Raw genomic sequence first — 62,170 nt, 5'->3', positions numbered from 1 at the left:
TACATGTCGAATTCCTCATGGGCATGTCAGCCGGAATTACTCAAGGTAAAGTTCCCTGAGGTGATCCGAGAAGATACTAGAGGTATAGGGAAAACCCTTATTTCTAAAACAAGACAAGTTTTAATTGTTGCTATTTACATGCCCTCAGGTCAGCAGAAAATCCGAAGGATGTGACTAATTTATCTTTAACACCATAGTCTATCAGTCACGATAAATACACATTATAATCAAGACACAAAAATCTAAGTCGTACATTACTTCTAAGAACAATTATTAACAGTCCATTTCGATTCACTTCAGAACTTGTATATGGCACTGATGAGACTGAAGTAAGAACGTAATTGTATGCGAAAAGCAGTCGTGGAAAGCAAGACAACGCACCAGACAAATATTGAACCCACTAGCGGCGCTTGAAAAAGCGGTGTGGTACCCACATACATCCCGCAATTTTTTTCCCCGATAATCATCACGTGATGCATTTCATTTGCATAATTAACTAAACAAGATGGACGACAGCCGTTGGAACTGGATTTTTTTTATGGACAAGCCGCCAAAATCGTCAAAAAAATTAACATTTTAGTTTTGTTTGGTTCTGTTTCAAGTCGATGTCTCCAGCGTTACATGTGAATTCCTGATGGGCTTGTTAAGCTGGAGTTACTCAAGCTACAGCTAAACATATTGTCAGGCTGCAAACAAAATGTGTTCAAAAATCTCAACTCACCCTGCCAAACTAATTGGTTCCACTTACGATTTTTAAAACATCTGTCATTTCTCATCCGAATTTGATTTTCGTTATCAACATTTACATTTCATTCATGCGGGAGGCTGTACTGTTGCTTTTGTGAAATCACTTCCGCAATGTGAAGTCTAGTCACCAGTCCACAAACCCGGAAAATTAACAAAAAGTACAACAGGACGCTGACTATAGCCCCATTGTCAACCAGCTTTAGGCCTTTCTTTTGTTTGTAAACATCGGCGCCATTTTATATGGGCTGCCGTAAGCGCATGAATTGAAGCCGTCGTTGGCAACATATTTTTCCCAAAAAATCCTCATAATACCATCAACACATAGTAAAAAGGCATATGTAGGAATTATTTTGTAGCTTTGTTGAAAATGTTGTATTTTCAAGTATCAAATAATATTTTGGTGATCTGTAATAAGTCTTCTTCATTTTTGCAGCGTAGGACCTTCCATAGTTTTGCAGGAGGTGGTTCAACCAAGCGTAGAAGGGTCGCGGGCGTTATGCAGCATTGACCTTGTAGCGCGGCCTGTTCCTTACATGATCGGTAAATACGCTCTTAACAAGGAGTGAAAGGATGCATGAAAGGTGACAAAAGTAAAACATAACAATGAATGAAACTGCTGCAAACTGCTCCCTAACTGGATTGACCCAAAATATACAAATCAAAATATTTAGGGTCCTGATATTTCGATCTTAACAAAACCTTCGTCAGAGGCAACAGTGTTCGTGTGTCTTTGTATGCGTGTCGTATGAACTAGACTTGATTTCAAGTCGTGATGCATTCGGGTTTTTGTCCATAGGCCTCTGATAACATCTTTCAGAGCGGCGCTGTGCATTATGTCTTTTCATTTTCTGGCTGTCATCATGTCCAACGACTTGAAAAAATGATCGTTTCGAGAGTGTCATGTTCTTCCACGGCAATGCATTAACATATTCATCCTCATACTACAGCCATGTAATACGTCTCTAGCACTTAATATAGTCCTACGTGACGCAGCAAAGCTCGCCCCTCGTACGAACCGAGTGCATACTTGATGCACAAAATCGTCTTTGAATTTCAAAAACTTTAACTGATTCTTAAAGTTTTAAATAAGCATGGCTGATAAAGAAAACCCATTTCAAATGAACAGGCGCTATCCGCGAGTGTCAACGAAATAAATTCGGCAAACTTCTTCGGAAACGGGAGGCATGCCTCCTGTTTTGGTCACGTGCCGTATATTGTAGCGGTTTGATTCATCAGAAATAGGCAGAACCTTTTCTGGAACCCCCCACAAGTGCAACACACTAGAAAGTATTCTAGTCTTGGATCAAGAAGTTGTTGAATATATGACTTGAAGCTTTGTATGGCGGATGAGATAAATTATAAAGTTTTAACGTCGAGTTCTACACTCAACCAACCGGTTCTTATTTAGAAACACACTTCTTTCGAGAAGACATATCTTTCCAAATGGTGTGACCCGCAAACTTAATCATTTAAGTTGTTGAATAAATAATTCGATATGTGGTAATCAGCCGCTTAAGACCGGTACACATAACAACCTTAAATTAACCAAAGGCAGATTTATTGTCCGAGACAAGAAAAGGCAACCATGATTTTGCGATTGCATGATACTTGATACCAGTAACCTGTCATTGCTTAGCAAATATGTCTGTGCTAAGAAGATTTCTACGCTCAATGGCTCAATAATATAGTAACAAGAAATGTATGTATTATACAACAAAATCATAACTGTCGATTTAAAATAACCGTTGTGGATAACAAGTATTATTATGAAATAAAAATACCCGAAGTTCACAGTTCTGTAGATTAGGTATTTGTGATAATGGGACAGGGAGGTAGACAGGATGCTTACAGTGGCTTCGTCGACCGCATTGTCTCCAATTTCCTACGTACATGTAATTCGGGCGATTCACAATGCAGTACGCCACCAACAGTTTGCCAAGGAGAGTTCATTTCCCAGTGCATTGTGGGAGATGGTCGCCAAATTTGCAGCGCGCGCGGGGCATTTGAAATTGTTCGTTTTTCCGGTCAGTATAGTTTCGTAAGCGTATGATTCGAGTATCTGATAGCCCTTCTCTTTTCTTTTTATCAACATGGTGTTTTTGTAAGGCGGCTATGAAGCCCGGGAAGGGACAGGGTTGTTTTTTTTTTTTTTGTAATTTGCTAATTCGTTCCCACGAATTGATAACTCGTTCCCACGAATTACTAATTCGTTCGCACGAATTGCTAACTCGTTCGCACGAATTGCTATTTCGTTCGCACAAATTGCTATTTCGTTCCCACGAATTGCTAAATCGTTCGCACGAATTGCTATAGGCCTTTCTTTTGGTTGTAAACATTGGCGCCATTTTGTATGGGCTGCCGTAAGCGCATATAAATTGAAGCCGTGGTTTGCACCATATTTTTCCAAAAAAGTCCTCATAACGCCATCAACACATAGGGAATTATTTTGTAGCTTTGTTGAAAATGTTGTATTTTCAAGAATCAAATAATATTTTGGTGATCTGTAATAAATTTTCTTCATTTTTGCAGTGTTGGACCTTCCATAGGCCGTGGTTGGCAAAAATGCAGTTTGCCAACCAAGCGCAGAAAGGTCTATTTCGTTCCCACGATTTCCTAATTCGTGGGAACGAATTGCTCGTGGATCCGGAAACGCGTTAGTAATTTGTGGGAACGAGTAAGTTGATCCATTGATAAGAAATCCACAAATTATTTATTAAAGTCGAGACGCATATTATCTGAAAAAAAATCTCTGGTCCCCGGGTGTGATGTACAAAAAGTGAGTAAGATATTCAGAAGATCTTTCAGAAAACAACGGAGATTCAAACAATGCTCGTTTTAGATAAAATACACAGTACACCCTACACAAAATCTTTTTTTTTTCATCAATACATTTTGTTTCGTGTGCATGGCAAAAATAGAATACAAATAAAGCATAGTAAACGCATAATGTAAGGGTAAATATAGCAGTGACAAAACCTTAAAAACTTGTGCGTCGCTTGCGAAGTTACTAAAGACAAATTGTTTATATACACATTTTCACGAGGACATACAGTTTCCATAAAAACTTTGTATTACAAAAGACAATATTTATTTTTGCCCAAAGCTCTTAAAAAAATGAAGATGTTCTGTGTAAAATGTTATGGTAGGGTAATTATCATGCTTACGTAGGCCTATAATAGACATTTGGGTGGTCAGTTGAGTGACAGAGCGTTGGATTTGTAGTCATTACAACATAGAAGATATATCTGCATTTACAATGAAAATTAAAATTCACAATAAAATTAAAATGTTGATGTCTTTGAGATAATAGTTTAAAAAGAGCAGAGTACCTAGCAAATATTATTGAGGTACTCCGCAAACTCGGTTTTAAATCAGCCAGGACAATTGGTACACTGATACTGATAATGCAGCAAAGCTGGCTGCAGTAAAGAGCCACCCTTGCACGCATCGGCGTCACGAGGGGTGGGGGGCAAGGGGGGCGCCCCCCCCCCCCCCCCGGAAAAGCAAAAAAAAAGGAAAGAAAAAAAGAGGGAAAAAAGAGGCGCAAAATCATAAAAAGGGTGGGGGGGGGGCAAATGTCCTGCCCACCCTCGAAAAAAATGATCATTCGGGAAAATGCTGGAAAATATAGGGATTTTTTTTCGGGGGGGGGAATGGGCTTTGCCCCCCCCCCCCCCCGAAAAAAATCCTGGCGACGCCCATGCTTGCACGAATTCCGTATCGTTGTATATGTAGTTTCAACAGCTTAAAACAAATCTAAACACTATATAAACATGTACCAACTGTATTGCCTTTCTCCTTACACGTTTGGACTAGCTTGTCTGCTACCTCCACTAGTTCCGACGAATAAGAGCAGTTCGAAAACTAAACTGATCGCCAGAAATAGTAGATGTATCTTTAGCATATACAATTCGTCAGCGACACCACGAACAAACACCCAACTGGACTTGAGTTCGTGATTACGTGCGCGTATTTTACAGAAAAAAACGTGATTTTCATTTGCACGAAATAACTTCATGCATACACTATGCACTGAATCGGTCATTTTTCCTTGAAGAATACGGTAGTATTTCCGTACGGTAGTATTTCCGTACGGTAGTATTTCCGTACGGTAGTATTTCCGTACGGTAGTATTTCCGTACGGTAGTATTTCCGTAACAGTGTTTCCGTAACAGTGTTGTAACTTTCTGAAAGCGAAAATCGTTCGCGCCAGTGTCCTATGTGCGCGCGCACACTTGAGTGTTACTGGACTTGGGTGTTACTTCGTCGTGTCGGTGAAGAATTATTTACATTAAAATTGAAATCAGCAGGATTTTCCTTTATGAATATCGCTTGATTTAAGAAAATTGTGGCGTCCCAGACTGGTAGTGCTGCATTTCCGTAACTTCACTTTACTTGACACGTAACTTGACACGTATGCAGTCAATTTAGGAATTAATCGTCAGGCAAAAGAAGGCATGAATCAATAGTAAACCGCAACATCAGACATTGCATAAAAAATGTCAGTGCATTTCATATTCGTTTCCGAGTTTTCCATTTCTACCAGTATTGTAGAATTACAACATCGCCATCTTCAAATTTAAGCACAATCTTTGTGTCGTCCATATGTAGTGTGTTATCGCGCTTACCATCGAATTCGCGAATTAAAAGACATTTGCCAGTTGATACTTCCAATACAGAAACTTGCAGGTTGTCAAGCGCATGCAGTATTACCAACCTATCCCCGTGAACTTTATAGTCTTTCACTGTTGAACCGTATTTATTCAGTGGTGTGCCATCGCGGCTCCAGAATACCAAAAATCCAAAGTTTTCTTCACAGGCCCACCGCCGCGGCTTGAAAAAGGCAGCAATTCCCTTGTCGTTGAACAAAAGGAACTTACACGTGAAATTGGAATATTCAGGATGTTTCGTTGACAGTGTTTTCAAGCAAAAATCAGAGTCAGTTGTCCACACTTTTATCTCGCCATCACTATCACCAGTCATAATAGTGTCTTCATCAAGATGGCCACAGCGAACCTCGGCCGAGTGTCCCTTGTATATTCGTACATGCTGACTCGTTCTCGTATCCCACAGTATGAATGCAGTCTCATCTTCAAAGGACGTGATAACCCAGTGCCCTTGGCAAGCAAAACATTCCATTTCGCGCCTCATGGACACATTTAAGCTATCTGTGCAAAGTTTGGTCTCCGTACATGCAACATCTCCCCTTTCGACCGAGCCACTGATATCCCAGATATGTACAGGGACACCTTCAGATTCCCTTCCCGATTGAAGGCTGTATGAGACAATGACTTTGTCTTCTTCCATGTACAGACCAGACGGCGTGTATCTATCAAAGTCATTGTCGTGCCCCGGCCGGATTAGTTTCAAAACCTTGCCCGTGCTGGCCTCAAATACCAGAACGCCTCCCATGAATGCAGCGAATCCTATGTTATTCTTCAGAACCATTTTACGTACTCCTTGGTATGGTGAGGTGATTAATCCGGAGGTTTGAATCTTCCGTAGGAGACTTCCACTATTCAAATCCCAAAGTCTCACGAACCCAAGCTCCTCACCAGCCACGAATGTCCTGCCGTCACTTGATACACAATTCGTTTTCACGGCACTTAGTTCAGGCAAAGCAAGACGGTGCACCCAGTAACGCCCCTCAGACCAGTTCCTGTCCAGATGCCAAGCTCTCATGTACACCTCCTTCCATTCGCAGGTTGGTGCAAGATCCTTCAGGTTACAGTCGCCAGTAATGACTAAATCAACCTGAAATGTTGGACTGGCACCACTGTTGATGGTTTCTGTAGAGTGGATTGGCTTATCTTTGCGGAGATCTACTTCTGTACCAAAACGCTCCCAATCTCTCAGCTTACAATTATGAAGCCAGAGGATGTTGGTGTTGGTTACGTTCCTCCATGCCTTGCTGCATACAGCCAGGTGACACAAGTCTTCAACCGACAGAAAACCAAATATCTTCCATAGCATGTCATTTGGCAAGTAGTCGACAGGATCCAGAGAAATGGACTTCTTCCCAGTCGTTTGCCCCATCTCGTCACAATATGATCACATCTGGAAAGTAGTCGACGGGAACCAGAGAGCATGTAGATGGTTCAGAATGACCGAGAATGTCGATGTTGTCCGTATGTGTATCTCCGGGTGCAGAAGTCTTTTTGAGAGATGCGAGAATCCTTTAATGACAAAGAGATGAATTGAATTTATTCAACAAAACAGTCAACATTTAATTTTTCATGTTTTTACATTATGAAAGTATTCATCAAACAAAGTTGTACAGATTGATATCTGTAGTGTATTATTGGCTAAGTATCCGGGGAAACATCCGCCAACTACTGTGCATGTCGTTTCTCGGAGATGGTCTAAGAAGAGACCAGAGTCACTAGGGAAAACCCTTAGCTCTATTTCAAGACAAATGTTGTTTTTCTTTACACGCCCCGACCTTAGCTGAAGGTCCGAAGGATGTGACTAAAGGTTGAGTAAAATAGAAAGATACCCAAACTAATGATTTTTTTATCCTCAAAGAAATCAAATTTGAAACACCAATGAAAATATATCTGAAAAAGAGTATCTTCTTCCGCTCATCTCAAAACAGAATTACTGAAATGGATCCATGATATCACGAGTGATAAACGTTTTACTAAAAGAACCCTTATAGCTGTCCATGGAATGCCATTATAAGCTTTTGGGCTGGGTGAGTATACACTTAGTAGGCATTCATCGGTTCGTAGAACGGTTTGATCAGCGGTGGACGGGTGCGTACCTATGTTCCCAAATAATGTTCCCCAACACCTATATGTTCCCTAACCCTAACCCTAACCCTCATTATCTCTAACCCTAACCCTGAGGATTTTGGGGAACTTAGGTATTGGAGAACATAGGTTTTGGGGAACATCGGGTAGACCCCGTGGTGGACAGCCGAGTTTTGTGATCTTTTTGTTGAAATAGACATAACGTGGGAATAGGGTGTGCAAATTACGTGAAATGTTCACAGTTAAAAGTCAACAAGTTGTGCTTTATCCCTTTCTTATTTTACTGAAATGGAGCCAGCCAAATAGTTTTGTAATATTTTTCAAATTGGGTAACTTTCTTTCGGACTCACCCTGTATTTTATCTTAACACGGTAATCTACCATGCATGTTCACGATAAAATACACACAATACTCAGGCATACAAATCCAAGCCGTATCCCCATCTCAGGGCATCTAACAGTCCATTTGGATTAACTTCAGTACTGTTATGTGGCACTATCACTGAATCTAAAACTGAAATGTTTGCCATTAACTTACTCAGTAAAAGAGTTCGTCCATCGACTCTCTAGCTAAATATAATACTGCTTAGCTGCAAATTAAATGTGACCGGACAAAAATCTCAACTCACCCTGGCAAACTAATTCGTTCCACTTCTGATTCGACAAAAAATCTGTAATTCACATCCGAATTTGATTTTGTTTTTCAACATTTACATTTCATTACTCTGCCTTATTATTTGTGAGTCACTTCCGCAATCTGAAGTCTAGTCACCAGTCCACAGACCTGACAAATGGAATACAATACAACAGGATGCTGACTGTAATATATAACCCCATTGTCAACCAAGTAGTCATTGAGGGCGATATGCAGGTGTGACCTTGTGAGTACCGTGCATTTCCAGATCAGTGAACGTTTTCGTCTGCAGGAGGCATGATTACTACCGGAACTGAGATTGCCCTTTAACGTGTTACTTTATAAGAATTCCTAATATAGTGGTCAGCCCTGCTGTATTAGAGGGAGATCTGTACACCCATAAGGAGGATGTGGCGAAGTCCACTAAACAAGACAATCATCAGACGTCACACAGAATTTTCATGTAACGTGAAGCTGTAGCTGAAGCTGAATTAGTAACCCATGGAAAGCAGAAAACTACTAATTTGAGCAGTGTTATAGTAATACTAATACTAATGTGAGCTGTATGCTATTGCGTATATTGGCACAAACTCAAAGGGTCATAAAAAAACACAGACATTTCGAACAATAAAGAATATATTAACTTTTTTAGCTTGACGTCTTTACTTAAATCAGCTGAAACTCGGCAACTCCACTAAAGTAGCCATCAAAGTAAAAAGGCCTTCCAAGATCTAGGAGTCAAAATGCTCGGAGTTGAAAGTGGGAACTATCCCCGAAAACAATTAATTTGTGTAAGTGTATTGTAATACAATGTAAGAACTTCCCAGTTTAGTTGTGATTCGACGGGCGACCTGTACTGTGACCACCGGCGATTATAACGATTATATGGAAACCATGGCTTTTGGTTCAACTTTGCCGACGGTTCTGAGTAGGCCTACTGTCAGCGCAGTTTTTGGAAACCAGGCTTTACCCAGACTGCGCAGACAGTCTGTACATAGAACCGTCGGCAAAATTGAACTGGATTTAACTCTGTCGATCGTCTGCGAGATAGGTTGCGTCTGGCTGGGTTGTCGGCGACACTTCCGGATTTCAATATGTCTGCGTTGCACTATGGGTCCTGTTTGCGTTTCACTATGCTTGGCAAGTCACACGAAGTATTCTAGTCTTACGTCAAGACGCTGTTAAAACGTGGTCACACGCCGCATGAGGGCGGTACACCATGAACCGCTTCATCTCAAAATCCCAGCCTCCAATTCTCCTAAGGCATATTTAGAGTCTGAGAACTGCTAGCACCCACTGACCTTTTGACCTATGTCGCAGGGGTCAAAATAAAATATATGTATTCTCTTATAAGTGGCGGAAGCTCTGCGTGACGTGTAAACATGTATATTACATTCATTTGGGCCAATCAGACTGCAGGGAGGTGGCATTGGCAAAGTGGAATTTGAACTGTTCCAAATGTTGCCCACAATTTTTGGCCACAAAAACAAAACATTTGGGGGGACTAATTTGACTTTGGTGGCACCATTTTCACCCCTATTATACTACTCGAAAATAGGCCACATACATATCACACCTGTCAAATTGTGGGACTAAAGAAATGGCAAACTCTTGAGGGGGGGGGGGGGGGGCTAAAGCCCCCAAGGTCCCCCACCCCTCCCCCATTGGGTGCGCCACTGCATTGGCAAGGCGTATAGCAACCAAAAGGGCGTGGCATGTCCTCACATATTACATACATGTGTGATACTATCACGAGGTCAGGTCTGCATTCTATTGAGGACCACCATAATCATGGAATGATGTCCTTACATTGCAAATGCACTGCCTCTGTTTTCATTGATCAACTCCTCTTGTTCATTATGGTGTTCATTATGGTGCCATTATCGTGATGTTTCAACTTTTAGGTGCATCTGAGTAGGTTTATAGTTAAGTTTCAAGTATCCCTGAACTTCGCTCGTATAAGAAACGTGCACAAAAGGGTTTCGTATGGAGAAGACGAAGTACAAAGACATATTTGCTCTGCTGATGTGCTAAACCCCAATTAAAGTTTTAAAAGTAGCCTATTGGTACATGCCTTGAAATTCATCCCTTCTGTCACAAACTATGTCCCTGGTTGAACCCCCCCCCCCCTTCAAAAAAATCCTGGATCCACCTATGAAAAATCACCCTGACAAACTGATTCGTTCCATGTCCGATTTGAAAGAAATATGTAGGCCTAATTCTCATCCGAATTCGATTTTCGACTTGAATTTTACTTGGCAACATATTTTGTGCAACTTTCTCCTTTTAAATGTATGCAACTTTCTTCTTTAAAATGTATGAAAACATCTTGACGTCGCTTTTTGGTCAATCTAATTTAAACGTGCACTTCTTTAAGGATCCAACTTCCCCATGCTTTTCTGGAAAATGAGTGCACTGTTGCTTTGATGTCATTTTAGGAAGACACTCTTATGTTAACGGGTTTCTGTTCAATTGTGAACCCAGATTGTGAACCAAAAAATGGCATTTCTCAGCAACCCAAAGTGTTATTTTGATGATTTTTTTTTTCAGCATTTGAAAGAAAAAGATCTCAGCTTTAATCTGATACCCAAAACATACACATAATCGTTTTCATTATTCCGAAATATTTGTTGCGTCTGCATGGAAAAATAAAGTACAAAAAAGGCACAGCAAACGCATAATGTAAAGGCAAGTAATAACAGGTGGCAAAACCTATAAAGCATAGCGGCCGTGCGGGGCTTGTCAATTTACAAAAGACTATACGACAAACAAATTCAGCAAACAACTAGGCTCCATACAAACTATGCTTTACAGAAGACAATATTTGTATGTGTTTGCTTAGCCTAAAGCTCATACAGAATGAACGTGTTCTGTGTTAAATGTTATGGTAAGGTAAATATCATGTTTCGTCCGATTGCAGACCATACATTACACAATAGTATTTACATTTAGGTCAGTTGAGTGACAGAGCATTCGCTTTTACAGATAGATTAATTATCGACAATGTTGTAGAGATAAATAAGTCACTGTTACAATAGAAGACGTATCTGCATTTACAATTAAAATATTTGGACGTCTTTGAGATATAGTTAATAAGAAAGAGCAAAGGACCCCCGCAGAGAGCACTGAGGTACTCTGCAGGAGATCGGTTGTAAATCGGCCAAGACAATTGGTACACAAAAAATGACAAATAGCAAAAAACCGTGCTGACCAGTAAAGAGCCACCCTTGCTCGACTTCCTATCGTTATTCAACAACTTAAGACAAACCTAAACATAATATATACCAACTAAATGGGCTTTCTCCTCTCACGTTTGGACTATCTTGTCTGCTTTCTCCACCAGTGTGGATGGATAAGAACCACCTGATCGAAACCACACTGATCGCCAGAAAGATTTGATTTATCTTTAGAATATATGTATTTACCTAACAAAGTCATGTTGTAGTTCACAGGTTTTGAGAAGTTTCGAAATATACCAAATAGTACTAAAATCTTTCTGTAATTACTGACAGCAGCACGATTACCTTTTCTAAATATCGGAATTACTTTAGGTATGTTCAATCTGTAAGGAAAAATACATGTCACTTTTATGCATAATATTTATTCTAAGTTGACTTTGTGGTATCTAGACTAGTGTATTGCTTTCCGTTACACCACTTCACAGATAACTTTTCACTACCATCTTTTTTTATTGGCGTCGATTCGTTATTCTCAAAGTTACCCTGCTAAATTCAAGTTAAAAAAAAGGATACGAATGAAAAATCAGCCACCATTGAACACATATCCTTTCGTAAAAGTGTTTTAACTATTATTGAGCGAACAATCTTGACAGGTATGTGGCCAACGTATGCATATAATATGCATTAATCTTCAGGCAAAACAAAGAGACGAATCACACCAAAACGTTCTTGTGTTTGATTCTCTTTTCTATTTTTACCAGTATTGGAGAACTAGGCAGCTGCCACCAACATAGAATACCAATTTTGTGTCGTCTATATGTATGATTCGATGGAACTCCCGGCCGAGTTCGCCTTGTTTCCAAAGACATTCTCCAGTTGATACCTCCCACACTGATAATTCACGATTGTATTTTAGCCCGCTCCGTGCAACTAGTCTATTCCCATGCATTTTGGAGTTATACGAAGTATACCCTCGTACCTTGTGCTCGTTCAGCTTGATCGAGCCATCGCGACTCCAGAAAACCAAGTATCCTTTGAGGTCATATTGCTCGCCTACGAAGGCAGCAATCCCATTGTCATTGAACAGTATCAACAGTACGCGGTAATTCCTCCTAGGGTCAGGATGTATTGGAATTGTTGACAATGTTTTTATGCAAAACTCAGATTCAATTGTCCACACTCTAATCTCGCCAACACTATCACCAGTCATAATAGTGTCTTCATCAAGATGGCCACAGCGAACCTCGGCTGAGTGTCCCCTGTACATCCGTACATGTTGAGACGTTCGCGTATCCCACAGTATGAATGCAGTCTCATCTTCAAAGGACGTGATAACCCAGTGCCCATGGCAAGCAAAACATTTCATGTGTTTCCCTATGGAAACATTTAAGCTATCTGTGCAAAGTTTGGTCTCCGTACATGCAACATTATCTCCACCCTCGACCAAGCCACTGATATCCCAAATGTGCACAGGAATACCCTCATGGTCCCTTGCCCGTTCATGGCTGTACGAGACAATGACTTTGTCTTCTTCCAGGAAGAGACCACTACGTGTAGGCCGATACTCATCAAAGTAAGTCGCCTTGCCCCGGATCAGTTTCAAAACCTTGCCCGTGCTGGTTTCAAATACCAGAACGAATCCCTTGAATACAGCCACCCCTGTGTTATTCTTCAGAGCCATTTCATAATCGTTTTGGAGTGGTGCATTGATACATTTGTAGGGTTGCACCCTCCGCATAAAACTTCCACTCAAATCTCAAATCCCAAAGTTGTACGACCATACTATCATCACAAGCACCGAATGTCATGCCATCACTTGCTACACGTTTCGTCGACCATTTAGAGGCGCTTACTTCAGGCAACGCAAGACGTTGCTCCCGGTAACGCCCCTTAGACCAGTTCCTGTCCAGATGCCAAGCTCTCATGTACACCTCCTTCCATTCACAGGTTGGTGCAAGATCCTTCAGGTTACAGTCGCCAGTAATGACCGAATCCGCCCGAAAGGTTGGACTGGTACCACGTTTGCTGATCGTTGTAGAGTACATTTTGTACATTGGCTTCTCTTTGCGGAGATCTACTTCCGTACCAAAACGTTCCCAATTTCTCAGTTTACAAAGAGGAAGCCAGAGGATGTTGGTGTTAGTTACGTTCCTCCATGTCCTGCTGCATACAGCCAGGTGACACAAGTCTTCTACCGACAGAAAACCAATTATCTTCCATAGGATGTCATTTGGCAAGTAGTCGACAGGATCCAGAGAAATAGACTTCCTCCCAATCAATTGCCCCATCTCATCACAATGTGATCTCATCCGGCAAGTAGTCGACAGGACTCAGAGAGCATGTGGATGGTTCCGAATGACAGACAATGTCGACGTCGTTCGTCCGTGTATCTCCTGGTGCTGAAGTCATTAACGCCAGAATCCTTTAATGACACAGAGATGAATTGAATGTATTCAACAAAACAGTCAACATCCCAGGTTTCATGTTTTCACATCCTGGAGTATTCATCAAACCAATGTTCATAGATAGGAATCTGTAGAGTGTAGATTTAGGAAAGTCTCCCGGGGAAACATCGCACCAACTACTTGTCCATTGTGTCTCTTTTGTCCCGGAGATGATGCACCAAGGATAACCCTAAGCTCTATTTCAAGACAAATGTTGCTCAGAGTCCCTACAACCCAATTTCACATTGAAATCACTCCTACAAGTAGATAAAGCTCTCTTCTTTCATAAAATGGCACCAAATTAGCCAAAACGTACCTCAATTGTTCCAGAAAGATGAAAATTACAGAACATGATTTTCAACACGACTCTCGTGCTCGCGCCATTTTGAGAACTATGTGCTATTTTTCATGGATGTCTTATTTCGATTAAAGGTAGAGTCCATCATTTGCAGCCATCCGAAAAGTAACTGGCGTAATTATTGTTGAAAAACTAACTTGGTTGAAAGATAGTAAGGAGACTAAACTCCCTGTGAAATTATTCTTTCTGGGAAGCTGTCATTTTGAAGTAATCAACGAAAGAAGGCATTTCCAACGGTGATTCTTAAGAAGCACCGTAGGAAAATTTAAATTAGTAGTTCGTTTTGTTATTCAGCGCAGCGCGCACAAGTATTCGAACGACGCACACGCGCGCGCGGTTGTTATAATTTGTCGGATCAGTGCGCGACGTCGCGTATAGTTGCAATTCAAAACAATTCAAAACATGATTCAGCAACTTTTGATTTGAAATTGAGATCTTAGAATGCTGTTTTTCTCGGAATGTACAGCTGAAGCTTAGCTGAAACTTCATCAGGTTAGTTGCTCAGTATCCTTCATTAGATTTTGAACTCTTTTGTTGCTTCAAACGAACAAAATGCACAAATTACAAATGATGGACTCTACCTTTAATACTGCCCTCTTGTATCTTCTTAGTCGTTAAATATCGCCCTCTATTTACTAGATCTAGAAAGGATATGATACAGGTTTTTTTCTGTATCAAAATCGGTCAAGAAATGATAAAAACAGGTATTTTTTGCCGTTTTTGACAAAAAAAATCATCAAATTTCCCATTTTTTAAGAGGCTAGAGATTCATCGATGTGGGGGGGGGGATTCCTTGAGACCTAGGCTATATCATAAGCTTCTTTGTTTCTTTTTGTGTAAGAAAATGTGGATTTTGTTCCTGCGAGAGAATGTGATCAGGGCATAATTGATATCCCGCGCTGCCCTGATTATACAGGGCGAATTCGCCAGCCTCAAGTGCTGTTCCTTTAATGATGATAGTATAATGTGCAGTTATATGCTTGCATCGTACCAAGTATTGAATGTTTTTGTAAATAAACCTTAATGCCCATTTATGACCAACAGATTTAATAAAATATAGGAAGTTGATTTCATCATTATTTTGTTTTAATAAAAAAAAATCAATGAAATCATCATGACATAATTATGGGAACTACTCATACTATAGTGATAGGGAAAGCGGGTTGGTCAGGGATGGGGTGTGTTGGGGTGGGGTGAGCCGGGTTGGGGGTGTGTTATGGCGGGTTGGGGGTGACAAAGAGTGTGGAAATGGTGTGGGATTGGGTGGGGTGGGCTAGGGGTTTGTTAGGGTGAGATGGGCCGGGTGGGGTGTGATGATGTGGGGTAGAGGTGGATTGTGTTGGCGTGGGATGTGGTGGGGTGGGGTGATACTGACAGGGGTGTGGAAGTGGGGTAGGTATGTAAAGGTTGACTTAATTTGAACTTAAAATAAACAGTGTGCTAATTTCTATGTACACAGTCATTTCGACTTAAATGACGCCCAGAAGACTTCAAGGAGTAGGCTATGGTGTCTTTGGGAGGATATAACTCCTTAACAGAAGCACCTATGGCAATATCGTCTGCACTTTGCACCATTGTCTTTCTCCTCTCCAGAGCTTTAGTTTGATGTAAAGTTCAGCTGTATTTGAACATAAAATAAACAGTATGCTCATTTAATAAGGGACACAGTCACGTTGACTCAACACGACCAGAAGAATTCATTGAGTATGGTGTCTTTGGGAGGACATTACCCCTTAACAGAGGCAATTTTGCACCATTGTCTTTCTCACATCAAGAGCTTTAATATGATGTAAGGTTTAACTATATTTGAACTTAAAATAAACAGAATGCTAATATAATATGGGAATTTAATAAGTGAACTGACGACCAGAGGAGTTCATGGAGTATGGTGTCTTCGGGAGGGCATATTACTCCTGATAGGAAGTACCTATGCCAATATCGTTTGCACCATTGTCTTTCTCATATATCAAGAGCTTTAATTTGATGTAAAGTTTGACTAAATTGGAACTTAAAATAAACCGTATGGTCATTTCTAACAAAACAAACACGTTGACTCAAAATAACGACCAGAACTTCAAGAGAGTTTCACGAGTACGGCGTCTTTGGGAGGGCATATCTCCTGAAGGGAAACATCTATGGCATTTCTTTTGCATATTTGTCTTTCTCCCGTCCAGAGCTTTAATTTGCAGTAGAATTCAACCATATACTAAACAATTAAAATAGAGATAGGCCTTGCTAGTTAAACTAGTACGCCACGTTCGCGAGCTAGTGCCCGACCTGGTAAGTCAGTGTAACTGTACGATCGCCCTGTGCCTTTGGGGAACCGGAGCATTTTATGATAAACTGAACAAACACAAATTGATAAAGTAGGCGTAACTATTGCTTAACTCAACTTACCCCGGCATCCGACTTGTCCGATTGGAAAGAAATCTGTAATTCTCATCCGTATGTGAGGGTCTAGTCACCTGAGCACAGACACGAAAAAATTATACAAATTTACAACGGGATGCTGACTATATAGTTCCATTGTCATACAAGTAGCTATTGAGGGCGCTTACAGGTGTGATATGCCTATGCTTGCGATAACCGGAGGTTGTTTAGGGTGTAATTCGAGGACACACATTGAGTAATTGAGGACATTAGTCAAATCGAGGACTTGCAGCTTTTACGTTTACAACAATTTGGGCAAAGATAATGGGCCTACGCAGCTCCACCACTATGTCAATGTCGTTAAATGTCACAGCATGACCATATCTCTCCTCCGTAACAAAATCGAGTCCACCTACAGACTAGGTCGACTTTGACAACTGTTGAAGAACACTCTTATCTGGGCCTTTGCTTCTCACAAAAGCTTTCATGGAACAAACATATGGACAAAATTACTAATAATGCCAGTAAGATTTTGGGTCTCGTTCGCCGTAACTGAAAGCACTGCTCCAAGGACCGGGATGAACGCGCATACACTGCCTTTAGTACGTCCGCGTCTGAAATACTGCAGTTGTATATGGGACCCGTATACAAAAACCAACATCAACAAAATAGAAGCCATACAAAGACGAGCTGCAAGGTACGTCCTCAACAAATACCATCCCACTGAAAGCGTGTCTTCTATGATCAAGGAACTGAAATGGGAGTCACTGGAAACCCGTCGAAGAAACTCCCGACTATCAACAATGTACGGGATCTCTCACGACCAACTTCCATCCAAAAATATCTTTTTAACTCCAGCAGCCTCAGGAACACATGGTTATCATCAGTTTAAGCATGAATGTAGGAATAGGAGTTAGCACGAAAAACTCCCTGGTTTTAATCCATGGTTTAAGTACTGCCACATATCTACCCGCACCGACGTCTACAAATACTCCTTGTTTCCAAGAACAATACCTACTTGGAACAACCTCCCTGCATCAGTCATCTCTGCTTCCTTTTCCCAATTCAAAACTACCCTCAGTCCACCTTAGATATAAATCGGTGTTACTCGCAACCTTGGTGTGATATCCCGACGTGGGGACTTTGCCAAGTATCAACGTAGAAGTAGAGGTTAGCGATAAACAGTTTTAATATTTGAAAATCAATATAAAATCAACCATGATATATACCAGAACATGACCTTTGTGGCAATTGGTAGCATAATTCAGGGTCTTCATTTCTGTTATTGCGTGCAAAATCACGTGACCCTTCCTTCCAGTTGAAACCATAAGTGCCCTGTAATTCAAAAGATGTGAACTTGCTTTCAATGATATATGCTCTTGCCAAGTTGTTCTATACAAAAACAATTACGGTAATGCCATAACGTTTTACATCGCCCTTTAGCGGCATGTTTAAAAATGTTTGAATAATCAGTTGATGAGTAAGGCGTAGTTTGCTGAAATCAGTTTTTTTTTGTAATGATGTATACAACCAGCTTCATGCTGACTACAAGTTGAGGGGGGGTGGAGAGTGATGACGTCACCAGACCAGAAGTTACAATAAAAATACCTTTAAACCTTAAAAAATACTACTGAAAAATCAACCGCGAGAGATTTAATCCAGATTTTTGCTTCAAATCGCACAGAAAACATAGCTCTCAATCTTTCTGTTATGACATCACTATGACGTCATCAAGTATCAGATTACAAGCAACCACAGATTTCTAGAAGTAATCTTTGAAACTCTATATATAATCAACTGTGAGAGATCTGATTTTCCATTTTATGGGAGTTGATAGAATAATCCAGGATTTTCATTTTTGGTATCACGTGCAAAACCATGTGACCCTTCCGTAAAACAGGAAGTGCACTGTAATCATAGGCGAAGCCGGGGGAGGGGGATTTATCCGGTTTTGAACAGTGACCCCATCGACAGACGGTACCCCCCCCCCCTTCCTTCCGGTTGAAACCATAAGTGCCTTGTAAATCAAAATTGGTAAAAGATGTGAACTTGCTTCCAACGAAGTATGCTCTTGCCAAGTTGTTCTTCACAAAAACAACTTGACGTCATAAATTTCACAGCGCCCTTTAGCGGCAGGTTAAAAAAAATTTGAATGAATAATCAGTTGATGAGTGTGGCGAAGTTTGCTGAAATCGTTTTTACAAAAGTTAATGATGTATACAACCAGCTTCATGCTGACTACAAGTTGGGGGGGGGGGGTGGAGAGTGATGACGTCACCAGACCTGAAGTTACAATGAAAATACCTTTAAACCTTAAAAAAAAAATCCTGCAAAAATCAACCGCGAGAGATTTAATCCAGATTTTTGCTTCAAATCGCACAGTAAAAATAGCTCTCAATCTTTCTGTTAATGACATCACCGTGACGTCATCAAGTATCAGATTACAAGCAACCACAGATTTCTAGATTTAATCTTTAAAAATCTATATATAATCAACTGTGAGAGATCTGATTTTGCTTTTTATGAGAGTTGATAGAATAATTCAGGATTTTCATTTTTGATATTACGTGCAAAATCATGTGACCCTTCCGGTAAAAACAGGAAGTGCACTGTAATTATAGGCGTAGCCGGGGGGGGGGGGTAATCCGGCTCTGAACAGTGACCCCATCGATAGATGGTACCAACACCCCCCCCCCCCCCTTCCCCCATTTTACGGAGGCCAAGTGTCCGGAGAAAAACTTGACTACATTGCAGCACGGATGTGCAAGTGCCCTTTTTAAGAAATCCTCCCCCCCCCCGAAAAAAAACGACCTCGCTACGCCACTGATAATTTCTTAAACTACAGTTCCGATTGGGTTGGAAGTTGGTATGTACCTAGACCGGGATATGATAAAGATGATATTTGATGTGAGGTCATGATGACATCATCACGTGACGTGTTACGTCACAAAAAAGTTGCCAAAACAGCCGTGTCTGTCCACAAACATAAGTCTAGTTATATTTTATCTTCTACAGACAGATCACGGGATGTCGATTTCCGCAGGGCAGTGCATTCAGTCTTCACTCTCCCATTATGCTCATTTCAGGTTATTTGAATATATATTGTTGGTAATAACTAAATAATCATAAAATTATTCAAATATAATTCATCATAAACATCAGACTGGTCTTATTACACCAACCGTGTGCAGAAATGAAAAGGAGATTTATGTATTTCTGTCGAGACTAGTCGAGTGCTTCACTTTGCGGCATGTAAGGAATAGTATCCAATGAACGATTTCTGTAAATTGTTTCCTGCACCGGATCTAGGCTGGTCAACTAAATTCCCACAGAAGAAAAACATAATAAACACTAAAATGTTCAAAATTGCTGTGTATAGATATATTTACCAAGAACTCGCCAAACTTTCAATGCGTTCGGAATCATTAAATCACACATTATCATGAAGGGCAAAACCTAATATTGAATTGACATCTCCTCGATGCAAAATCCTTCTTTTGAATAGCACACATTATCAGTTGACTACAAATATTGCAAAGTCAATAAAGTGCCGCTTTTATAAAACACAATTTTTGTGTCATCACTGTGTATTAAGTCCAGCTCTTCAGGACCAATTTTTTTCCTATACAGACATTTACCAGTTGAGACATTCCATACACAAAACATATTGTTATACAGTTTCTGAGTGACAAGTCTACCTCCATGAATTCTGCCTGTCCATTTCACTTTGGACCTTTGCTTGGTAAGCAGAGTGCCATCTCGGCTCCAGAAAACCGCTTGCGTGATACTTAGGGCAGCAATACTGTTATCGTTGAATAGTAGTGTGTGGATACGATTAGTAGGAGATGTTGACAGTGTTCTCATGCAAATGTCTGATTCAGTCGTCCATATTTTTACCTCACCACCCAAATGATTCGCTGTCATAATGGTGTTTTCATCTAGACAAGCCCAACGAACCATATCAGTGTGTCCCTTGTACATCCGTACATGCCTTAGCGTTCTTGTATCCCAAAGAATAAATGCGGTATCATCTTCTTCGAAGGACGTGATAACAAAGTGTTTACAGCAAGCAAAACATCTCAAGTATTTCTTTGTGAGCACTTCACTTCTCAAGCTATCAGTGCAAAGTTTGGTCTCCGTACACGTACCATTATCTGCCCCCTCCACCAAGCCACTGATATCCCAAATGTGTACAGAAGTGCTTTCGTTGCTTTCCGCTGACAAGCGAAACTCGTACGAGGCAATGACTTTGTTGTCTTCAAAATGGAGATCACGGGGAGACAATTCATCAAATGTACTCGCTGTTCCGCGAATCATTTTCAGGACATTGCCTGTGGTACTTTCAAATATTAGAATGCCTCCCATGAATGCAGCCACCCCTATATTATTCTTCAGGATCATTTTTCGTATTGACTCTTTGGCTCCATAGTACGGCGGATTGTTTAATTGATCTACCGAAACAATTGATTTCGTGAGTTGAATCTTCTGCAGAAGGCATCCACTATTTAAATTCCACAGTCGCAGGTACCCAAATTGATCACCTGCAGCGAATGTCCTGCCATCGCTTGCCAAATCTGTCATATGTTTATGGTCAGACAACACAACACGATGCTCCTGGTACCGCCCCTCTGACCAGTTCCTGTCCAGATGCCAAGCTCTCATGTACACCTCCTTCCATTCACAGGTTGGTGTAAGATCCTTCAGGTTACAGTCGCCAGTAATGACCGAATCAGCCTGAAAGGCTGGGCTGGTACCACTGGTGCTGGTCCCTGTAAGTTGGATTGGCTTCTCTTTGCGGAGATCTACTTCCGTACCAAAACGCTCCCAATCTCTCAGCTTACAAAGATGAAGCCAAAGGCTGTTGATGTTAGTCACGTTCCTCCATGCCTTGCTGCAGACAGCTAGGTGACACAAGTCTTCTACCAACAGAAAACCAATTATCTTCCATAGGATCTCATTTGGCAAGTAGTCGACAGGATCCACAGAGCATGTGGATGGTTCGGAATGACAGACGATGCCCCTCGTATATATAGGTGTCAATGTTTCTCCTTCAGCAACAGCCATTTTGAAAGATTGTGGTAGAATGGCAATCCTGTAAATCACGGAGAGAAAAAAATATTTTCATGCAATAAAACACCAAAAGTCCTGAATATTTTCGCATTGTTTTCAGACACTTTTGAAATGTTGCTCAGTATTTGCAACGAAAAGTCTCATGATCTGAGGCTATAATATAAGTAGGAAAGAATGTTGCATCCTGACTCCACTTCAACAAAGTCTATGGAGAGTCAAGAAAAAATTCAAAGTATTTCCTACCAAAATTGGAAATGTTTCTCAGCCCCAGATTCATGTCTTTTATCATTTTTGCAATGACTGACCTTTATTAGGATGATATATGAAGAAAAACACAGCGCCAGATTGCAACAATCTTTCCAATATGTGCAATGACCGACTGTTTATTGAGATGATAATATGAAGAAAAAAGTGGGGTCATGTTGCGACATTCTTTCACACAAGTCACAAGTAGTTATGTAGAGTCTGTAATACTACTCTTACTTTTTGTTTAATCCAACCAAAATTTGACTATTAAATAGAATTTACTGGTTTATTTTCGCACAAAAATGTGTTTAAATTCATTTTGGCTTTTGCCAAGGACTACGTTCCTTCCTTTATGCTGGAACGCTGTACACAGTTGCAGTCTCTGGCAGGTCGTAAGCATGGGCGTCGCCAGGATTTTGTCTAGAGGGGGGCAAAAAAAGAAATTTGCCGAAAAATGCTTGTATTTCTCAACACATTTTCGATTTATCAGTTTTAGAGGGGGGCAGAAACATTTTGCCCCCCCCCCAACTCATTAAATTTACACCACTTTGTCTTCGCGAATCTTTTTCTTTTCTTTTTTTTCTTTTCTTTTCTTCCTTTTTTTTTTTTTTTTTTGCTTTTCCAGGGGGGGGGGCAAGTGCCCCCCCCCCGCGACGCCCATGGTTGTAAGCCGTGTCTCTTTCACATGGTCGGATTGTACTTGGCTGTGGCTTGAACTTTGCACACGTGTCTACATGGATGGTCTACGTACGTACGTATGTAGACCCGTGAACATAAATTAGCGAAATCGTCCCTCTATGACAAAAACTGCACATTACTTTACCGTGTGATAAGTAATCACATACGAAGCTTTCTTGAAATCTGTTTTTTACGCCAAATCTTGCATTTGAACGAAATTTGGGGGGAAATCTTACCCCAACCTCGTCCATGCAACCTCCTGACTGACTGGACTCACACCAACCTCGTCCCCAGTGCTTACTTTATTTCCCAACTCGTTTCCAATAGTAAGCAGGAACACGGTCGAGACGAAGTTGGACTTTCCCCAACTGACGCATGCGCATTGTGTTATACCGTCTTGTTTTGTAGGATTCGACAGCTGTTTTCCGTCGCAGCTAAAATAGACATTTTTTTAGACAAGTCTCCAGTCCTTTCCTCTCTCACCGCACCCGTACACGGGCGCACATGCTCGCCGTGCCCGTGACGCGAAAATAAGAGGAAATCTTATTTTTATTTTTCTGAACAAATGACAAGGACGTACTTTATAAATACAAGGAATTCCTAAGCAAAACCTGCAAAACAAATTTACACCTCACGTTTAAACATTTAGTTCTTGTGCTTACATTTATTTATTCAACAAACAGGTGGATCTGGCTTCCTATAAATTGAATTCATCATATGAGAATATTCTTGTCTTTTTCACTTTAATATTCAAATTTTACTATAATTAAGTTAAAAAATGAGGTCATTACACTTTTCACCTCTTGTGCCATTACATTGGCAAAATTGAACAGTTGCTCTTCATGCTCTAGCTTTAATACACTTGCTACTAAAATCAGAAGAAAAAAGAAAGAAAAAAGCTGATCTTGTTGTTGAACTGGGATATCAATTCAGTTAACCTCAAAGACAATCCAGAGGTCTTCTTATGGACAAAAAAGATGTAGTAGCCGTCCTCCCCACAGGATCTGGGATACGACATGAAACACCGTCAATCTGTCCAAGCGACAACCTAAATGATAATAGACCTTTCTGCGCTTGGTTGGCAAACTGCATTTTTGCCAACCACGGCCTGCAAACTATGGAAGGTCCAGCACTGCAAAATTGAAAAAGAGTTATTACAGATCACCAAAATATTATTTGATACTTGAAAATACAACATTTTCAACAAAGCTACAAAATAATTCCTACATATGCCTTTTTACTATGTGTTGATGGCGTTATGAGGATCTTTTTGGAAAAATATGTTGCCAACCACGGTTTCAATTTATGCGCTTACGGCAGCCCATACAAAATGGCGCCAATGTTTACAAACAAAAGAAAGGCCTATTAAGTATTATGCGTCACATGAAGCAGACAACTTGTCCAGTTATTTTGTATTTCTACACGTTCGTATATGGGTCTTCATTTTTGGCAAAATTCTTCGAAATAACAATCCTGAACGCGCGTGAAGGCACAAAAATATTTCTAGGTAAGTACTCAACCTGCATACGAAATGATGTACCGCGGAACAATTTCGCCAGGTTTAATAATGACACCGGAACGTGGCGTTGTAATACAAGTTACAACGCCACGTTCACGGCTCTAAGAAGTACGTATGCAGCCGCTACCAATACATACTCGTCTCGTTTGGCCTAAATATAAACGTGGTCTTAAAAGTAGGTAAATACCCACTCACTCTGTACACTCGTTTTCCTTCTGCTATTTCCGATGAAAAATTGAGAAAAAGTATACACTGCAGCCAGCACCGCACCGTCGATCGCCACTCCCAGTGCAGTTTGGTTGGTGCAGTACAGTCCGTGTGGAAATTGGTCTAGTGTCCAGCCTATGTACACCGTACCGTGCATTGAACAAAATGCAAGATAGGATGCTGACTAATGTCCCGTACTCAACCATGTGACTATTGAGGGCGCTTGACGTTCTAGCCAGTCATCACTTTCCGTTCTCTGAAGGAGAAATTCACATTGTTTCAAAATGTCTCTCGCGTTTTTTTCTCACTCAAGGTGAATTTCTTAAATGATTGTTTGAAAGGTTAACAAAATCAATATAAGAAAAATGTTAGTCAGGTGGTTTTTTTGTGTCACGGTTGCAATTAATAATTGTTTATTTGAATTAAATGTTATACTTCTTAGTGGAAATATTTTTAAACAAAAAATTATCATCTTAATTGCGTATATATTAATATGAATACATCCATTTTTTTTTCGAAGGAAATTTAATGTACATGATAATACCGTGACATTAACGAAGACATTGAATGTTGGAAATAAAACTTGTTTACATCCAACGCGGCACCATACGGGCCATCGATCATCTGAGCCACCCCCAGTCAAATCCAGAATGTGATCTTTGTTGCGGTATACCCAAGTATAAATTCGGACGCTTGGGTCGCTGTTTATGAGGTTTCAGGCGCCTTTCCGACAGTTTTATTGTCAAATATACGGTAAAAATAATATACATTTACTTCACCACTTTTCTCTCTCTCATTTCCCCATTTCTTTACATTTTCCCCTTCATTTTGATCATCCGGAGTTGGTGTGGGGGTGGGGTAGGGTGGGTTGGGGGTTCAAGTATCCCCCCTCCCCTACCCCTCGCGACGCAAAACGAATGAGCCCACCAGTCGTTGGTGTACAGTGTAATGTACGGTACATACAAATTGGCGTACACAGGGGAGTCGGAACGCTTTTCAAACTGGGGGGGGGGGGGGGGGGGCAACACCAAAAGGGGGCACTTATCCAGAAAAAGGGGCACCTTCCGTTGGTGCCCAAAAGTGGGTCCACAAATTCACAGCCCGATTAAGGGCCCGGGGGGGGGAATATAATTTAGATGCTCTGTGGTGCGATGTAAGGCAATTTCTGATCACTTTAAGCAATTTTGGTGAGAAGATGGTGATGCACGTAGTTGCTGCATTTTTTGGGGGGCATGGCGCGTTGACCCCCTCCCCTCCCCCGGATCTGGGCCTTCGGCACACTGCACACCTTCTGCCCCGGCCCCGGCAGTAACCCCTGTGGATCCGCCATGAATTTGACTAGCTATGTAGAGAGACCATTTTTTTTTATCGCGAGAGGGGCACTTTTGCTTTTGATGGCCAGCTTAGTAACCATTCTATTCGCGTGAGGAGGGGCACTATTATATTTGTAGGACACTTTTCCATGAGAAAGGCACCATTTGAATGGTGCAAGCAGGGCACAAACACAATTGTGCTTTCGAGGGCCGGGGTAGTTTTCCATCTCGAGAAGGTGCACAATCTTGTTAAAGCGTGAGGGGAACTTGTGTTTTTGAGGGTCAGTTTTCCATTACAAGAGAGGAGACAATTTTATTTGAAGCGCGGTCATAATGCTTTCATTGTGTGCGTTTGAAGGGCACTTTGGTTTTCATCTGGGGGGGGGGGGGCACTTTTATAACCGCGAGAGGGGCAGTTTTGTTGGCCTGATTTGCAAGTAAATATAAAAGTCATGCAGGTGCACCTTTTAGTTGCAGTCAGGATTTGAAGTCATTATGTGTGTAGCATCGATAGTCGAAAACGAAAGTGTCTGTATATCTTCTGTGTGGACGATTACTTATCATGAAAACTTATACATATAATGGCCAGTCCATCTAACCAATAGATATCCTATCGGCAATTTAGAAAACATACGATGTCCATTACTTGAAACATTGCACTTTTTATGGGCTGGAAATTAATTAAGAACGCTGTTTTTAGGAAACACAATATTGTCAGGTCGCGCGTCGTTGTGTGCAGGTCGTATTTCCAAGTCACCGTCATGATGATACGTGTAGATTATGCCTCAAGGATATCAACCTTGTATCCATACATTCTAGCAGTCGATCCAGGGGTGCATGGCCAAAGTGGGAATAATTCAATTTACAGCCAATCAAATTAAAGCTCTGTATAGGTATAAAGGCTGCGATTGGCCAACAGGGGTTACTTAGCGCGCGCTCAATCGCTTCCCAACACAAGCTTGAGGGTTGGACCTACCTAAGTTCAAGAGCCCCGCCCCCAGGGCAAGGTAAGGAATAGCGTGTAACGTAATGCTTGGGGTCGATGTTTGGCTTGGAGTATGTCATGGTTCTGGAGATAGTAGCTTGTAATGAGGTGAAGCATCGAGTTTCAGCTGGACCCCTCTCCTCCCATTATCTCATCTCTGTGGAGGGGGACCAAGGAGCCAGAGAGGAGGCAACTTCAGGCCAGGTAGATCACACACACACACACACACAAAATCATTTTTAGACCACTTCTTACTTTAAAAAGATGCCACGGGTGAACTCATAATCATGTGCATACAAATCCAACCCACGCCTGAATTCACGAACTGAGAAAAATCCTCCCTCCCGATAAAAATCACCCACAAAGAAACTCGTGCAGAGTGGATGGAATCAAGATTGATACATATTTTAACCAATATGGTCGGCCCTACTTTTCTATACCATTTCGGGTTCTAGATGAAGACTTGGAGGTGGGTGGCTATTAAGAAATGTAACAAAAAATATATATATATAAAAAATAAAAAAAGGTAAAAAAATTTAACAAAAAGGAGAAAAAAAATGAAAATATTCGGCATGCAGAAAAGGGGAGAACATTTTAAGTCAAAGAAAAGATGAACAGGTCATTTGGAAAATGATAAAATATGTCAGGGATATAAAGGAAAAATCTGCTAAATCGCAATACAGGAACCCTTGTTTTCGGTTGTGGTAGTGTAGATTTCATCATTCGGAATCGGGGATATGATATCGCCTAACGCGTGGCAACGCCCTCCCTCGATCTCCGGAACTAAGCCTCCTTACTTGACATTTTCAACCCACAAAACTGGAAGTCCTGTTCAAACAAATCCCCCAACCCAACCCCACCGTCCCCCAAACAACACAGTTCTACACTCATCACATTGTATTTATCACCGAAAATGAACCCAAAGCTAAATGATGGGAAACTGCTTCTCTCCTGGGACTCGAAGTAAAAATTGACTGGAAAGCGGAGGCAAACAAAGAAGAAAACCCAACGACTTCATTGTAAAAGCATCACTCCGCCATAATGGTGTGCAAAATAGAAACACAAGGCTCCTCCTCTGGATTTAGTTCATTTCGTATTCTGACTATGGGACCGCAGATTCATATCTCTCGGCAATTTTGCAAGTACATTGTACTTTAGCGAATATCTGAATAAACCAAGGCAAATAAATAGTTGCTTGGGCATTATCTGCGACGAACGAGGGGATGGTTGAGCGACAATGTGAAAAAAATAAAGAGTAACTTAGCTTACTCCCTCGCTTCTGATAATGCAATAATGATGCACTTTTTTGCCCCTCACAGCTTATAAATACACAACCGGCCAAAAGCACATGCAGCCAAATACCCTTACCTTAAATATCATTTGCAATTCTCGTTTCTGATAATTTCCAATCATTACGGGCTTACGGGGGAATTAATCCCCGTGAATGGACTTGAGATTCTAATCACTACCACATGGTTCTTGTATCATATCAATGGTCATTGCACCCGGTATCCCGTCAATTCTTTGAGTTATCAAAATGGAAAAACAAAATGTTACTATATGTACATACACCACGCACAGCAAAGTCCCTATGGGCAAATTCCGTATACTCAACACAGTCGATGGGCTGCACAATTATAATGATATTGCGTGAGATGTTTTTTTCTCTCTGTCTTTTTCATGAGTCTAGATTGTGAGTAAGTGGAGTGTATCGGCAACATGCGCTGAATCAATCAGATTAAAGCCTTGTAAAGTAATGCTTTAATAATCAAGCGATTGCCTTTACTGGGCATGCATGTCCTGATGGGCCTTGAGGGACTGGAACGGTGCATGAATGACCGCCGCCTGCCATTTTGTCCTCTGTGTAAGGATTGCGAAGTTGAATGTCCGCAACTTGAAGAGGATGTCCTCAGTGTAGTTCGCAAAAGTCGTCTCCCTCCTAAAGTCTGTCCGGGTTAGTACGACTATGCGCTCCTTGCTCGGTTGAAAGCATATATAGGTGAAATTCCGGGAGCTTCTCACATTGCCTTGTCTAGTTCCCAGACCTATTTATTTAAAAACTCATGGTTCTTGGGTCTGGCGTGTTGAATGGTAACTCATCGCAGCCTATAAAGACTGGATAGCTAATAAAGAGCCGCACAATGTACGAATTTGACGCCATATTGGTGAGACCGGCTGGTGATCTTCAAAGGACAAGTTGCCGTCTTTATAGACAGCTTGATTTCTTTTGTAACGTCGCGGCTCACTTGACTTATATTTTGGCCACCACCACTGACCAACTAACCAAGGTTTACTACATTTTTTCTAACGTAGTGGTTACTTTTATAATGCCGCAAATCACTTTTTTCGGCGTTTTTGAAATAATAATCACTACGGAAATGTGTTCCTTTTAGAACATCATAATATGTGTACGTGACCAAAATGCGCGTAAACTGTTGATACAACGCGCGCGTATATTTACGCGTAGAACGTTCGTATTATACGCGGCCATCTTCGTGAGACCGGGGGCGAATTGGTCAATATGCAAAGTCTACTGTGTGATTGTTGTATGCATATCCGCTATCCAGTCTTTATATAGAGATCAGTGGTTGGAACAAGCGCGGGATTACGTAAGTCCTGCATCGCTTGAGCGAATCGGAGTAGTCGGCATTTGGTCTGACCTGAGGATCTACATTCACGTATGCACAGCCACGGTCGAACGTCTTATACATCCTAACATGCAAATTGTACTGTGCACGACCCCGCGCGCCAACCAATCGGAGTCGACTTTAAAAGTTTGACGTCATTTCGATCAGAAATGTGGACTAAGCTGTTGATTGGTCAATTTGGACGCCATGTTTATGTAATACAACAACGGGTTACCAAAGAGTTGATATAATAGGCGCCCGCTGAATGGTCAGAACCTCGAGGTCAAGACACAGTCTTGTTTTGCATAAACAATCGCCGAATATGCTCACATATTATAGACCCTTGCTGTGCAAAGATATATTTCAATTTGTTGGTTACAAAAAAGGAACGGGTACTTATATTAACGGTATTTGCTCTTAAGGGGCTTGGGTTGTACATTTTTGCTTTGGTAGGCCTACATGTATAGATCTACTGATGATTGCAAGTGGTAGGACTATTCGTGTACCAATATAATAACCCAACATAATATTTATAAAAATGATAACCTATTGTTCTGGTAAGAAACTCCATTTAGCCTGCATTGGTATTTACGAATGTTGAGGTAACTGACCGCTTTAATGACGTTAGGTTCTCTGTTCTGATTGCAAAGGGTTAAAAAAAAGAAAGGCATCGACCGTTGTCAGCATCTCTGCGTCAACGTGGCAGGTGCCATTTCACCATTCGTCAACTTACAATGTCCACAGAGATCGCGACATCCTGACCAGAGTTGGCAAATTGAATCAACAAGAACACCATTCAGTGTGATTTTTCCCTCGTTCTGATGATCCGAACCGGTTCCCTAGACATGGGGAATTGTAGTCGGGGTGTATGTATATATATTCCCATCGTGCGTGCTCTCGCCTTTAGGTCTGTACTAATTGCTGGTCTCGAGACGACGAGAATGAAGGAATCGATTTGGCTACCGCACTGCTCGCAAGCTTGCCGTCCGCGACCACTCGGTCATAAATAGATCACCCATCCTGCCTTGGTGTAGCCTCGGCTATACCTGGCCCGTAGAGAGACCAACATGTAGAACATGACATCGATTGGTTGGGATCTGGTGCAGTCGGGTCATACCGATATGTACTAATTCCTCACAGTATAGTCTTTCTAAGATGTGCCTGTCACCTCATTCTGTCGTTGCTCTTGTACTTTACAGTGCATCACTAGGTACTGCGAGTACGCCTCTTAAGTGGAGGATGGACCGAAGGCATAACTGCCTCAAGTGACACCTCTGAGGTTGTACATTAACTACTGAGGACATCTAAGTGGAGACACAGCAGCGACCTCGTTTTGGTCACTGTGCTAATGAATACCTAACATTTCTCCTTTTTGTTTTCTTGCAGGAACCCCAGCTTATTTGGGTTCAGGCAGTCTTGTAATCGCCACAGGGGAGATAATTCAACCTGTTAACCTGATACCCAGGTTATCTATAGTTCCCCTTGCTGGCAGATAGTGGCTTACCCCTGGAGGAGGAACATTAGCAGGGAGACGACAACGGGAATCATTACCTAGAACACCAGCTCTACCAGACCAGGACAGACGATCCCAGTCGCTGACTGGACTGTTTTGGGAGGACACACGATCTCCTGGAGTCTTCGGGGGGAAGAAGAGGAAAGAAGATGCGCGTTCCAGCGGTTGCTCTTCGGTGTCAAGTACGTGTGTAAATTCTGAAGTTACGGTGTCCGGTATATGAAGACGCCATCGTTGACGTATCGCGCCCGGGGCAAAGCAACCTCATCCACCGCCGCCAATCAAGCGGCGTACCGCTGGTCGGAGATTCACACGCGCGTTGTTCTCGTCAGCTGCAGTATGTCATAGGATGCTAGGTTTAATACCTGGTTGGGTGTGTACGGACGACGACTACACGGCTAAATCTCAGTATCATGAACGCATGGATACCTTGACGGGATACCTAATCTGCAGCTGGAGTTAATCGGAAATTTATGCAGCAAAGGTGAGTAGCAAGCTTATCCGGTTTTTGATTATCTTATTCAAGACTTGTGAATCAAAACACTGTCGTGATCAGTCCCATTGAGCCTCAACAGCTGCAGCGCGTCATGTTCAGCCTATGTCCGCGGCCATATAAGAAAATACAAAAATAAGGCAGCGGTCGGCCGACCAGCGTTGGAGAAATACAGTTATTCTTGAAAATGTCAGCACACCAGGAACCACGATTTTACAGGATGCTTTAGACTGTCAGTCCAGTTAACAATTCAGTAAGGTATTTCGTGATAATTTGATCAATTCGTTTGTTGATGTTTGCAAATGTTGTATTTTCCCTTTAACCTTATTTTCAGTTTTCGTTTTGCAATTTGCAAGGGCATTTTTAGTGCCCTTTTTCGGCTTTGATGCTTATTCGAATTACCATATCCATGTGCAAAAGTGTGGTGTCATTTCAGGCAGAAACCTTTATGCTACAGCTATTTCAGCACCAAAAGTTGCCAGAATTATGAATTTTTTTGTTTTTGGAAAATGTTCTTTTCTTTGGTGATTCCTTGTTGTGTGTCAATAGGTAGCAGTAAGCGAATGAGCAAACTTTTTTTCACACAAATGTTTTCAATGAACAATCTTTTAGGTACACAATTCAAAACCCCTAAACTGAACAGTGTCTTCCAGAAATGACATCACAGCAACTGCGAGTTCAGTACTGTTGTCTGGAAATGGATGACTTTTTTTTAATGTTTAAAGAAACGCACTTTTCAATCAAATTAATCAAAAGGGATGGCAAAATAGTTTTCACATATTTAAGAGGAGTAAAAAGGTTGCACAGAATGTATTCCTCAGAAATATTCATCTCATTGACCGTTTACGTTTTTAAACTGAAAATCAGGAAATGTCCAGCCGACCGTATGTTGTCAGTAGCGGCTAGATTTCCAGATTGTTCTTAAGAATTACAAACAATCTCCATTTTAACTATGTTGTTTTGCGGGAGAGTAATCCCAAGCAGCTCGTCTTGTCTTGCAAATTCATCACAACACTAGTGTTTTGAAGCCGGTGGAAATCAGTAATTGACATGTGGATGTGAAAAACAATCGACAACAATTTTGTGGTTGTTATTTTGGTTAGTGTCACCCACCGTTCCCCTATGATATTATCCGCCCAAGGTGCATTGTCAATCATTACCGTTCCCCTATGATATTATCCGCCCAAGGCGCATTGTCAATCATTTTCAATAGGAGGGGTTCATGAACCTTGAGGGCGTCTTGCCTTTCTCATCCCATGCTCCAGTCTATACAGGGTGAGTAAAAAAAAACCGAAACGTAAATATCGGGAATATTGTTTCATTGAAGTTCTGCATGTAGCACTTTCACAATCTAGGATCTGAAAGCCCAATTCATCAGCTTTCTTTTAGTACAAGAATCATTCAAATCACTCATGTACTTTTCAAGTTACGGAATTTTTAACACAACCACCGTTTTAAGGTTCTGTCCACGGATCACAAGAAAGGTGTGCGTTCTTTCAGCAAAACGAAAACAATTCACACACATCCCTATGTGATTTGTTTTCATTTTGCTGAAAGAACACTCAATTTTTTGTGATACGTGGACAGAACCTTAAAACAGTGGTTGTGTTTAAAACTCCGTAACTTGAAAAGTACATAAGTGATTTGAATGATTCTTGTACTAAAAGAAAGCTTGTGAATTGGGCTTTCATATCCTAGATTTTGAAATGGTACATGCAGAACTTCAATGAAACAATAGTCCCGACATTTGGGTTTCGTGTTTTTTTACTCACCCTGTACATGGTTGGTTGAACGAAAAAGTCCCTTCAACGCTAGCACTACGTAACTAACCTTCAACGATTACAATGGTCTCAAATGACGTCAGGCACCTCTGATCACATATGTGGGTGAGGGGTGGGTCTGGACCTCATTTGACACTAGGGGGCGTTTTCCCCCCTTTTCTTCTCTTTATTTCCATTAGTATACTTCACGAATCTCTGGAGCCAAATGCATGGGACGCGTAACCCACAGCACAAAAAGAAGTTGCCTACTTTCTGTTTGGTTTAACTAAAATAAATAAATGGACAACTCTGTTATCATTCTGCGTGTGACGGGGGGGGGGGGACGATCCGACAGTCTTGTGTTTCACATTCATTCTGTTTCGTATCTTAAGCATTCTATTTCGCAACTTTATCATTGAATTTTTTTTCTTAAGGTATAATCTTCTATCTCTCATAAAAACTCAAGAGGGTCTCTATGAGATTCTTCCTTGCAAACACCTCTGGGCTCTTATGGCGTCGTTGTGGTCAATGTCCACGCATAAGGACAGACAGCGCTAGAAGTGATTCCCCAATTAAAGAAGTAAATCCACGATTATCTTCATCCTTTAATCATGCATTTGGCTGTAATGAAAATCGACAAGTGCAATGAAAGTGATGTATTACTGGTTAGATTTAATTAAATTAATTTGATGGATCGGTAATCCGGTGTCACGCAGCATTCAAAGGAGAATCGGCTACTTTCTGAGTAAGAAAAGTGAATCGTTCTGTCTGATTAAACTAAATAAATTACTCACATTTATAACTGAGCCCAGGCTTGGCCATTACTGTTTTTACGTTAAATTAAAAAAAAACATCTGTTTGACAGTGTTCACTTTTTCCACCGAATCTTGAAACACAGTAAAGTCTATCATCGGTACTTTTCTTTAAATTACATTTCACGCAGAGAAGGTTCGCCATAATGCATACTTCATCAGCCCTCGGGAGAAACCGGGCACACTATCAATATACGAAGACCCCCTTAGTTGGTGAAAGCATCGTGCTAGGACAGTTGTTGTGTACAATAGCATTCACAATGGTTTCTCCATTGAAGGGGGCCTCATACGTGTACAGTGATAATGTGCCTGGCTGGATTCGTCTATTATATCAACCACGTGGGCCATTATCTACATTCGGATGCGCCCTCTAGCGGCTCAGGTCTTTCAAAGAAATATGAAAACTTTTCTGATTATCTATTTTATATTAATTCATTATAGATAGTGATTCCAGGTTATATCACCATAAAATTCACGTAGAAGCTATTTCGATAATTTACAATATTTTCTTTTATTATTTGAATTCAAAACGCGTATACATTGGCGGCTTGTTTTCCACTTGCTGCTCTGTGGCCATTCAAGCATGCCCAAATTGGAAAGGAAATACATAAATATTAATGTTCCATCATGCATTATTCGTCTCATGAATGACTCTTACATGAGTGCAGCGATGTCATGTCGCGGTGTCAACTGCTGACGTCATAGTATACACTGTCTACAATTATTATTCCATGGCTGAGCAATAAGTGACCAAAATTTGGATTGAATTTCAAGTATAGAATACAGTAGCAGATCTAGATGGGGGTTCGGGGTTGCAAGCCCCGCCCCCCCCTCTCCCGTTCAGCCGCTGCCTAATGTTGTGATACCAGTAAAATGGGGCCAAATATGATACATTGTAAATGGAAAGCTAAAGTAAAGTTCAATTTATTCAGAAATTGCCTTAGAATGCGGGAGAAAGCTTCGTAGATTAAAAAAAAATTGCGAGGCGGGGGCATGCCCCCGGGCCCCCCTCCCCCAAGCAAGCGTTGGCTTCGGCACGCCTTCATTCACCTCCCCCCCTCCCTCATGTCGAACCCCCCCCCCACCCCCCGTTGCTAGATCCGCCCGGAATACCTCGCGCGCGAGATTTCATGTGTTAATGCATTGACGAGGTATGTAGTGTAAGTGAGCGTTTCATTCGAATCACAAAATGCGCAGAAATTTGCTATCCATAGGCCTAATTTCGCAGAGTTCCCTACAAAATGTGCCTTTTCCTTTTAACTTGTTTTGATGCATTACAAATTTACAAGTAATTATGCTCACTGAAAGTCATTTGCAAATGGTGTAGGTAGGCCAACCCATGGACTGAAAGTTAACCATCTTTCTGACTCGCACACAATAGCAGGTGAATGGAAGTAGGCTGTTCAACTGCAATGAATCTTGTCAAGAAAACGAGCTGTAATTTGTTTGGTTAAACAGTGGTAGGCCCTACATGTATATTTGTATTGCTGAGTTGCTCTCAATAAGAGCAGGACACCAGAGGCAAGTTTGTTGGTGCTGTATGTCACGCAGAGAACTTTGCTAATTCCAGAAGTTATTTTCTTAGCTCTAAAGGTTACCAGCCAATATTTCATGCTTATGACTGGCTCCCATCAGCTGACTTTTACTTTGCAAGAAAATTTGATAAAAATAGCGTTTTCTGTAAAGTAGCGTAGTGATGTGAAATTGGCACATTAGACCATTCACAGCGAGGCAATGTAAGTCAGACGATGTTGTACTTTAAAGGTGATGAGGAAGTATGCATTGGAAACAGCCTCCCTTCAAAAAACGAGTGCAACAAACTGGCACAAACATGCCTTGTCATTTTGACATCTCGGGCAGAAAATACAATCACAACATCCGTCTGTAGACATGCACGCTCGATCATCCTCCTCCTCAAAGGTCACATCAGATACTTGCTGCCCCCTGGACTCAATTGGACACCGTCCCCCATCTTCCAGACTTTCCAAATATACCTGCCTGGTGCCGCTGAATTCCTCATTTCTAAAATTTGGCGGCAACTTGGCAGCCATGTTGTCTGGCTGCATTGATTGTCTGAGCATGGTGCATACCCTCAGCAACTATTCATATTTGGTGACCATGAACTCGTTTCGGACTAATCGATGTCTTAGGTCTATCCCTACTCTTCACATCTTTAAGTTTAAGTAAGTCTTAAGAAAAGGAATCCAGCTTTATCGCTACAAAATAATACCCAGCCTTGTCCCCACCCTCCTTCTGCTTGGTTCGTTGGTCTGCTTGCTCCATTACTGGTCAAGTAGCCTCTTGAGGTAGATAGCGGTCTCCCGAGTGTTTCCGTGGAGATTCGCGCGCTTTTGGCGGGAATGCCTGGCTGTAAAGGAAAGATGGACTGCTCCAATACGAGGCAGGGTTAGCTGGCGCCTGTACTCGAGTTGCCCACTGGCAATAATCAGTTGCTACAAACATTCAAGCGAGAGGAGCCGAGGAGAGAGTCCACGCATCGCACAGACACATTTTACACGCATCTTGTTCTTTTCCTCATTTTCTTGTTTCTTGACGGGCGGGTGATGCAAACGGAGCAATAACCAGCTTGTCGGGGGACATAGCAACCCGTGTAACAATGACGAATCGCTACAGGATTTATCAGTGCTGGATTATGATCTATAAAAAACTGTAAAATATTTACCTTTTTTTTACATTTTTTCTCTCGGTTGTTTCCCGGCGGCTAGGCGCGCCGTCGGTCGTCTCTCATCTCTCAATTATGTTTGTTATCGATGTGCTCCAAGCCGAAGTTCATTTATCAAGATTCACGCAGTGACAGTCGGAGGAATAAAACCTGCTCAAGGAAACATGAACGTTTCGTCGCCTCGACGTGCGTGAAGACACGATTTGGAGTTGATGCAGTCCATCAATTTTAGACCCTTGCCTTTTAGCGGAGCGCTTGGCAGTCAACGTAGATGTCTGCACAACGAACTTCTCAGTTGAATCGGGCAAGACTGTTTGGAGTGCGCTCTTATTATGAGAACTGTTTGTTTCAATAAATTATTTACTTCTCTTCGGTAGCGTGTCAGAAAGAACGCCAGTGGAGCATCTTTTGGTGTAATTTCAGTTTACGACAAAAATTGGATTTCAAGTCAGGAAAATGCTAGAACTGGATACATATACCGTTTGTAACTTCTTATCGGGACAATCGTCAGCATGTGAGTACCATTTTGTACTAGTTTTTACTTCTTGGACAATTTTGAGTCTTTTAATGGTGAAAGCATGAAGAAACCAAAACAAAATCAGTAAGGCTCGTCTCCTAATAAAAGTAAATTGATATACAATGTAGTTATAATTTGTTCGGCCTGTAAAGCACCGTAATATACCTTTATGTGGTTTACCTCATATTTGTTTATTAATAATGTTAGTAAACATACTTTAAAACACACACGCACACAGAAGTGATACATTTCATCGTTTCTCTTTAACTTTTAACAGCTTTTTATTTATAAGAATTGAGAACGAAATGACAGTCTTCTTTCCTCCATGTATTTGGGCACGGGGGAATTTGAATTAACCGAGGTACTTTGTGTTTTGCTTTGTGTTGGCGGGCAGGGGGGGGGGGGGGATGTTACTTCACATACAAGAATATTATAATGAGAAAAAAATCTAACCGAGGACAGTAGTGAACCTGAGGGTGTTGGTGGGGGCTCTATTGCCCTCGCTCTGAATATGAATAAGGCAATGAAATATGTTTATTTGTATTGTTACAACTATTACAAAACCTAATTTATTCCCCCATGAAACAAAATCTCCCCTCCAAGTGCCTGCAAATTTTACACCAATCACGCTGCTGTCCAAAAAAAAGAGCACCTCTTGGCTCTTAAAGCATTTTCAATTAAGCAGATGAAAATAGTTTTAAAATGTGGAATATGAAGGTGCACATAATTATTCCCATAATGGCAAATTTCGTGTCGGTTATCGCGCGAAGGAATTTATAGGAGCATATATTTTAGGTTGTCCAAATCGAGACGTTCAATTGATATAATCTTGATTCCAGTCATCTTGTTTCGAAACCGCTGCTTCAAACATAGTGTGTCGTTTGAAACATTGTCAGCGTAAGCACTAAACATTAGCGACCTCCGCATGACAGTACCCCTTTAAAGCTAAGTCTTAGGCCCCGAAAAACATGTATACATGTACATATTAATCTATACAGCACGTCAGATGTCTAATATGGATATTGAGTTCTGTTCCATTGAAGGGAATAAACAAGATATTTCACCATCCTCACACGTAAGCTCGATTTTTCTGTGTGATCATGGACGGTAGGTGCTTTCTGTCATGTCATTGATGCTCCCACCCCGTGCTTAGTTCCTGTTTGCGCATCATTAGCTCGTATTGCCCTGTTCTTCTTGTCAGGACGGTGTGATGAAAGGCTTACAAAGTCGAACCGATCTTTTCCATTTAAACACTAACCGGCTTCATCACTGGACGGGGACTTAAGCTCGACAAAGGCACGTGCCCCAGCATCCACCCACGTCATTTTGATCACAAGATGTCGATCAGAGGAAGTTAGAGTTAAAATACCAAAGCCACGATGCACGGTTACTTGGGGCTTAAAACCCCTGACAACTCCCTCCTGGGCCGTATACAGGCCGGTAAGGCACGGCCTACAAGCGTGCCTTCCGATTTCAAGATCATTTTTCATTTCTCCCGGGCGCTATTGATTCATCTTTAGTATGCACTTTACGCAAGCCGCTATGGATCCAGGGGGGCCTTCGGGAACAAACCACGTTGTTTGGGCGGGATTCTCGCGAGACATCCCGAATGCACGCTTCGGTCAAAAACAAAATGAATGAATTTTGATGTCGTAGTTGGAATATCATCGCTTCGTTGCCTCTTAATTAGAGCACCGGTTCCCGCTGGCCATATTGTGGTTCTTTTTAATAATTTCTTCGGGGAGAGAATATAATATACTCACCTGGAGGACAATGTTGAATTGAAACTTCTATCTGTGAGTGAAGGAATGCATAGTGGCCTGGTCATTATTACGATCGACTGGGCTTACATGCTTCAGTCGTTAGCTAACACGCTGCAACTTACAGCTATAACGTCTGCATCGCATCAGAACGCCAAGCATTGACCCCTTCAAACAATATTATTACTTTGACGCCATCTTGGATCTTGAACATGGAGATCGATGAATCCCTTGTTAAAAGGCCATCTGTCTTCACGTTCGAGTGAACTAAGAAATCTGCTGAAAAGCTGAGTAGTATAGAAGCGCGAAGCTGTCGAGCTTGTGTGAATTGGAAGGCGCGGTGATGCGTGTGTAAGGAGGAAGTCTACTGGAGGACAATCAACCATGTCTTGAGTTCAAAGTCAAGACATGCACTTACATCGTGAACTTGTCATGCCAAGACAAACAGGATGCAAGATTTGTTTCCGTTGTTATTCACAAAGAGACTTAAGGAGAGCCATGGGAGATGAGAGCATACAAAGAGTGTTCTCAAGAAATTCGTAGGTTCTCAACAAATGGATGAATTTTTTTGTATAAATGAATTTAGTATTCTCAAATATCAATTGGTTTTTTTTTTTTGTAATGAAAAATCAGATTCACATCGTGACATTTTAACATTTTATCGTGAATAAATCCCGGTTCATACTGCATGCGAATGCGAAGCGAATTTGACTTCATGAAACATTAGCCGGGCTTAATGTGAACGAAACTACTACAATTTCTGTTAAACCCGTTAACCATTGTCACTTTATAAGACTAACAAATTTCTGGGGAGCAACTGGGGGGGGGGGGGGGGGTGACGACTGGTTGGTTGCGAGTCAATATCCATATGCACAACGTGGTGCGCGAATTTTTTAGTAACATGATTTGCTTTTAGCTTTTAGTGTGAGCTGGAGTTCATTATTCTGTTGCCGGGAAGTTACTCTACAGAAGTTCTGCAAACGAGAGGTTTTGTAGGTATTTTGGTCTCAATTTTCAGTTGTTACCCCGGTCCGCGAACTCAAGAGGGCTATTTTTTTAAAAGTCCAAATATACATTTTGCTTTTAACGTGGAGAATTCATCCGTTTTCACTTTGAGCTCAGCAGTCGTTCCCGGTCCATTTGCAGTATCGAAACATTACGAGTCAGAGATAGAAATAAAAAACCTACCCATGCATCTTTAAAATTGTGTAATATTAAGTTACATGCGATTAAGCGGATTGTTGCAGTTATTAGTATGTTTGACGCGTGATATCGAGTGGCGTCATTTATAAGAAGTCAGTTCCAAGAATTACCGAGTTGTGTAATACTCAATGTCGTGGTTAATATTAATCCAGCCTAAACGGTTATTTGTAACATGATGCTCGCTGGGTTTCCAAATAGTCGACTTAGAGTTCGTCTCGTCCCAGTTGCAGACTGAGAATTTGAATGGAAGACGGAACTCACCCCTCGTCAGCATAGATACAGAAAAGATCAAACTCAACGACTGGAAAGCAGCGCAACTCCATCAACAAGAAAATGCCGTGTGTGGACACAGCCGCCAGGAAAGTGTCATTTCTGTTAGCGGAGGGCTAGCCGGCGTTTACATAGCAATTCTGGATCTCCTTAACCCCTTCATGTTGGCTTGCCAGTAAAGACGGATGGTCGTGGACGAGGCGACGAGTTTTCAGGGCATTTGCGTTGTCTGGGAGGCTGCGTCGAATGAAGGAAAAACTTCAATATCTCAGGCGCCTAACGGTCATCTGTACTCGCAGATTATCACTTATCGCAGACAAGGAAATATTCTGTGTTTATGATCGAGAGAGAAAGAAAAAGAATGGTTACAGGTCAAACACGACAAGCAAATTTTGGATGAAATAATTGATGTATCACATAATGAGTTGTCTTGACAGTTAGGCATGTAGGTCTACGGTGAATCTAGCACGCACGGAATGCAAAACAAGGAAAGAAGACCTATTTTTTTTTTAGTACGAGTCTCGTGACCGCGTGAACTGTATAGAGCGTGGAACATCTAAAGCCGTTAGCAAATAACGGTTTGCAAAATACTCGACAACAAACCCAGTGAAGACATTTATTGATTGACTGGACCAGGGAAAAGCGGGCATTAAAAATTATAAAACCTTATAGGTGGAATAGAATAAGTCTGTCTTAAAATGAATGTGATATTTGAGAACATTTTGTATTTTTGCCAATTTGTTCTTCAAATTTCACTGAGATGGTCACCCATAAATAACGCCCTAAACCGAACCATGAATTTGAATTATTCACAGTGTTCTTAAAAAGGTGTTAATTTACCAAAACGATTTTTAAAGAAAACGTAATGTCTTTTAGGCTTATAACTTTGCGATACCAATATCGAACAAATTAACTTTCTCCATCATGACCCTACGTCAACCTTACATTTTCAACAGCACAAGACAAGGAAGGTATACAGGGTGAGTAAAAAAAAAAGGAACCCAAACCCCAACAATTATATTTCATAGTTAAAAAAAAATGTAGAATCAAACGTAATAATGACCGGAAAGCCAATTTCATAAGCTACGTTTAGATGAGAAAAATGACTTAAATTGCTCAATCCGTTCAAAGAATATCACCATTTAAACACAATGACCCTAAAACCTGTCTCGTCCAGAAACGCGATTTCAAGAATCGTCGTCACATTTTTTTGTTTAAAAGTTAAAAATATTCGACAAAGTCCTTCTGAAAGCCCGTCTTTAAAAAGAAGAAGTGGATTTTATAAATCATATATATTGTTTGCCTAACCAGGGTTGTTAATAACGATATTGTGTACTACAGTTGTTTACAGTTGTTGAACAAGTATTGTGTGTCATTTTCTTTGTTGTTCCAAACAGTCAAAACACACAATTTGGACGAGACAGGTTTTAGGGTCATTGCGTATAAATGGTGATATTTTTTGAACGGATTGAGCAATTTCAGTAATTTTTTTCATCTCAATTGACTTTCCAGTCATTAATATTTTTGGTGTTGCAGATTTTTTTTTCATATATGCAATACAATTTTAGGGGTTTGGGTTCCGCTTTTTTTCTCACCCTGTAGTAAAAGAGTGCACGAAGTTCGTTTCAATAGATTCAGAATGGTTCTTCACTGGAGATCTTCATGTTTTTGATCTCATGGGCAGAATTGAGCTCATTCATTGGCGGTACGGGGTAAACCCTTACGATATTTTGAACAGTTCATGCTGAGAATTATATAGTCATAAGTGTGCGTGTCGGTCGGTCGGTCGGTCAGTCAGATAGGTGGTACAAAGATGACGACGCTAGGCTGGTCGACTGGGATTAGCAAAAATTATATGACATGCATCATTCCTCATAAAGGGGTCATGCAGTGATATTTTCTTAGGGGTACATTTTGTGCAACTTTCTCTTCTTAAATGTGTGAAACTATTTTAAATCCCCTTTTTTGGGGCTAGTTATATTAAACAGTGCACTTTTTGAAACAGTACAAATCCTATGCTTTTCCTCACAACTGCGGGCGCTGTTGCTGTGATGTCATTCCATGAAGACGCTGTTTAAATCTGAACCCCAAATTTGCTCATTGAAAACATTTGTGAGAAAGGGTTGCTCATTGGCATTACTGCCATGTACTACGAACCCCCAGAAATAGCTGTAACATTGAGGTTTCTGCCCGGAATGACATCATAGTTTTGCTTATGAATATGGAAATTCGTATTAGCATAAAAACCAAAAAGGCACCAAAATACCTTCAAATGACAAAACAAAAATTGAAAATAAGGTTAAATGGGACATACGGGTGTATTTCTAAAATAGTATTTTAAAAAAAATACGTTGCATGGGCCCAACTACAATAGACTGAGCTCTTCATGTACATTGATGTGTGGTAAAAGTGACAATTACTGACTGCCTGATTTTCAGTTTCACAAAGTGTGTGGGAACTAGCAGTTAATAATGATGCGCGCGTTTAGCACTGGTTTTCAATGTGTCATTTTCGGGGTTTTATGCATAGCCGGCTAGCAAGATCTGCAGTTTCAATTTGTCACTGGCATCACAAACTACCACCCTTTCTATGTCATGTCTAACAGCGTTGTGTTTTCCCTTGATACTGATAGTACCGAATATAATCACCTATCACTGAGCCATACCACGCGATAAATATGACTGTCGGAGCTATTTTTCGATTTTTACCATAAATAAAGTTCATTTTTAATTGCCCCTTTTTCAGCAATACAAAAGATATGGAATGAAACATCGAACGAAATGCGGCCCACGCTTACATTTGGAATAATAATTTTACAAATCTCGAATTTGTTGAGGCTCAAATAAGCCCAAAATCCTTTCTTGCTGGGTAGACTACAGTTCCCACAACGCTATCAGCATGGATAAAGTATCGAGAGGGAGCCATGCCAGTCTACTTGCACTAAGCAGATCCGTTCGTTGGTGTTTATTGCACATTGCTTTTTTTTTCAGAGGGTTGTCGGCTCCCAAAATAATATTGAAAAATGTTAATAGTTTTTTTCTAGTTTATGAAGTTAATAATACAATTGAAAGTTCATGAAGAGAAAAGGAATCAAATTTATTGAAGATCACGCGGACAGTTCGTCTTTAATTGAACTCCACATCTTTTATTTCAAAGTGAGTGTGGTATATTGCAAATTGTCTGTTTATCTAGTTATGTCACCTCAAAAAGAGAACCTTTCAGAGTATTTTTGTTGGGTTCTCGGTAGGCATTATCATCGTACCTTGATTTATGCTTGCAAGTGTTTTATCATAGAGGGCGCTCTGACGAGAAACTTTTTAGTTGTGGTGAGTTTTCTTTTTCTTCAAATCGTCAACCCACCGATTCTCAAAAACAGTTATTAATACCGTTCCTAATTTTTTTTCATGAAAAGAGTTTTGGTGAAAATATCGAGTTTAGCGAAGCCGGTTGCTACTTTTTGAATCGTCATGAAAATGTTTTCACGCATGCAAAATGTTCCTGCTGAAATTAATTGAGGGCGCTACTTCAATCATTAAGTGCATGCAATCGGCAGGCAGAGCAGGTGCATGAATTAATTAATTGAAGATATGAGCTTCTTACTTTCTGTAATTCAGTATTACCGTTACTCTTCAAGTTTCAGAAGGGAACGAACGTGTTGAAACAGTACAAAATATCGTGTTTTTATGTTCTGTTCTAACTTCCTACTCTAAGTTAGAGGGATCGCCCTGAAGGGTGCAGACCAGTAAATCGGTCCGAAATTGCCTACGCCGGCCAAATCACGATTTGCATGCCCTCAAAATCTTCGGTATTTGAGCATGCTGTGGGCCATGAACTTGAGGGTTTGTAAAAAATATGGGTGGAAGCCGTGCACAGGACTGGGAGCTTGCAGTTCTGTGTAATTTTGATGTAATTTGGACCCTAAAAGCGCTCTATTTTGCAATGGAGTGTAGGCATCGTTTTTCAAAATGGCGATGGGCTTCAGGACTATTTTCAGGGGTGATCATCTTCAGATGGAAATTTCTCCTAAAAGTCATCAGTTGACCCCCCGAAAATTGAAAAGAAAATGAAAGATGATGAAATAAGCTTTAATTTGATGTGTGTCTCGAATACCTTGGAGAGTTGTGAGTATTTTCCCCGAATTTTTGAAGTGGGAGCATTTAGCATTGGGGTCTATGGAAGTTTATTTACTGGTCTGCTACCTGAAGAAGACGGCGAATGGAAACTTTACTTCCCTTCGTTCATTACTGAATGGCGCCCTCTATCGTGATTGAGGTTGCCTCGTGCTTGTCACTGATCCTTGTTGACTTTGGCTGGCGGCGACGCACTCGTTGCTCCAACCAGCGAGAGAAATCAGGTTGTTGTAATCATTGATCGGCAGAAAATCTCGGCCTGCAATCGGGCTTATCCCTGGGAGGGGGCTGGCTCACGGTGTGTGTGCAGTGTGCGGCTGAAATGAATTGTTGATGATTGGACATATCGTCCAGCAGTGCAGCGTGCATCAGTTCATCAGTCGAGCCGTCAGACGCTGCGTGTCTCTAGTCTGTTCCGCTGGTATCAACTTCCTCACACCATTGGCACCGGAGTTTAAATGCTGCCAAAACTTTCTTATCAACGTTTCATCTCGCAGATGGTTTCACGAAAAACTCAATATTTTCAAAGGAGCCACGTACGTCAGGACACTTCTGGAATTTTTACGAATGCAAATTGACTGGATGATTTTTCTGGAGTCGTTTCGGATGAGTTGAAGTCCGGAGTTTGGGTTATTTTCCCCCTTTACTTCAGCGAGTGCCGTTGTCATGGCTTCCGGAGCCAGCAGGGCGGGTAATCTTGCGCCGACCACCGAGGAAGTCAATAGTTTCAAGGACAAGGTAACTAACTGACGCAGTTGGTGTTCAGGAATTTCATTTTGGCATGATGAAAATGGCAAGGTATTTTTGATTCGGCATCAAATTACTAAGTTTGCAATTTGACCAAAAGAGTTTGGTGCAACTAAGTCCAGCACCCAGTCTTACACATTACAAGTTTAAGATTTGATGGGCTTGAGCCTTTTAAGACCCCATATCCATATTCATTCAAGTAACTGTCAAAAGGCGTTCTTGAATTGATTGACATTTATGGCCTTCACTCAATTCTTCCTAATGTTTTTGCTAAGTATTAATTAGGCTACCAAAATTGATTGCATAAATTATTTTTTCGACATGTGAACGTGTTTTTTTTTTTGGGGGGGGGGCAGGAGATGCAAACAAGTATAATTTCAATAGGACGAGTTGTAATTCATGATAAAAATGTTCACAGTCACAAGATATAAAATGGAAATTCCTGATTCAGTTGATAAAGCGCAACACTGGTAGTCTTTTAGTTTTACCCAATCATGCCAATGGATGCATTGTAATTATGTTGATTTCATTTATATATTTTTATAATGTAGTTGTACCAATACTCTTATGGGATCACTTGATCCAGTACAGAAGTAATGATGGTTTTCTTGACATTATGAATTTGTAAATTCAAATACAAAAGTTGCCTATTGGAAAACTGCCATGTGACTCATGAATACAAATTACGTGAAGAGGTATCCATAATGTGTAAAAACTCGTTTGAGATTGTTCAGCCTGTCTGTGAATCCACTCCTTTGTGTCTGATACCTGGAGATTAGCTTAAATTGTTTTTTTTTGTTCACATAGGCTACTGTGAGAAAATCCAGTTTGTCACACTTACATGTAATTGTAAGAGATTCTTAAAGTTTACATTGTAAAATCATGGTAGACCACACTCACTACTTTATGTTCATTTCATGCATTTTTTTTTCTGTAGTAGTTTGGACCACGGAGGAAGGAAAACAGACTTCGACTAGCTCTCAAGATAAAAACTTGTACAGAAGTTTATCAAAGTTGGTGTCAGCATCATTCAAACAAGTATTAGTTGTGCAAAATCTTATCCCCATTTTTTTTAACCATCTCTCTTTTTTTTTTTTTTTTAAATGTCTCACCAGATATTTTCAAGCCTCAAAATGCAAGCCTAAAATAGGTTGAAACACAAGTCACACTATTTTGGGGGAACTATACTGGCTCAAAAAAATTGCGGCTCAAATTGAACAACCCTTTAGAAAGTCTGCTAAAAGTATTCTTCCCGTTAACACTTTTGCAGAAGACACAAAAAGAGACAAGTACTGCATATGTGCATCATGCCCCTGAATATTTCAAAATAACCACACCAAGATTCAAGAACAGTAGGAGACATTTTTTAGGGTGAAAAGCTCGCCAGGGGGGTCTGCTGAGAAGGCCAAACTCATCAAATTAAGAAGATAAAAAAGAGTGGGCTTGAAAGATGCCAGTACCAAACGGCGCCTTGAATGGCTTCCCCTGTAATGTCCAGAAAATTACCCAGTGTTACTGGCCGCACAACAGGAAGTGGGCAGGCATTTGGACCTGTTTGTGCCCGTGTTTGTCAAAATAGTCTAGCCTCATTGGTTGTGGCGTGCATTGTGAGCTAACAGGTCCAACGCTGGTGAGATGTCCTTCTTTGTAAAGATTTCATCATGGTTTGGATATTTCACCTTCCATAAATCACTGGGTTTTTATTATACTTAAAACAGGTGTTGGCATGGGATGACATGGATGGATGTTGATACCTGATAGGCTGAAAATTCTGTTCAATTGGACTTGAGTTTCTAATCGGATACTCTATAAATTGGAAAATGTATAGGCCCCAACTTTGTGAACTTTCATCAGGTTCCAGATTATGGATTAACATGACCGGCTCCACAAAAAAGGGTATTAAGTTGCGCTGAGCATTATTGTTTACTGGCCCGCTAAACATTGAGAGGGTAACAATTTCGTCAAAATGTGATTTTATATTTTTTTCATGAATGACATCTTTAATACCTGCAGTTTCAGGTTTTATTCACAGAAATGTTAATTTTGATGAACAAAGTGGAAATAAACAACCATTTTGTGTGCATCGTTCTGTTGTTCTACAACAAAGCTAGCTATTTCAAAGCCTGTTTTCTCAGTTGTGTAATTTGAACTCCAAGGAAGTAATTAATATGCAAACACGTCACATCTCCAGAACGAGAGGGGCTATGGAGCTCTATTATATACCATAGAGCCATGTAAATGTACACCCCTAGTAACTGGATTGAAAGTACCGGTACAGTGCAATTAGTAAGGGTCCCAATAATCTAGGCTGATGTTGCTGTGGCAGACTGTCACACGCCTGCAGTGTGAGACCTTTTTTAAGAAGCAGGAAAAGTGCCCATGGCACCCTCAAGCGCATGCGCCCGCTTTTCGTTCCTGTTATTGTGCAGTATGATCTGCGAGTTTCAACACGTACGGGTACATGTACAGGTATCCAGAAAATCCTTGGAAAATCCTCAAATGTCGAGTTCCTACAAGTGTGAAAACACCAGCAGTTGTCCGAAAGGAAATCGTACCATCCCCCTGTCTGATATTGTTAGAGTTGGAGCCAGGAACAGTTAGAAGGAATCGGGAGGTGTTAGGCTCACCTAGGTGTGCATTACGCTTGAAACTCGCTGAATAGTGGGATCAGGATTAACTAGTTGCTTAACTCATGCCCGGAATGTGTTGTGTGTGTCTCCTGACATGATGAACTAGCTTGAACTGTTGACACAATGGATGTTTGTCACAAGTCATTAAACAAGGGGGCTGGGTATGAAAGGTTTCCCATGCAGGCCCCAGACCTCAATTTCCTCTCTGTGGAGTTTTTGTTCACTGGGGCTGTTTGTGTTGCCCCTAGCGCCCATGGTACATGCACTTATTGAGGCTTTCACCTGTTCTGTAGAGGTATGGTAATATGGTATAGTACCTGATGCATATATATGAGAAATGCACTCTTTTCAGAAATTATAGCCTATGCAAATTTTGTAAATCATATGGAAACCATTTAAATCCAGAAACCATTGGAAGGAATTGTGAACTACATGTATTTTCATGACCTTATTTCTGTGTTGATCAGAAATTAAGGGCAAACTTTTCCTCAGAATTTAAAATGAACTTCAGATTACAGATTGGCCTGTGTTTGTAGAAATTTGTCTTTTTTCAAGCCAACTTACAATGTACACGTATAAGGCCGTTATAGTCTTGTGCAAGTACGAATGTACGATAAGCATGAGGAATACACACTGTTCCTTGGCTCATCAAGCAGATACTTAATTCTGAAAGCTACATAAGTCCGTAACACTTGTTCGTGTAGAGCCCGTGCCGCCTGAGTGAAGTGCCTGTTCCATACATGTAGTACTTGTACACAGCAGTTCTCTCTGACTCTGAAAACGATGGAATTTGCCCCTCGTCAAAGTACAGCATAACTCAGGAGCTAGGGATGTATGCATGTTCCTGTACTCAGAACAATATGTAAGAAGTCAGTGGATGTTGTGTACGTGTACGTAAAATATTAAATTTCAGAAACAAGACTATTGAATTTAGGAGTCACCTGCACTCAGTACACCAAGATGTCTGTAGAAATGCAGATTTTTGTGACAAATTAGTCAATTTGTCCTTTGTAACCGTTCTGATTTATTTCTGTTTGTCACACAGCTAGAAGAAATGTACAAGCCTTCAGCGAGCGTAGCAGGATATAGCGCAGCAAACAACGGACAGCCAGCAGAATCACGTGACAGGGACGTTATAATGCAGAGGATGGCACAGCAGGGCGTGGCCCAGGAGGGCGCGGCCCAACAGGGCGCGGCCTCATCCCTACACGATGTTGTGGTAATGGGTCACTCTGGGCGGGGCCAGGTTGGGGTGTGGTGTGAGCGATGCAACAGTCGTCTTGTTGAACTCAAGAAGCAAGCTTTACGACTCATGATCATGCATCCTAGTCTCATACGACTCGCTATGAAGGTAAGTCCAAATTTGTAGTCATTTTCATTAGAAGCGTCACAATTCAAGGATATCTTTATCTTAAGAAAATTTGACAAGTGGGGTGTGTTCTGTCGAAAGAAGCATGCAAATGGTGCGCAATATTCCTGAATGATTGAATATTCTCAAGAATGTTGTGCAACGTTTGTGTTTTTCACAAATCTTGAAACAGACCCTACTCGATCAATATTGTAGTGGAATCCATCACGAGTCCTTTACTAGTGTGGGCCGAATTTCATGGCTCTGCTAACCGCAGATTTCCGCACTTACGATGACCATTTTGTGCTAACAGCACTAGCAGAAAAATTCTGTGCTAATCCTGTAAACACAGAATCCTTAGTTACAGGATGTACAATGTACACATGCGCTGAAGTCAAAATTCCTCGCTTACCCGTGAAATACATTTACTGTAAGCACAGAATTTTCTGCTTACTTTTCTGCCAAGAAATTAAACCCTGGTCACAAGTAAAGCACAACAATGACAAAGGAATGCTTTTGTCACAATTCACTCGAATGGCTTGTGACTTGGCTGGAGACTTGGTAACTTTTGATGGACTTTACGTGATGAACTCAACTACATTGTACAACACTGTACACTAAAGGTTCCAAACGTACGACATCAAAGTACCACGTACGTTACGTGACCATCTGGTTTCCTTGTGGTCTGCCACCATTGCAGAAGGCAAGCGTTTGGTTAGCAACCACGTCTTTCCATGTGAACTAGACAATATGGCTTATTGTCGTGTAAAATAACTGTGAGTTCTTTTATGAAATTGCATAGTGTTCACTACCTGTGCCGTGCACGGTTATCATATCCTGCCGATCCAGCACTGGGTGTTGGCCCCGCATTGTTTTTCTCACAGTTTTTGCCATCCATCACAAATTTAAAAGCTTGCCTACTACCGTTACTTGTACTTACTGCGCACGATGCTATACGAATGTTTCCTATAATGGTGAGGCGAACTTTCCACTACCCGGATGTAGGCCGGGGCTGTGAGAGAGCCCTATGACAACTAGTTTTTTCCCTGTTACGCGATTCATTCCAAAATGTCTTGACCTGCAATACATAAAATGGCAATCTGTGTATATTTTTGGCTCTTCTCGTAAAGTCCTGGTAACCATTTAGAGGTGAAGATAGCATAAACAAGTATCATTTTGCTATTAGTTGCCATGGTGATTAATGTATTTAAATCCTTACTTGTTTCACTGTCGGTGTTTTGCCCAATCAGCTGACTGTCGATTGTGTCCAGGCAGATCCCTAAATCAACCGTCTTGTTTGTGAAACCTGGCTCAAAAAAATGTAAAAACCACTTTGATTTTATTCCATATACAAATACTTCATAACCTTCAGAATTGTCGCACTTCATTTGCCTCAGGCCATGCAGAAATACGATCAGGATTGAATGATATTAAACCGATCTCTCAATACTGGAGATGTTCCGTTCTGTTTAGTTTAATGGTCTGATAATTTGGCGAAACAAAATGACGAACGATCGCAAGCGTGGTTTGAGACAATGATGATATTGGTCAGAATGCAACTAAGACAAACTGTAAAATACTGTCTGGTCTAGATAAATTGAAAAACTGTCCTAAATCAGTAGGATTTATGGGTGAAATTGAGACTACGTTTTTAAACTTGGATTTTTCTTTTCAAGATAGGAACAATTTGATTTTTTTCCCCTAGACCACTGAGAATGCAAAGACATTCATGAATATGGTGACTTCAGATGCCAGGTATTGTTCTTTTAATTATATAGGCCTTTGCAATGTTTTTGTCATCAGATATGTTTGATAGATGATTATTTTTCAATTTAGTTTAGGTACTGGTATAGAGAGTAAAATGGAATAAATGTCATCAGTCTTTGTTGAGTTCTTTTTGGAAACAGAAGGTTTTTCTAATTAATTCTAGAAATTTCAGCTTGGTAAATTCTCAAGGCTCGTGCATTTACCATTGATTCGGCCCACTTTCCAAGATGATTAAGAACTGCCTGCAAACTACATGTACGGTAGACTCATCGTACATGACCATTTAAATTTGGATAAATTGAAAAGCAGAATGCCTGTGTCATTATGAAGCGTACTCATTTATCGTCGCACGAGCCTCACTTTTGTTAGCTGGGCTTTGACAAGATAACGTGAAAGGCTAGCACGAGACTGCGGGACCCTGCTGCGGCACGAAATTTTCCTTGTTAAATACCTGCTGCTTTTAAGTGTCGTTTTATCGTTGATTAGATTTAATGGTGCCTCACAAAAATCAAAATTAATGGTCACTGGAGCCAGAGGGGTTAATTTTTAATCAGAAATCTACTCAAGTCGCTGGAAAAGCAAGAGTAATTTAAGCCTTATCTTGCGGTGTCGCTAAGATAACGGGGCACAAGAGGAACAAGGAAGCATATTTTGGTCACTGGGTAACCAGTCAGTTTGACCTCACCTTTGGCCGACAATTACTCATAACTGTATTCAGAGATGTAGGCCACTTACTACTCTGACGCTGTGTCCAGCCTCACAATAGTTGATTCATTGTCTTAGGCTCCGCCATTCCATTGTAGCCTTATTTCAGAAAGCCTGGCTCATTGACAGTTTACGTCTGCATCAAGAATTGATTGTGATTAAAGGGAATATACATCATTTGCTTCTACTGTAATTTTCAGAAATGGATGGAATTGGGGGGTTGGAAATATAAAGCAAATATAGTTACATGTACACTGACTTTTTGGAGATTTTGGGTTCGAAAATGCTATAAAAACCAAGAAAAACGATCATTTTCCTGTAGTCTGGTTCCCTGACTCCATATAAGAAGAAACAGAGCATTTTACATACATTGGGGAATTGTAAGGTCAGGGAACCAGTCTAGCTGGCTCGTACCCGTTCATAGGTTTGTAATCGATTGCAAACAAGTGCAATGGTCAATTGGGGCCAGTATTTGAAAAAAAGCCAGTTGTTTCCAACGCTGATCGGCCGATCAGCGTTGGAAATTGATACAAAAATACCACTTTTCTTGAAAATGACAGTATACCAGGTGCCATAATTTTACAGGATGCTTTAGACTGTCATTTACCAACATCCTGTTATTTTGTTAAGGTATTTCGCAAAAACTTGGTAGTTTTATTTTTCGATGTTTGCAAATGTTGTATATTCCCTTTAAAAATAATGTTGCTCATAAACAAATTGATGTTTTTGTTTCCCAACTACTTTTACAGTCAATGTGCAGATGAAAAAGAAATTGCCAAAACAAAAAAAAAGCATGAGAAAAGAAAGAAATGGAGCACCTCTAATACAACCTGAAGTGCCCTCCTCGCTGGAATCGTTTTACCCCGTTTTTGGTTTCCACAAAAAAAAGGAGAAAATCGCCGGTGGATATAATTATATCTATGTTGGGCTCTACCTGCTGGAATTACCTGCGAATCAATCAACCTTGCTTCCATTGCCAACAAACCCAGGATGCCGTTGCTGGCTGGCAGCTACCGTTATTGGAAATTGGACGCTCGGATTATGACATGTTGCCCCGGCCACTTTTTCTATGGATTTTAATCCCCTCCTTCCACCTCCAAACTCAAAAAATTCCAGGGGTAATTTTAAGCTAATTTGTACAGAAGAAGGTACACCTTAAGCCCAGAAGGTAAAAAAGGAGAGAAATAATCGTTTTGAGTGAAGTGTCTTCCACTTACTGGTTTCCACCTTGGTTCGGTAAATTCCATTAGAGCTGGGGCATTTCAAACTTGAGCCACTATTACCGCTGGAAACACTTTTACAGATCCTTGTGTTTGCATCCAGTATTTACCCGAGCACTCATTAGCGCACTCAAAGCAAGTAAAAGCTAAATCGGAGCCCGAGTTACTGTAACTGTATTATTTTTGTCATCATTACTAAGTAAACCTCCTGGTATTGTTTGTCCGTGGGTTTATCGTATCACCAGCCTGTTTAAGGAACATGCAGCTTTTCCCTCCTGTCCTGATGCTGTGTGCTTGTGACACGATTGCTTGATCAAGATTGCCTGTACTTATTGACACAGGTGGATTGTGCTGGTGTTCGTGTGGGGGCTGATCAAGCGAAGCCCAGACTTGACAACACCCTGCCTAAACAAGACTTTTGATTTAGTTATCATGTTCATGCACATGCGGCGTATTCATAATCTTTGTAATAACAGCGGCATTTGCATCCTCGAGCTTTGATCCTCTGGTAACACGAAGATCAAAGAAAATTCATAAAAATCCTGTTACCCCTGATCGTCATACGATTATGATCAACTACATAAGCCATCCGACTCAACGTTATAATCTATTCATAATATTTCATTAAATTTTTTTCCTAATTTAATATTCCACTTTTTGATCTCTGTGTTGAGTTTTGTTAATTTTCCTTTCCCCGTGGGCATAGGCCTACAATCATACAACAAACTTGAATTGATACCGTACATGCTTACATGTAGTTCTACATGTAGGGTCTACCGTACATGTTGTATAATAATATTAAAATGACACACATTCTATAGTGCAAGTACATGTACATACTTGTACATGTAGCAACAAATGACATTTGAACCCAAAACATTTTTTTTTAACTGGGCAAGTACATGTATTTGGCTTCTTACCATAAGGCCCTGCTGCATCATCCTAAGACTCTAATTTGGGGATCCTCCAGAGCTCACCAGAGCGCAGTTCCACATTGTCAGATGGACCATTCAACAGCGCGCATAATAAAAATTATAATCACAAAGTGGATTTTAAATTAATAAGGCCTACATGTATAAATGTTGATCAGTTACTGGTACTTACTACAATGAATTACGTAAAAAAGAAATTGTTCATCATACTTTTTTTGCTGTAGTAGAACACGATGGTGTGGTATGTACCGATACATGTACCGGTACATATACGGTATGTATTCAGACAAATAGATTTTTTGTGTACTTATTAATTAATACATTTTTCAGTTAAACGTAACAGTTGAAATGTTGAACATTGTTAAAAATAAAGTGTAAGCTTCAAAACGGTACATGTACATGAGTATGTATACATGTTTCATTTGTGACATTTGGAATTTTTTGAAGTTTTTTCATTGAGGTTTATAATTCAGTGGAACTGCCCATGAGTATAAGAATTAAGAAGAAAACTCAATTACACAAAACAACGCAGTCATCAAAAACTACCGATACATTTAACATACGCCTCTTGCACTTGTTGTAGAGTCCAAAATAAATCATTTCATTGAAACCCCAGGAGTAAAAAAAGAAAGCAACATACAAATGTACAATACAACCTTCAGACTCGGTGAAAGATTTGGAAAATTGTCTACACATGGCACAGCTCTGTTTCCTAGTGTTCAAGTCAGAAAACATGGATACAAAGAACTGAAACTATACGTGACCCATTTCCTCTAAGCGCATTGTTCCCTCCCCTGTGACACCGTGAACTTTTTAAGTGCCAAGAAGGTTTTTTTAAACCCAGTCTTCATTTCAACGGTGGACTGAAATTTAATTAGATTTCAGGAATACCCCCCTGTTGTTGACAGAGTTCTTTTGAGCAAGAATCAACGCCGTCCATTGTGCAACGACCAACTTGGAATGACTCAACTATTGACGATTGCCCCTCGATTCGCGTCAAAAGAAAATAAGCAAGTCGTTCATAATCCCAGTACTTGCATGGAGGCTTTTGTGTGGGTGGGGGGTCCATAAAGGGGTCACTCACAAATGGAAAAGCACTTAGCAAAATATGGGAGATTGTTCTCGAATGAATGAAACCGGACAAAAAGAAAAATGGGTGAATAATTTTCATTGTGGGTTGGAATCGTTACGTTAAATAGTCTGTGAGAGTTGCCCGACTGGTCACTCACCCTTTTCAACATTGAATATGTTCTTGGGTTGAGATACATGTACCTTGTACGTGAACAAGATGTGTGTTGGGGGGGGGGGGGTGCTGACTGATGGTTGTGGAGGAGGGGGCTGTTCTAAGGAGTGGGTCAATTTGGTGTACTGAATGTCATGTGTAACCAAAAAGTAATTAAATAAGGGTTGGAAGGGGTTTGGAAATTGTCTCTTTTTAAATCAGAGAGGGCATTGTGAAAAATATGTAAGAAGAAAAAACCTCATGTTTATTTTCGTGGAAACAGAAATGTATCACGACTTTCAATGAAATAGCAAAGAATAACCCCCAGTGTCCATTTAAAAACATCAGGTTCCTTACTGTCAACCTACAACCCCCACATAAATTCACATGTAAAATGTACCTGCTCTATGGTTCAAAACATTTGCACACATTCCCCAGACAATTGTTCCACTTCATCAATTCTTGTGCATTTGTGCTGACTGCGGCATGTTTACCTCCCATTCCGCCGTGAACAAGGTCTTTACTGAAGTGTTTACTCCCATTTCATTCATCTCCAACCCAAAAGCACCCTGCTGTGTGCTTGCATACAACGCACCCCACACAGGCCACCGACTTTCTAAACCGCAACCTTCCTCCCTCTAAAAGAAGTCTTGTCTATTTGTCGGCGGGGTTTGTAGCACCCCTGCCCACATTTCATCCAACAGTGGAAGGAATAATAAGAAGTTGATCACGGTGAGTAGGGAAAACCTTTGAGGATTCATGAGGCTGTTTCTTAGGGACAATGGAAGCAATGGAAGGCTCTTCAACCAGCTTATCTTAGATGGAGTTAATAGGGTCTCCTTAAGACCAACACACTTAAAAGAGGTCAACGGCCGAGGGTACTCTATCCAATGATCACCCATCTCAATAAGCTGCGGTTTCCATTTACCTGGGTGGTTTTTTTTTTAAAGTAGAAATAGGGATTTGTATCACTTCATACTGGATGCTTGTTAAAAGGTGGAAACGTCAACAAGGGACTCTTCTGAGTTTTGTAAAAATCTGGGGGAAAACACACTGACAGACAGAAACCACACAGACAGATTCCTCCCCCCCCCTCTCCCTTTCTTTCTGATGTTGATGTGAGGTATTTAATAGCCAAGGTTGCTTAAATGTTTTGGAGAACAGGATTGGAAAAGAGATTTAAAGCTCATTGACTTTGCCAAGTACCGGTACATGTACCATAAAAATGATTTTCATCCAGGACGTGTCCGTTATTTGACCGTTACCAAGAAAAGGGCATCTTTCTCCCGCATTTATGTAAAAAAAAAGTGACAGTTGGTGTAAGTCTAGCGCGAGAATGTTCAGAATGGACAATTGCGTCAGTGAAGGTAGCAAACAGAAATAGCCTGTTTACCTGGTACGGCTCTCGCGCCCACATGAACCAACGATGCTTGGCCTGTATTGGTTGCCCACAGCGCTAAACATACACAATGCATGGATGTTACATACATGTAGGCCTACATGCATTTTGTTGTTGCACGTTCAAGCTTCCCAACATTTCATTAATTCTGCAAGGGGGAATATCATGGCAGGGAGAATATAGATCATGGCATTTTAGGGCATGAGTTGGCATTTACCAACTAGCATGCAACTGCACATATTGGCTCATCTCCTCAGTTCTACATGTACAATGTACCGGTAAACTTCTCAGAACGTAGGCCATATTTTTAAAAAAAGTGGCAGTGAAAGAGAAAACACTGTAGAAAGTTTGGTGTAGATTTTTGCTTGGTTTTCTGACTCCCAAATTGCCGATTCCTGGTACTAGATATCATAATTTAAAAATTGCCTTGAGTGTGGTGATTTGGGGAATTTTAGAGGATACAACGGGCACATTGATCCTCGCCCCCCCCCCCACCCCCACCCTTGGATTCATCTGTTATTGCACGCACAATGAATTGCAGGTGCCTTTTGTACTGAACTACTGATTTTATAGATTCAGCTTTCAGACTTTCCTTTGAAAGGTGTTCTGACTTTAATTAAATTTTGAACCAGGGTTAGGGCACAACAAACCCACAGTTTCAGAAAATGAGATTAAAACAGCTATTCTAAATTTTAAAAATAAACAGTGAAATGCCTGTTTACATGGTAATCTGTGCTTTTTAAAATGAAAACCAAATGCCGTATGAGACTATTTTCCACAGATTTTGGCAATTACACTGACCCGATGTGCCCCTCAGCATATGAGGAATGGAGAATATTTCCACTCAATGCCAAATGGTAAATGAAGACCAACTGCAACAGATAAATGATTTCCCGGGAAATCGTACTGAATATAAAACGTCTTGCCGAGGTCAAGGCTTGGCAAGGAGGTTGTGCTCCTCTCAGCTGCAGATACAGAAACGATTCACCTGCACTTTTGTTCAGAAACGGGGAGAGAGAAAAACGAGAAGGACGTTTCGTCAGGGACTGAAATTTACGACTGGGCAACACTAAGGGAAAGGAACTCGGCAACAAATTGGCCAATTATCTCAACTGGAAACCTCCACTAGGTTCAAGGATTTATTTTTCTGCTTTCTGTCGTCCACAATTATCTGATTCTAATTACTTTCAATTTTGACAGTTCTCAAAAACAATTTCAGCAGCCGTGATTTACGAATACGATTTCATATTTTGGGAGCTGCAGAAATACCAGTTTGGTTTGTCAGTCATTAGACTGCACAGCTGCCTTGCGATGAACTGTCAAATCAGTTCTGCGAATTGTTACTTTGAAGGGTTAGCCGCACAGGCCCACAAACTGTGAAGTCTGGCAGGAGATGCTGAGTTTGAAGATCAGAAGAGTGAATCATCAACACCCATACAGAAATCAGGTTTAACAGATCACACCAAAACCACATAATGCTGGGATTCTTCAGACATGCCATGTGTGGTAGACATCAATCAAATTTATTACTTTTGTCACCAGCCAGCCCCACATTTTCTTTTTAAAGCGAAGGAACTCACAATATTTGGACAGTCGGCCCACTGTTTATAAACTGAACATTTTCTACCCCACATTTCTGTTTACACTGTGTAGCATCTCGTACTGAATGAAGTAACTGGTACGATACACGATTGGACCAGTTTTTACGAACCTGAAGGCACAGAGATTTGGGACGTGACGATTCATCAACGTAAATTGTCACAGAAGGGAATGTAATATTACAGCATCACGGTACGAAACTCTGAATGAATGACAAAGACAATTTTAGGCACCATTAGTCTGAATTTCTCATTTTGAACAAAAAATTAAACCTTCTAAACGAAGGTAGCAAACTATTTGCAATACAGTAGCTGTATCATGCTTAAGCATAGCAACTGTTAAAACAATACAATCAGGCCCAACAAAAATAGTTCTGCTTCTGATTACATTGCATTTGAAAATAGGGTAGGTAGGTAGGGAATCTTTCTTTTTTTGCAAATTTTTTTGATGTACGATCGTATGGAGGCGTTTGCGTGTAGTCAAGGGTAAAAGGTAGAAATTGATGGTTTTGGACGTGTTTTTCTCATTTTTCCAATAAAAAATTAGGGTAGGGGCTGTCAGAATAGGCTAGGTAGGGAAACCGGAAGCAGAACTATTTTTTTTTTGGCCTTATGTAATTTTGATACGTGTACATCTGGTAAACAGAAGGAAAGATAGTTCTGGACAAATTTCATCGAATGGAGAAATTGTTTTACTGCAGCCAGAATAGGAAACCATGTCACTGTCCACGCTACTGGTACTTGAATTTTGAGTTTGTCCCCTGAAAACTATATGTTTTATTTGGAAGTCGCTATTTTTCTAGCAGTAAGAAAGGTTCATATAGTATGTATTCACACATTTAGAATAATTTGCAGACCAACAATAATTCAGATCTTGCAGAGTCCGTATAAAGAATGGTTCCCCCACCCCTTATCAGAATTGATAACATGGAGACCGGTTGGAGGTCTGTTAAAATCAACCCACATTTAAAGCCTGTTTGAAAGGTTGTGGACAGTTAAAATAGGAACACAAAAGTTGTTTTCTTCATATGAAAATTAAACATCAAAATTTGGACAACACGTTTAAAAAATGTTTGATGTAGTATGACCGTGAGGCTGACTAGGAAGTTCAGACCAGAAGTATGAATGTGATGACTGCTGCCTAACGGCAGGAACGTGTGCGACATTATCAGATAAATTGATAAATCCGGATGTTGTTAATTTTGAAATGCCATTCGACATAAACATCTGCATTGCTCACGCAGAACTGCATTCAAACTTCAGAGAGAAAAAGACTAACTGAACTTATTTGACAATTATTTGACCATTAGTCTATAAATGCATTACTCATCCAGATCTTGTGTTAGTATCATTGTTTAATTTCCTCATATTTGTGGGACTTTTGTTTAGTGTAAACACTAGGAACATGCAGAGGTCATTTTTTAGTTTTATTCCATGAAACAGAAAAATTGATGCCGGGACAAATTATAGCATTGTACCTTTAAAAACTGTTATCTGTCATACATGAACATGTACCGGTAGGCCTAGTTTTCTTCGCATAAATATTAAATGACTTTTCTTCCCATTTAAAAAAAATACTAATTGTTCATTCATTGTTTATTCTGATCAGCAGTGAACTGTTTGATTGGCCAGAGTTTTTGCGAAGCATGTTGCGTTGTGGTTTGTAGCTTAATAAAACCTTATGCAAACATACATTATGTGCCAAGTTGGGCTTTCAGTCAAAATCATGCAAGTGACTATTTCCAACAGAAGAGCTCCCAGCCTACAAAAGGAGGATTGACTGGCTGTGATTTTTTTTTTAATGTAAATTGATACATGCTTTGACTGGGGGTGATTGATAAGCCAGCTGTGCTTGCAGTGTACTTGCCTACTTTTATCTGTTGACTGAATTTGACTTACCATAGTGCTTGCTTGAAATAATATGATTTGACTATTGACTAGTCTGTGACTGTTCAAACAGCAGGAGGGTTATAGTCATTTTAAGTTGATATCCAATGTACCCAAAAAGTATATGAGCTGTTAAAACTCAAGTGGGCTTTTGAACATTACACAAAGTACCGGTAAATGTATGGGGGGGGGGGGGGGGGGGGCGGCGAGGGAACATTTTACCTCAATACTTACTTACATGTGTAGGAAGTGGAGGTTTATTTTTATCATCCCACTCATAAAAGCCATTGCCCTGTAGCTTATTTGGGTGCCTGTTTTTAAAGGCAAATTGACAATGCAGTCTCTTGCCTCTAAGTGATGCGGGGAATAAAATGAATAACCTTGTGCTCAACCCAACAATACTGCCTAATGGAAAATGTGTTTATAATCATCTCCAAATTCGCCACGCTTTGGTCATGAAATTGTCAGAGCCCCAGAGAGTATACCCTCATACGTTAATCTCGTCTGTCACTGTCTCCAAGAAAATTGATTTCAGAAATCAGACGCAGATTTAGCGTTCATCAGGAGTATCATCCGTCGGCTGGCAGTGACTGAGCAAAGTCTTTTAAACTAAATCAAGTTTTTCAAAAAGTGGACTGTTGCGATCAATCAAATTTGATGCATTAAGGCAATAAACATGTTTTCTGGATGCTGACCTCTCCATGCTGTCAAACATTTTTGAATCCCCTTCAGGCACTTTAAGAAGATGAAGTTTGTCATCTAAGTGCTCAACCCATCTTTCATTTCATCTCATTGTTTTTATTCCATAATTTCTTTCAGAAATTACAGCCGGTTTTGCTTTGATTGAAGGTAGCATATTCTGTCCCCATTGTGTTTTCTTTTTGAGTCAGCTTGAAACCATTCGTTCCGGAATGCTCATCCTTGGGGATTTTCTTGTCAAAAAGAAGACGAGTTTTGGCCTGCTTTGTTGTTCAGAAAGAAAGGAAAATAAACAACAGGGAGTAAAAAAACGAATCTTGAGATTAGGTTACCACACGTGCTGGACAGTCCTCACATTGTGAAATGCAGCGCTTCTATAAATAAATATTCACAATGGAATTGAAATGACTTTCTGCGCTGAAGGGACCGCAGCCTCAAAGTTCTTTTCTTTTATGACCTAGAGAGAGAGGCAGAGGGTTAAGCTTCAAATATCTGTGCAGGGTGGTGGGACTGTCCAACTGTAGGACGGTTTGTTGTCATCCATGTACACTTTTCCATATTATAGAATTGCATTTACATCCGTTCAAAGATGTTTGTCAGTTTAAAGTTTACGGACAAGCAATTTAATTGATCAATTATAAGAGATCGGAAAAGATACTGTGAATATTACGGTAAATTCAGTTATTCTATTCGCACTGTGATGAATTATTTGGCCACATTCAATGTCCTGGTGGGTGCGCAGTCCTGGTGGGTGCGCAGTGAATGAAATTCCTACAGCATGAGGGGGATACAAGGAATTTGTTGGGTGACAATTATGCGAGCCCCTACTGGTAAAAACCGCCCGGCATCTCATCCGTTGACAGAAGTTTACCTGGCATCCGTTCCAGTCGTGGCCCCGAATCAATTCCTACACCTGCACCAGTTTGTCATTTGCCTGGCAATTTTTGCCCTCCTGGTCTAGAGGGACTAGGTCGAGGGACAAAATTGAAATCAATAACAAGGGATGATTTGCCACTGACAGGCTGGGTTATGATTGTAGAGGATGCTGGGTTGTCTGCCTGTCGTGGAAGCAGGTTTGGTGGATGGATTGTGCTTGTACTTTATGCTTTACTGGTTACATTGTTTTCTGATCTGTAGCCAGGTTGGGGTTATTAAGGGCAGTGGACACATCTTTTTATGTCAGTTTTCACTGATTACTTTGGTGCAACTAGTGTGAAACCTTTTGAAAATCGACCCCCACCCTTTAAAACTCCCTAGATCCGTAAATTGTAACTAAAATGTTCCCATATTTGGACCCACAAAATACCGGTACATGCACCGTAGGCCTACCTTATGTGATGGTGTTGCAAAAATTTAAGGGAAAAAAAAGACATGTACCCAGAAAATACAGACTTAAAACTTGGATACAGGCTGTCAAGGACTAAACAAAATTATGTAAAAAACACTCTTCGCAAAGTAACTGTCAGTGAGTGATTTCCCCTGATGAACATCACAAAACTGTAAAACTTTTTGCTGTGCAAGATTTCATAGGTTGCCATAATTAAAACAGTTTTTGTATATAAAATAAAAGAAGAAATTGCATGTCGGTTTTCTATACAAAATTTTCAAAAAATTGCTTTTGACTGCAAATACAGAAAAAAAGCATTTGCACACAAACCTTTATTTAAAAGACAACTCACAGAATCAAAGCCAGGCTGCATTCATGACCAACACTTGTTACTGCAGTCAGACATCATCTCCCTCCTTC

The 62,170-nt window shown here is 40.7% G+C and overlaps 3 protein-coding genes across 3 annotated transcripts; 1 reads left to right on the top strand and 2 right to left on the bottom strand.

Annotated features, from left to right (window-relative positions):
• Window positions 1-5,098: 5,098 nt before the first annotated feature.
• Window positions 5,099-8,293, bottom strand: LOC119746517 (probable E3 ubiquitin ligase complex SCF subunit sconB). The gene is made up of 2 exons (XM_038223494.1): window positions 8,128-8,293; window positions 5,099-6,923 (listed from the first exon to the last, which is right to left on the bottom strand). The coding sequence occupies exon 2, from the start codon at window positions 6,781-6,783 to the stop codon at window positions 5,287-5,289; it is 1,497 nt and encodes a 498-aa protein (XP_038079422.1). The 5' UTR covers window positions 6,784-6,923; window positions 8,128-8,293; the 3' UTR covers window positions 5,099-5,286.
• A 4,944-nt stretch (window positions 8,294-13,237) lies between these two features.
• On the bottom strand, window positions 13,238-35,757 carry LOC119745202. The gene is made up of 4 exons (XM_038221424.1): window positions 35,701-35,757; window positions 24,192-24,326; window positions 16,511-16,578; window positions 13,238-13,733 (listed from the first exon to the last, which is right to left on the bottom strand). Exons 1-4 carry the CDS (start codon window positions 35,755-35,757, stop codon window positions 13,604-13,606), a joined length of 390 nt encoding a protein of 129 aa, XP_038077352.1. The 3' UTR covers window positions 13,238-13,603.
• An 8,645-nt stretch (window positions 35,758-44,402) lies between these two features.
• LOC119746347 lies at window positions 44,403-49,105 on the top strand. The gene is made up of 2 exons (XM_038223240.1): window positions 44,403-45,007; window positions 48,692-49,105. The coding sequence occupies exons 1-2, from the start codon at window positions 44,936-44,938 to the stop codon at window positions 49,013-49,015; spliced, it is 396 nt and encodes a 131-aa protein (XP_038079168.1). The 5' UTR covers window positions 44,403-44,935; the 3' UTR covers window positions 49,016-49,105.
• The last annotated feature ends 13,065 nt before the right edge of the window (window positions 49,106-62,170 follow it).

The sequence above is a fragment of the Patiria miniata genome, unplaced genomic scaffold (assembly GCF_015706575.1).
Source record: "Patiria miniata isolate m_02_andy unplaced genomic scaffold, ASM1570657v1 HiC_scaffold_7, whole genome shotgun sequence".
Taxonomy (NCBI): Eukaryota; Metazoa; Echinodermata; class Asteroidea; order Valvatida; family Asterinidae; genus Patiria; species Patiria miniata.
This window is presented reverse-complemented; position numbering and strand designations above follow the sequence as displayed.

Excerpts from the sequence above, each read along its gene's own strand:
- LOC119745202 (XM_038221424.1), bottom strand. The coding sequence starts at position 35,757 with ATGGCTGCCAAGTTGCCGCCAAATTTTAGAAATGAGGAATTCAGCGGC. Across the intron at positions 24,327-35,700 it reads AATTCAGCGGCACCAGGCAG|ACCAATTTCCACACGGACTG; the intron begins GTATATTTGGAA and ends GCTGGACACTAG. Across the intron at positions 13,734-16,510 it reads CGGACAAGTCGGATGCCGGG|GATTCTGGCGTTAATGACTT; the intron begins GTAAGTTGAGTT and ends GTGTCATTAAAG.
- LOC119746517 (XM_038223494.1), bottom strand. The coding sequence starts at position 6,783 with ATGGGGCAAACGACTGGGAAGAAGTCCATTTCTCTGGATCCTGTCGAC.
- LOC119746347 (XM_038223240.1), top strand. The coding sequence starts at position 44,936 with ATGGCTTCCGGAGCCAGCAGGGCGGGTAATCTTGCGCCGACCACCGAG. Across the intron at positions 45,008-48,691 it reads TCAATAGTTTCAAGGACAAG|CTAGAAGAAATGTACAAGCC; the intron begins GTAACTAACTGA and ends TTTGTCACACAG.